Genomic DNA, 72,089 nt, shown 5'->3' with positions numbered 1-72,089 from the left:
GCATTTCATTACAAATGCAATGCAGGGCCCTAGAAAATGTGTTTTTAGAAACAAGCCTACAGATCTCCCAGACAGAGCTGTGCCAGGTGGAAACAGAAGCATCTTTAGGTGTTCACCTCTTCCCATTAGCTGAATCAGTGCTGTGACTAACATCAGTCAGCTCCTACCCTTCGATGAACTAGCAGAGTAGTCTGTAAGAAATTACCAATCTCTCACACAGTTCCTTGTGTTATCAAAGATGTGAACGTGGTAATCTGGGGAAAGCAACACTAACAAGCTAGCAGCAGCACTGCTGGGGCTGCTCAGTAGCTGTGTGTTGTGGGAGGCTGTGCAGATATATCTGAAGAGAACAGCCACACCAAATAAAAATATTACAGCCTCACACCTGCTTGCCATCAGACTCAGCCTCCCTTACAATCAGCTATCACAAGATTTGAGTTCTACACCTAATATTTAGCAAATAAATGAACACACATCCAAAGGAAACCCCCAAGAAAACAAATAAAATCAACTAAACAAAAACCCCGTACAAAACCAAGCAGATCCATCTTGGAGGGGCTCTCTGCTACAAGCAGAGAGTTCCAGTGACACCCATGTTATGGAAACAAGACTTCTAAAATATGTGTTTCACGGCTGTAGCCCTCTCCTCACAGCTGAAACACATATGAGCAGAAACATCAGTGAGGGCTCTACCCTACCACTTCTGCATTCAGTAGGCAATAATTTCAGATTACATGCCATTAGCATCCTGATTCTAGAAAAAAACCATGTAGCTTTTTTTAATATACAAGCAGTCATGAACAACACAACCCCCTGAAATTTGGTTCCTTAGGAAGCCATCTTGGAAAGTTAATTTAACCTTTACTGTACAGATCAACACTTAAAAATGTGATATAAATTATGCTGGTGAGCCCTTTTACCAAAGGGACTTTCTCCCTGCACAAGGGAAACAACCAAGTAATACTCCCTCTCATCATGGCAGGTAAACAGCAGCTTCCTCTGCTTTGACCGACCCTCAGAAGTGCAACCTAGTAATTTCCTGAATTTTTCTTGTGGCTGTATCACCTGAAGGGCAGGTCATTCTTCCACCCTCTCCAGTTCATGCAAAGGAACCTCCTTTTCCATCTGCAGCTAGGCCCATGTTTGATCCTTTCCCTGACTATACCTTAGGATAAGAGCTTCTATCCTACAGGGGACTAGAAAAAACGTGTAACTGTATGGATGCAAAATTCTAACACTGAATTTTGAAAGCATTTGAGAAAAGTAGATATTAGTATTTTATCCAAGACAATCTTTTGATCAACATTCTAATTTCAGGTTTAAAGTCATCACTGCTAAAAATCAAGGTCCTTTTCCAGGTCCTAGTTAATGAAAGCATGCAAACAGCAAACCAAAATACCCATCTCCCCAGTCCATCATAAAAACTACTAACCAACAGCAGCAGCAGATTGACAGTGAGCTAACTTAAAACTTAACAAACACTTTTACATTGAAAATTAGAAAGAGAACAGTCTCCTAAAATTCAGTTCACCAAAAGCAAAAGCAGCCATCAACACCAGCTCTGGAAACAACAGTCATTACAGGCTGAATCATTTCACAAGCCATGTATCCCTCTCATTGATTGTTTGAATTGACATTGGTTAACAAGTGACTTAATTGACAACCATACAGGTAGCAAGAAAACATCCTACTCCAGTATCAACAAAATTGAAATTAGACTTACTCTGAGCTCAGAGTAATCCACAGACACTCCCTGTGTGTGAATTTTCTTTGCTTCCCCATCACATACTCGCAGTTGCTCATCCACCTGAGAATGTTCCACACAAGTTGTATGATGTACTTGTGAATCTGGAATTACACACATTTTTGAAATTAAGATTTCTCTTTATCTGGAATACAGTATCAGTGAAGTACCTGTACCTGGAAAAGACTAGCCCTCTGCAGTCACAGAGACAGAATTGTTATCCATTTTTTATTACAGAGAAATGCTTGACTTCTATCCTTCTAGTGCTGCACCATAAAAACTAGGAACTCAGGAATGAAAAAAAAGCACTAGAGAAAAAAAGGCAGGGTAAAACTAGGAAAAAATATTCATGCTGTCACTGCAGCACTGCACAATAAACCTGAAGTTAGAAAAACCAAACATGGTGTAAAAAAGTAGAATTTTAGGTTAGGAAACACATCTACACATCTTACATTCCAAACATTAGGACATAATTTTTCTATTCCACAGGGTTCTCTGGGTCCACATTGTTTTAAGTACAGCTGTACAGTTTACACTTAGGCTGCTTATCACTGGGAAGAAACTTGTACAATTTGATAGCATTTGAAAAAAAAACTAGAATAAAAAAAAAACAACCAGCCAATGTAAAAAACCATGGCTGTAGCCAATGTAACTACAGGAACAACATCATTATGCAAGGAACACTGTGTGTTGATTTGAGAGACACACAAAAGTAACAGAATGAAATTCAAGAAGGCTAAAACCTAATAAATAGTGTAACCCTCCTCAAGAATCAAAAGGAGCTAAATTACCTGTTTGACCTTTCACTTACCACTTGAACCTGCATCTTCAACAGTTCTGGCTATTTGGCAATCTGGCATTTCACTCTCCTCTCTTAGGTCTGAACATTCAGGAAGCATGACACTCTTTTCTCCAGCAGGGGATTCAGCCACAAGGGTCACTCTCACACTTTCATTTTCTGTCACATTTTTCTCTTGTTCTTGAAGTACATTTTCATGTTCTTCCATGGGACCGTCCTGGGAGGATACAAACTGAACATTCTCCCTCTTTACTGAGACACTTGAAGAGTCTTCCTTCATTTTGCATTTTCTTTTTGACTTATCTACAAAGAAATACCAAAAAAAAATGTAATCCAAAACATTCCCAAAGCAGTTCTTTCTTCAAAACACAGCAGCAGCATCTTACAAGGAAAATAACCACAGGAGCTTCAGTACCATCTCCCTACGTGTGTCTAGAGGAAAAGTTGCAAGTTAATGAGATCAGTTCTCTATTAGATATATTATAGGCAGAGAAGGGAAAAACATTGTTTCATGTAACTGAAAACTAGTTAAATATTCAAAACAGACACAGACAATGTTTTGAACTTCAAGATGTAGGTGCCATTAAATGCCAGTTGTGACATCAAGGCCAGGCTCTTACAATGCCATGCAGCCAGTGCAATTAATTTCAGAACCATACTGAATGAAAGACCTCAGGATTTACCCCACAATTTGAAGCAGCATAATGAAAAATTCAATGCCTCTGACATGAAGAACCAAGCATCACAGGAACCTGCTTTTAGGCCACAGAAACAGAGAAGGTAGCAGTGACTTTAGCAACTTCTCCAAAAAAGACTGAATAAAATGCAACTTGCCATTAGAGCAGGAGGCACTGGCATCCACAGGTGCTGTGGGCATCTTCCATTTCTCATTACACTTTGGGTTTGCTTTCTCACACCCGCAGTGCAAAGAATTGGGTCTTGTGTGGCTGGTTACAAAGCATGAGACAAGTCTTAAAATCCTGAGCATCAAAAAACATACCTCTTTCCTTACGAGAGTCTTTAATTTTTTGGCAGCGTTGCTCAAAACCTTCATCCATTTCATTCCTCACTATGGAATATGCAGTATCACTCAAAGTACAAGCTTTGTGCCTCAGGAAATGATCTGAAATTTTTACAGCCAGAACTGAGCATTTTCCACCAAACTCAGTCAATGAAACTCTTTATTTTGGTTAATTAGAATGATTTTTCTTTTTTCATATGCAGGTTCTGAAAGACTATCTCAGTCTGTATTTTCAGCATAAAACCAGAAAAGTTATTATTTAAGAGAAAGTACTAGTTATCAATGAACACATCTATCACAATTCCATACCCAAACAGTATATTTGATACTAAAACATTTACAACCTGGCAAGAAATGCTCTCTGGGGTTGTTTAAAATTGTCTAATGGGGTTCTTTAAATTTATCTGATACCATATCCACTGTGGGATTACTAAATTTCCACAGACAAAATCTATCAATTTATACATCTGAAATTTTTCCAAATTAGGCATAAAAATACACCCATACCTGCAGGCCCTTTATTTGGTTTGTACTCTAAAGCATTGCTACAGATTAGATCGATGTCCTTTAGAAAATCTCTTGCAGTTAAGTACTGGTGCATGTCAATCTTGGAGAGAACTGTCAAGAGGTCCATGGGCTGTTTAATGGTGTCCTTGTAATTGGGTGCCTACAAATTAAATATGCATGCTCTGAGATTTAAGCTACAAAAATTAATGACTTTCATAAAGTCAAATAAAGGACTTTATAAAAGCCCCAAATATTTATAACACCCTCAAAGATGCAGAAAATAACCAGCTTCTTGAAAATAGAAAAGGTATTTCAGGTGTCTTTGAAGAGACAGACCAAGAGAGAGGGAAAAAAGAAGCGGGATGGTCAGAAGCATGTGTGGACCAGAGAGGGGAACTGGCAGGATGCATTTCACTTCTTTTTAGAAAATCACAGCAGAGAAACCTTTCTCAGTAATGTCATCTTGGATTATCTTTGTTGTTGGCAGCAAGAAAAAAACTGCAGGATTTGCACCTTTGAAAGCACCTGTCCTATGCATCCACTCTAGAATGAGATAACTGGACCCAGAAATGTCAATTTCTTTACTCAGAGCTTAAAAGGAGCCTAATGACTACTTTAGATGATCTATATGTTTATAGGTTATTCACACCTTGGAAACTACAAGGAAAGAAAAAGACAAGTGAGTGGATGCTTAGGGGAATGGGACTTCGCTGAAATGCACAGCTATCTTAAAACTACAATTGACTTTGAAGTACATGCCCCTGGCAGAGACTTATTCAATAAATTCAATGGGAAGTGTATGGGAGCAAGGAAAAACATTCAATGAGAAGTGTATGGGAGCAAGAAAAAACATGCAGCCTTTATGGTGGATTATGTACTGAGGAAAGCCCCAGATGAAACTGGAATAGTATCTGAAAATTTATTTGACAAACTGCTGCTTCTACTCCTGCTCTCAGAAACTACTTAATCGAAGAGCTTTAGACTTTATTAAAGCAGCTGTTTAGGTATTTTTATAAATATAAAGTGATCCCTCTGCTTTTTAGTGCTGTAACATACCTATGTATCCAAACCTTTCCATGGGCAAATTGTGTCGGCATTTGGTGTAACTGGCACTTGTACTAGACCTTCATTGTAGATCCCTTCTAACTGAAACATTCTAAAGTTTTAAAGACCTTTTAGAAAGAACATAGGGCTTTCAATGAATACTCAAATAATAAACATTTGAGAGTCTCAAGGAGTCAAGTAAAAACAAAATTCATTTCTTTCTTCTTAGAAAATCAGAATAGTATGGTCCTAACATGAAAGACAAACCTTCCTAGAAAGAGCACAAGAACACCAAGAAACATAAACACAGAGGAATTATGAATACACACAGTTATAAAGGCATTATAAGTAAATACTAACCTCCTCTGAGACAATGGGCTTTGTAAATACTTTGAAACGTTTGTCAATGACAAGTCTTTGAGCCACATCTCTTAAGTAAATCCTGAGTTCACGCAACGTATCCTCTTCCTGCTCTTCCAACTGCCTTATTTCTTCCTCCGTCAGCTTTCGAGGCTTAGGTGGTGGTGCTACAGGCAGCACTTCCAAAGGCTGGCAAGCTTAATTGAATCAGAAAGTTGTAGTTAATTGATGGTACTCATATACAAGCACATTCATTGATAGAAAATGATCACCAAGCAAATACTGTATTAACTGTTAACGTAGAGTTAACAAAGTATTATATGTAGAACATCCTCCTCACTTGTATTGGTTTTTAATGCAGGAGGTTGAGCAGCTTGCTTCATAACTAAGTCCTCAAAAAAACGTCTTCTCTCAGCACAGGTTGGACGCGGGATTCTGAAAACTTCTTCATATTCATTATTAAACAATGCTTTTATCTAAGGCATGAAGAGAAAATATACTTTAGTTATACAAGGCCATGCACACTTCTTATATTCTCTTCCAAAAAAATTAGTACCTCTCTGAACTAAACTGAATACTTATCTGGACAAGACTATAAATTAACAGTTATCTTTGTGGCCTTAAAAGACTAGGTTTTTATAGCATGGCAATTTCAAGTGCCTTCTCTAAGGATCACATTCTAGATTTTAAGCTCCACAAAGAAACTGAATGATAAACAACTGAGAAAGGAGTGATTGGGGATTTACCATCTCAAAGGCTGCTTATTTTCCATTTATGTGCCTTGCTGTCCTTTGGCTTGAATCTTTATGGCAGCTACAGAGGGAAAATGGCAAGGCTCAGAGGAAAAGTGCTGGCTTTTTAGTAAGGTGATTGGGCTTTCTCTGATTTTATTTTCAAATAATTTAAATGAAGTGTCTCAATTTGAATACTTCCAAGTTGTACTCCATTTTTCTATTTCTACTACCAAAAATTACGGAAGGGATTTCAATCTTTATTTTAGAAGGCAGTTATTAACAGTATGAAAACTTCTGTTACTCAGACAAAATAATCTGAGCAACACATTCACATTTTGAACACCTTCCTTTAATGGGCAGTTTCACATGTCTACAACACTTAGCATGTCTTCTTGAGGAATTTTGTTAAAGAATACACCTAAAAATTGATTTCCAAGTTGCTTAAACAGAAACTGAAACTTAGCTTTCTAATATGTTGAGTTCTCACCTCGATGAAAGGAAGCAATTTTTTTTTAATAACTTACATTTGAAATGACATTCCATCAATAACACTGTGAGCTCTGTATTTTTTCAGCAAAAATATATCTGACTTTTCAGTAAAAATGTTTTCAGAAAAACAGTCTTTCTTTCCTAGCTACTTTTCAAGCACCACACTCTTCACTAAGGACACAGCTCACCACCTTGAAGCCACCAAATCCATTGTTGGAAGCAAGTCCATACATCTGTCTAATAATCTTGAGTATGTGAGAAGGGAGAAAAAGCTGGATCAAAGTCAATTTTTACTCAGAAAATACTAGGCAAATGCTTTCAGCACTGTTTTGTCTAAGCAAGTTTTAAGGGACTGGGTTTGGATGCTTGAGTAACAGCTACTAATTTGCTTAAGAGTGGCATGTAACTCTAATGCTTCAGGGAGTTATGAATTAACAAGAAATTGAGTAACAAAGGAAGAAGAGTATTGACTGAAATACCTCTTCTGGGAGATCTCTCAGTTGTACATTAGATGTTGCAAGGAATAAAACTGGAGTAAACCTTGGGATGTTCTGCAGTAGTGTTGTAAAAACAGATCTCAGCGTAGTTCCAATAGTGTCCCACCATGAAGGGATTTGTGGGACATATATGATACTTGGTGCTGATCTCTGAGCTTCTCGCATCAACTAGTAAAATGAAAGGGTTTTTGGATAAAAAAACTCCACCACATACAACAGACTACTAAATAACTAGATATCAGTCAAACTACCTTATGAAATAAGAAGTATAAACACAAGATGTGAAGACAAATTGATAAATGACTCCTTAATAATCAGGTAAAATTTGCACTTTGACTCCAATATGGACATTTTTATGCAGAGAGTAACAGATTTGAATCTCTGCCTGATTTCAAAACTACTTAGGTATAAAATAACTCTAAAGAGCCTAAGAACTCCTCACCCAATGTAGTGGTGTGCTTAAAAAAACCCAAAGCTAACTCTTCAGCGAGATGTATTTGCCTGGAGAAATCACTACACAACTGCAGCTACATCATTTTCAGTTCAGAAGGGACACACACCCAATTCAGACTGGAGCACAGGCTGAACAAACAAAGGTGCATGTGAAAAGATGAGGGCTAACCCAGCACAAAGTGCCTGGCTATAATTCATAACTTCAAGCACATTTTATGAGAGGTGACCAGTCCTTAGACTGTCTGAAGAGCTAAATCACTCACTGCCTCTCATTACGAAAGGTGGGCTTAGAAAAAACACAAGCCACTGCCTACAGATGGCACCTCAATCACAGAAGACAACTCACATCTACTGCATGAAGGAACTGGAACAGTCCTTTCACACAACAAACTTCTCCATGCACCACTTCAGATTAACAATCTGAAAAAGACTTGCTCCTCCTATGTTACAAATGAGTATCCAGTCACCTAATGTGTCTGTCCTAACTTGTACAGCTCTGAAATGCTGCTACTAGAGATCCAAATATTTTAATACAGTGATGCCAAAAAACAAAGTGGGTTTACTGCCCAAAAGTAAAAAAGCAAAACAGCACTAAATTGTTTATATTTCCTTTTCCTAGTTACAAATCTAAGTATTTCATGAATTTTAACACTTTTGCTGCATGTAATGCAGCATTAAAAGCTGCATATGTAAAAAAACTCCAAACAAAGAAAAAAATTCTTTGCCTCAAAACCTTGGCTGCCCTACAAACAATTCAAAAAGAGGCTACAGAATGTGCTTTGACATGCAGTCAGGTCGATGCAGAGCCATCTACTGGTAGCACAGACTCTTAAGAAGGAACAAAAACAACTTTCTAAATCCCACCAGATCAGCAGGATTTCTTGCCACAAAGAGAGGTTTATTAGCAGCAATTCCCATCTTCCTGAGCTTCTAGTAATATTCTCCCTGTTACATTTCAAATGGATAACATGGCTATGTATAAAATCCTTATGTGGTGTCATTCTATCGGAAAAGTGGATTTTCAGACAAAAGTCAACAAAACAGCACATTTCAATCAAGCCACTTATATTGACAATGACTTTTGCTTACTTCACTAGTTTATACACTAATCCTATGAGACTAACAAGGAAAAAAGCTACCTGTACACATGTCTCATCTGGTAATGTGCTAGCAAACAAAGTTGGTGTATCTAGTGAATAAATTGGAAACTTTTCCAGGGAATGTATTACTGCAGCTGCCAAATCAGAAGCTTGCCCAGATCCTGGCTCTTCAATTAGTAAGAAGCGTGGCCTGTAAGACGTTGGCTGGTCACGAGGATTTCTACAGCATTAAGTAGAAAACAAGTTTAAAAATGAGTGATTAATAGGAAAACAGACATTAAAGTTTTTTCCTATACACCTTGTTTGGAAATACTCTCCCCGTTCCACAAAATAATAAGCTGGTCCGTGAACAGGAAAACTATCAAGGCCTACTTTCTCACAAACTGGTACTCTGCCTCTGCTAGAAATCCTGCCAGTCCCCAGCACATCTGCTACTCTTTTGGCCGGCTTAAGTAATAGTTCTTAAATCCCAGAAACTGTCCAGCCAAATACCCACACAACAGTTCCGTTTGATGGGTCAGGGCAATGTACTCAGAACAGGAGTAACCAGCTGAACCTTCTTCACACTTATGTCTGGCAAACATTGATCACCCCACACACACTCAGCTCCTTCATCTAGCATCCCTCACACCAAACAGTTTACACACTCAGCTGTCTTAAAAACAGAGCCATAACAGGGACAAACGTACCTGCTGAAAGTGAGGAATTCTGCCTTCTTGTGATCACATGTTTTATGAGTCTGCTTCTCTTCAGAGATTGATGGTGATTCCTCATCACTGTCAATCACATAATTTCCTAAAATAGGATTTAAAGAGAAGAGAGGGTTGTTAACTTTCCTGCATAATCCATCTCTGTCTTGCATTAATACACCTTCAAAATCGGTGCTGAAAAACACTTCTCTTGTCTTTCATCCTTTGAATGCTATTTCCTGAAGAGTTCATTCTACCACAAATCAAAGGAGAATGCACAAGTCTCTACAAAGCTGTCCTATGTCCCATGATTTGCATCAGGTATTATCTCGCTGTTGACAAAAACTTGTGAGTTTTTCTCCTTAGAATAAAGATGGTTAGGAACAACTTATGTAGCTCCCAGACACTTGAAAAACATTTCTCCTGCTTTAAACATTTATTTGAAGAGGTGCTAATAATTTAAAGCTTAGATTCCTCTCTGCAAGCGATAAATGTGATGTTAGCTCCTGTCAGAAACAGGGTCCTCCAGCAGAGAATGAGTAGTTCTCGACTGCTCTTGCATGTCACTCACAGCTCCCACCCAGCACTGGGCACACACAAATTATAAAATTATCCTGCTAGTGCAGCTGAGTACATTTGCATATGTTGATTGCCCAGATCACAAGCTTTTGCTCTGGCAGATTTTAAAACAAGTGGATGTAGATGTTCTACCTTGCTGTTGGTCCTTCTTTAGTGCAAGCTCAGCATGGGGAAATACTCTCTGCAAAGTTTGTAAAATCCTTTCCAGTGTGTCTTCTAACAGTGGCTTTGAAATAGCTGATAGTGCTTGCCCAGGGGAAGGCACAGCCCTCCGTGAAGCTGGAACAGTCTTCTGCATGGCCATGGAAAAATCATTTGCTTTTATTTTAATTGAATCCATGTTTATCTGCAGTCTCTGTCTGCTTTCGTATAGCTGAGGATAGCGATGCCGCAAAGCACAGAGACCAGTTTCGGCACATAAGGCTTTAATATCAGCACCACAGTATCCTAATAAACAAAACAGGAATCAAATGTTATGCCAATCTCAGACAAAACAGAATTCAAGGCCAATACTTCTAAAGGGCAACACTGAAAGACTTTGTATGCAGCCAAAAATTACCAGGCTAAGAGACAATTTAAAGAGTTACTGCACCACAGAAAAGTTGTTACATGCCTCACAGCCTAATATCCTGCACTTAGGCAGCAGCCTGCTGCTCAAAACTTCGTTCCTGGGAAAGATGTCACAAACCCATTCAATGTTCTGAGAGACAAAAAGAAAATTGAAAGCAGTGCCTAAATTTGCTCCCATGCCGAGTGTCTCCTCACTGCCTCCCTCTGCCACAAGGTACAAGGGCTCTAGTGCTGCCTGCTACAAGCTCAGGTTCCCTAGGACTCAAGCCACATGTGGCAACCCACAGTTTTCAAGCTCACCAACACATTCTTCAGCCAGCTCTTCAAGCAAGTGGTCCGATGGCTTCGGCTTCCAGTCTCGTGTGTGAATTTTGAAAATTTCTTTTCTTGCCTGGAAACAGTTGCATTTCAGTTTGCCCTAAGTTTTCTCTTAAAAGAACAATGACAACACAAACCCACGAAATCCCTTATACCAATACAAATGCTTTTCTTATCTGCTGAACCTTTTAGTATTTTAAAGGTCAATTATTAATACACTGTCTGCTTCTTCAAGAAGGAAATTTAAGAATTCTGAACTTGTTACATTAAACTCTTGCTGAGGGCTGCAGTAAAGTAAAAGGCATTTACATGTACCATATAAGTGAGTTTTCCCAAGCGTGAGACCCAATGATTCCAAAGAAAAAATCATTGTAAAATCTTTATCTGCAGTGTTTCATCCAAGAAAATTCTCTCAAATTAAGTAAAATTTCAGGAAACTTTTAGCACACAGATTAATTATGGCATATTTCTAGAACTCTATCACAGTAGAGAATCATGTATTAGATCTTTTTAATGGCATCTCATCTCCTCTTCCTGAGAGCAGATGAAAACTGGAGAAAAATATTTGTGCACTTTTACTAGCTTTTAATCCAATAAAATTCGTCCTTTTTCCAAGAAGTGATAAGAAATATCAGAGATAGCCAGTGAGAAAACACAATCTATCTATTTTGCATGCTATCTCCCACCTTTCAATATTTTTATTTTACCCATTTTTATATTGCTTAACTAATGTCATTGAACTGGAAGCTTCCCAAGCCCTGCACCTGGGCAGTATCCTTCACATTTTTGTCCAAGTCCCTGTCAATAACTTCCAGTAAGATCCCAACATATTTAATTTGCTCTAGCATCAGCCTTGATCAAAGTTTTTGCTACCAAGGAGGCATTCTCTCACCCTTTCTTTTGATTTCAAGATGCTAGAGAGGTAGTTTAAAACTAATTAATATACCCATTCTTAAACATTTCAGTTACTATCAGCATCCCATTTTCTTCACCAGTCACAGAGAAACCAAAACTAAGTAGAGAATCAACTACTTGTTGAAATCACCCTAATCATATATACTCAGTGCCAGGTCTGCCCTGTACACTACAATGCAATTTCCCCAATGTCCCTTTTTGTCTCCCAATAGTTTTGTTCAAACTGTACACTACAGATGTAGACTTGCACTGCAGCACAATGCTGCCTTATTACAGGGATTTGTCATGAAGATGGACTTTGCCACGGAAGTGCAAGGTTGATTTGAAGTTCTGACCTCTTTGTTTGGCAAACTGAAGCGGAATTCTCGTTCAAAGCGCCCAGGTCTTCGCAAAGCAGGATCTATAGAATCCAGTCTGTTGGTGGCTCCTATCACCACAACCTCTCCTCTGCTGGCTAAGCCATCCATAAGTGCCAGAAGTGTCCCCACAATAGAGCTAACAGAAAAATATGGTTTTCATTCACCAGCTAAGTAAATTTTGTTCAGTTACACATAACCTTGTCCAATGATCGCTCAAAAAGGACAAATTTTTACTGATGAGATTCTGTTTAGCAAAAGACTCATTTTAAGCCATAATAAAATACAGGCAAGGTAACACAGACCTTTTGCTGATATCAAGCTCAGCAAACTGTTTTCAATTACTGTTTAAAAATCTGAGATTCATTTGCATGGAATTACTAATTTTTAGGAAAAATGAATGTGTCACTTGAAGTTAAATAAGTTGCCATCTCTTTTTCAAAAATATCAAGCAGCTTCTATGTAGATACAAAACATATCCTACCTATGAATTTGGTCTTGTTTACTGGACCGTACAGGAGCCAGAGCATCAATCTCGTCAAAGAAAATAATTGAAGGTCGCATCTGGTAGGCCTACAGTGAAAACACAGGAATATTGACATCAGGAAAACAGCCCTATTTGAAAGAGAAAATGCATTAAAAACATCATGGTTGGAAAGGCAACTACATTTTTCAGACTCTGTTAACTGAGGCCACAGAGTAAAGTGGCATGAGTAACAGAAAACAGCAGCCTATATCAACTGAAGGAGACTGGGTGACAAGAAACAAACCACATCAGGAGTTTTTACATCTCCATGGCAACCACAAGAACAGAGACAGGACTTAGCTAAGTTACAGGTTCTGGAAGCAACTCTCTGTTATCAGTTTAAATGACCCCGCTTTCAGCCTGTATCTCTTTCCCTCTGATCTTCAGCCACCAGCTCTTACTTCTTGAAACATTTTTGTGACTTTTTGGGAGGTTGTTGGGTTTGTTGTTTTGGGCGAGAGGGGGGTGGTATTGGTGGTGCTTTGCAGGATTTTATTATTTCCTTTACTAACCTTTCCCAATACATCTCAAGATTTCAACCCCTAAAAGTTCACTGAAAAAGGAAACAGTGACAATCCCATTTCAGTGAAAGGAGCTGACAAAACAAGTAGAACATAGAAATTTATTTCCAACTCATACAGAACACATGCCAAATTTGAACCTTACCTCCTCAAATAATGTACGAAGCTGTCGTTCAGATTCTCCTATCCATTTACTCAGGCACTCAGCACCTTTTCTCATAAAAAAGGTCACTCTCATGTCACCTTGACTGCATTCATTAGCAAGTGCACGAGCAAGCAGTGTCTTTCCTGTCCCCGGTGGACCATAGAATAGACAGCCTCTGCAATAAAAAAAAAAAAAAAAAAAAAATTAAAAAGTCACATAAGAAAAAAACATCATGGAAAAGCACCTTTTACAAACCCCATCCTTAAAACACACAACTCTGCTCTCCTAAACAAAACACCTCATGGAGAAGATAACACTAACAGCTGAAGTATCAGAAAAGTAAAAAATGTTCCTGCACAATTCTCCAAGGCAGCAAAAAATCAGTAAAGAAGATAATGAGGAAATACCAACCATTGATAAAAGCTCGCACCATCCCAAAAGGGCACTTTCAAAACTTCTGACAATCCAGCAGGGGTGGCTGGAGCCAAACAAGAACAAACTTCCAATGCAGAATCTGAGACTAGGCTAACTTAGGAATCATCAGTTCATTTGTCTATTATGCACTCCATATTCATTCTTGTTTTCAAATAAGTCGAGGTTTTATAGTAAAACATTTTATTCCCCTTTAAAAAGCTTTGAGTTACTGGAATTGGCTTCTCTTTGATGGTGATAAAGGAAAAAGTATTCTAAAGCTGGAAAGATATTCTGCATTTCTGCATTTACATCATCTAGAAAAGCACTGCTGCTTCAAAAAAGAATTTCAATTAATGAAGAAGCAAAGCACAGAAACATTTTCTTTCTATTTTGAAATACTTTTTAAGTTACTGAAGGCAAAGAATTTTAGGTCCTAGTTCAATATGCCATGACTGAGTTTTGTTGACCAAGAATATATAAAGCTAACAAGTAAAACACTGGTATTTTTTTGTAACACAGAAGCCACTTAGCTCTGTAAAAAGAGGACAAATTTTTATTTTAGCTCAAGTACAACAAACACTGCAAGTTTCTAGCTGCATATCCTATCAGTTGCAAAAGTGATACTTGAGAACTTGAAAATAAAAAAGAGTTGGTGGCAGAGACAAGTGGACTTTCACTAAACAAACACTTGACTTTGAGTAGAAAGTACTTCCTGCTTACAAACCAATCAAGTCCACTTCCATTTAGAGCTATAAAGAAAAAATCCCCAACTCTGCCTTTGAAAGGCAAGACACTTTGAAAGGATGGTCTCACCATGCAGTAAATCTTTGGGCCAACATATATACTGGATTCTACCAAATTTTTTTTAAATTACGTTTTACTACTGTTGAAAAAAAAATCAACTGCTGAGAATTTGGAAGCATGAAAACATATTGATGCCCCAGCTTAATTCTCCTGAAAATACGTTAATTAGAACTTAAGAGTTTTAAACAGTGTCTGTTACCTTGGAGGTTCAATTTTCAATCTCTCAAAGATTTCAGGATAAAGCAATGGAAAAATGACCATCTCTTTTAAAGATGAAATGTGGTCAGAAAGACCACCCACGCCATCAAACTGTACCTAAAGATGAAGTCAACAGAATACATTTATATGTTAAAGAAAGCTGCAGCCTTGATAAGGTTCCATGAGAAGCTTGAGAGAAAACTCAAGGGAGTTATAGATGGCCCATTACTGGTAGCTTTCATAAATACTGCAAATGTCTCACTGTCTCAATTAATAAAAAATACTTACTGAACCATCTATTTGCATTTGTTCCATGTCAGCCAGACTTCCTCCAGTTTTCATGGTATCCTTGTCAACTCCTGTTGAGGCACACTTCTGAAAGCTGACCAGAAGAGATCTAATTTGAATTGAGGAAAAAAGGTGCTTTCTAACTTAAAATGCAGATAGAAGGTTTTTGATTTTCTAAAGGCAGCAAGTGAATGCAGAAGACCTTATAAATCAGCATAAACTTCCTAAATAGGTAAATACTCATTCCAGTGTTTTACATTTAATGGCTATGAGTAGATAAAAGAAAATTGTCTCTCCAGACATTAAACTGAGTTAATTATTTTAACATTACCACTTATGAATATCCAAGCCAGTTAACACAGCACATATCGGAATTCAAGCTTAGAACAATTATTCCATATGTGGAGGCCATGGACTGACCACGATTATTATGATGGAAGAATTCCTCCCCTTCCCAAACACACTGACATCTTTCAAATCGTTTTAGCTTTTACCTTCAAAAAGTTACAGCCCAGAACACTTATATCAGTGGGTGTTAACATTATAAAGGCTGCCCACAACTCCTGGGCTTTCCTGAGGACTTTGGAATGTGTGTGCCAGAAGATACACAAAGATGTCAGGCTGAAAATCCATTTGCTAGACTGTTATTAAATTAATATTCCAAGAACATTTGTTAAGTAACAAAATTTATTTCCCCTGTTTTCTCTTATAGTGGTTTTCGCTTTGAAACAACAGCAAAACACAGCAGCAATGAAGTTTTACATCAAGAAAATACATCAACGTGTGTATCTCTAAGTTTCCTCCCATCCCCACCTGGAAATTAAATTTCTTATTAAAAGTCAATCCTAAAAATCCGGTTTAAGAGACTCCAATTACAGTTGTCAATACCAACAGGTATGATAATTTTGAAAAGGTACAATATGAAGATGGCAACACTTCATAATTAGGCATATGCAAAGTCCTCCCAGGTACACTCCTCCCTCCCCTATTCACTAATTTCATTAACCTCCTTAAATTTCTCTTCTTCTTCTGTATTTCAAAATCCTCATCATCATCAGAAGAGGAAAAGGAATCACTGCTGAGGACTCCATATCTCTGTCTGGAAACATTCAAACAAGTAAAAAATTAAAATGCACTCCAAGTAATACCAAAATTTAAGTGAACATTAGCTCAGAGTTTACTTTGAAATATACAAAGTTTTCAGATAATTGGAAATTTTATCTTATTTCAAAGTACATTATGTGATTTTCCTTGTGACAGCAATATTTGATTTTTCTTAGGAAGGTAAAATGTATCACTAGTGCGCAAAGAAATTTCTTAATCAAGTTACTCCTTTTATCCAGTCTCTCTCTCTCAGTCACACAAATCGAGTTTCACTTAGCATTATGTAGCTTACTCTGTGAAACATCAACATTTTAAACTTATTTAAAAACTTGACTTCAAAACCTCTTTCTTCCATAATTGTCTGCTTTCAATGATACTAAACAAAGTGTTCCTATTTAGCAAGGGAAGGCACTCTCCGTGCTCTGTTCGAATGATCTGACACTCCTTTGTTATTAATACTGCAATTAATAAATTAGATTTTCATTTAATATTTTTCTGGTTTAAGGATAGTTTCGTACAGAAACATGAGCTGATTCCAAAGAGACATCAGAATCAGTGTTTGAGTGATTTAAAAAAAAATCCATTAAAACTTCCATGCAGTCTCTCCCTCTAACTAAATTGTCTTTGGTTTTAAGAAAATAACTTTCATCTCTCAAGATTAAATAGTCTAAGGTTTTCAGAGGGAGATTCTGGCTTCAGTTACACAACAAATTAACTTCAGTTACACAATCTCAGCCACAACCCTCATCATCACCTTATCAATGACCATAAATATTGCATTCCCAAATAAGATCTGATGTCTAGTAAAAAGAATGGCCTGCCACTGCCAGTGTTTGTTTTCTTTATACTCTTAGACTACCACAGTAATACTAATTATCTTATTTGCCACCAGTCCAAAACCCCTTGAAAGCATTATTGAGTCACGTGACAGTGCTATTGAGACAGAAAAACTATCACTTAACCATACACAAACCTTTTGTTCCCTTTGCATGAATCTCTCTCTGAGACAGATGAAGAATGGACTGAAGAATCTGTCTCACATCTTCTAGGTGCTGTTGAAAGCAAAGAATTTAGAATAATGTCACAAACAAGTTTAAGATAAAGCAGGATAGTCAAAGAGGCAGAAAACAGGATGTGTATCACCCATCTCTAAGTTCAGGGGAAGTTTCAAGGCAGGCAGGAGTTAATCAATGCACAGTAGAAGTGAAAAAACACACACCTGATTTTTAATGAGAACTGTAAAACACTTGAGTAAGAATATAATGTCTCTTTAATTACTATTCTTTCAAGGCTAGATAGGTCATATTTTTTACTGGAAAACAATAAGGATCCCAAAAAGTAAAAATTAATAGCACGTGCACCAGATACAGATATTTTTAAAAAGGTACTGACAGAATGAAGGTAAAAAATTTAAAGTTGCGCATGTGCATGTATTTCCATTTAAAAAATCTTGCTTCCATGCAAGAAATTAGGTCTTCAGAAAAACTGTGCCTAAAACCTACTTTCCAATGTATCTTGATAGCACTCAACAAAGCAAAGCTTTTTTTCATTTTGCTTCACTTCCTTATGATGAAATTACTGTACATAACATAAAACTCTTTAAGTACTGTTGCAAATAATGATATATTCAAAATGCCCTACACTACAGATACTCCCTCCTATCAACAGCCTTTTATCATGTACTTGTTTTGGAAAAACACTGAGACTTTTTTTGTCTGAATACCTATGAGCTCTTTTCCAGTACAGCCCTAGAATCTGTGGCTATGGCTTGTAATGTCAAAAGCAACACCGATTTTTTTAATACATGAAAAATACTCAGTAGTTCACTCCATCTCAATTGCTTAAGAAAAAGCTTTTGGCTAGGGTATAGTCAAGGAAATTTAGAACAGAAGTAGCTTACAATGCTACCTGGATTGTCAGTTGTTTCTTTACCAGTTGTTTCCATATGTAGACTTTCCTAATTAAAAGAAACAGGAAAAATCTCACAAACATGCAGAAAACCTGTGAGCATATCTGGTGTCTTCATAGTATCAATTTCAAGGCACTCCATACATGCAAAAGATTAAACTAACACACAGCAAGAGGGAATAGGAACACCACTCAGGAACCCAGGATTAATAACAAGGATTTCTAATCTAAAATAGGGTTTAGTAGATGTGAAACTTAAACACTTGGCCAGATACAAAACTGGCTGTATCAATAAGTCACAGGTTAATTATCCAAGAGTGTGGTAAAACCCAGGACAAAAAAAAAATCATACTAGCATTTGAGAGATGATTTAGAAAGTACTATGATAAATTCTGGTTGAAACAAACTGCAAAGGAATTCATATCTTACCAAAACTAACTATGAAATCAGGCTATGGATATGTTTAGAAAACAAAGTTCCTGGCATTCAAGCAGACAGTGGACTACCTTGATTCAACAGAGCAAAACCAAGACAAGGAAAAAATATTGATCAGTGTCTATAATTTTAACATGAGTTCTGCTTGGGACAGGGGACGACTTGAGCTTGCAGGCAAGAACAAACTGGCACAAGAACAAACACAGATAAAGCAGGTACCAGTAAATTCACGTTTTAGCAAGATTTGAATGAAACCCCAAGCCCTGAGACAGCTATTTGTAAAAAGCTGGGGGTTTTATTTATTTATTCAAAAATCATAAGGCAATTCAGCAAGCGTAGTATATTATATGTTTCAGCATTTCACTACTCTTTCTTGTCTTCTGAAGAAGGTATTTCCTCCACCTTAGAACGTAGCTGTGGCATGACTGCAATAGTAAGATGTTAAATTATAATCAGAGAACATGAATAAAACATTAGATTACACTAAACTTTGGAAAAAGTTTTCAGCTAAATTAAAATTAAAGTAAGCAATTCCTTTACATGAATTGCCATTCATATAGAAAAATAGTAAATTATTTTGGTATCTGCTTTTGTGTAGGGGAACACCCACAGTCTCTCTGCTGTCTAGGTGTCTTTTCCACATCATCCCTTTTTTTTGCAAGATTGCCTCTGCAGTAGTAAGATACAAAGTTGACATGTAAGAGCACAGACAGGTGAGCACAAAAATGCCACTGTAAACAACACAAGTAGTTAGCACGATATTTTAATATAGTGTGCATAAAGCAAGAGTCATCAACACTTCACCGAGTTTTTCAACACTACTTAAAAAATAGGTAAAATGTTCAGTTTTTTATAGAGAGGATTTGCAAACATAAATTGTTTTCAGTTAATTTTCCCCTCTTGCTGAACACAGTACAAAAAGAATATCATTTAGTAGGAAAAAAAAGAATTCTGAAGATCATATGAAGATAACAAAAAGAAATTATGGTAGTTTTTCACAGCACTTAAGTTGCTCAGCATGATAGCATTAAGTGAATTTTAGTTCACAGCCATCCTCAGACAACAGGTTGCTTAGTCTTTTTTTAACTGGAATTAAGGTCTCATGCTGATTTTCCATGAATATACACACTAGAAAAAATAATATGTCCCTCTTGATATACTTTGAAAACCTTTCAGAAAACAATGTCAATTTGGGCTTCAATTTGAGCAAAGAGAATTAAGTCACAGACACACAAGCAGAAATGTAGGACTGCTTCACTTTGCCTGTATCCAACTTTCTGACATTTCCTAACAAGACACTATTTGTAAGCATGAAAAAAAAGTTAATTAAACATGAAGCCAGTTATGGTGCCAAGAAGATAAATTTAGAGGGCAAGGTAACATCTACTGAAAGTCTAGGCATGAAGTGGTCATATCAGTTCTCAAGAAACCAGCCCACATATAAAAGACGCTCTGGTGAAAAGATCTCTCTACAACTGGTAATACCAAAAGGAAGGCACTGGTGGCCAATTTAACCATTGACTGTGTCCAAAATCTTTACACATAAAGCACCTGACAAATACATCCTCCTGTGCACAGTCTGTGAATTGTAAACCTTAAGAGAAGCTGCAAGCAGGAGACACTACCTGACCAAGGGCAGTGGAACGTTTAGGGAATGTTTGTCAGGTTGCTTGGCAGTGCCCCCCCAAAGTTCCAAGCTTGATCATGCCCAACCCCCAAGTCCCTGGTGGGACTTTACTGTGGCTGGCACCTGATGCCCAACACTTGGCAATCACAGAACCATAGAAGGCCCTGGGTAAGAAGGGACCTTTAGTGACCATCTGGTTAACACCCCTGCCAGGGACAGGGGCACCTTCCACTAGGCCAGGGTGCTCCCAGCCCCATTCAGCCTGGCCTTAACACTTCCACAGCTGGGGCATCCACAGGTTCTCTGGACAACCTTGCCACCCTCACAATGAAGATTTACCATATACATAGTGGCACATAGGGAGGTCTCAGCCCAATCAATGTATGCATTTACCACTTGCTGCCAGGAATAAAAACATCTTCTGCCATCAAAAGAAAGCCCCTAGCCAATAGTATGCCCAGCACAAAGGCTTGCTAGTAAGGCTCATTTTAGTAGCTCTGCATGATGAAAAAAACCCAACTCACTTTGTTCTAGGATTGCAAAACAAAATAGACTGATTTATAGTGGCGTAAAACTTTGTCAAAGTCTACATTTTCAACAGACCTCTAAATCCTCTAATCCAAATTTTCTTCATCCTTTAAGCAACCAGTATTACAGAAAATATAATGTAAAGATGGTTTGACAGAATTATATTCTATATACAATAGAATTGACCTTGGGTTGAAGCCAGGTGCCCACCAAGCCACCAAGCCCTGGGTGACAGGACAGAGAAAATAAGATGGGGAACAACCAGTAGCTTGAGATAAGGCCATTTACCAAAGCAAAGAAAGAAGAGCTGAAGTTTGTGCAGCTCAGCAGTAGCCAAAGCACAGGTGTGTTATCAGTACCTTTCCAGCTACCAACACAGAGCACAGGACTGCGAGGGCTGCTCTGGGAAAATGAACTCTACCTCAGCCAGACCCAATACAGATTGCTTTCCATAAACACAAATGAATTTGTATTAATTCTGCTATTCACTTTTAATTATTTATTGATTAGTTTCATATTAAATGTTGCATTATTTTTCCAAGGATTTTTTTTCTTCTATTCTGTGGGGGTTTTTTTTGTAAAGCAGTCAACACACATGGAGTTAGCATGATGGATAACTACAAGTAATTTTAAAAAATAGGACTGATAATAATTTCTTTATTAAACCTGTGTTTTTAGGGAGATAAAGAACAAAAGAAAGGTAATGCAGACATACACACAAATATTGTGATAGGAAACAAAAAACCCCCAAAAAACGGGAGATTACATGTCAAACTGGGCCAGTACAATATTGAAAAAAAACCCCCACATTTTATCTTTATTTGTTGTGTGGTTGAACTTTTAAAATATGCAAGTAGAATTAAAAGAATTATTAAGTCACAGGTAAAAAATGAATTAAAAATTTAAACTAATGTCTGATGTATTCTAGAACTAGAAGAGTCACATTTCTTTATAGTATTTTCAGAGGCATGTTCAAGTAAGAAAGCAGCTGAGACCCACGAGTGCTACTGAAACAAGCTGTAATATTAAAATATTGAATTTCCCTAGCCTTCAGTCATTAATATTAGTTAAAATATTGAATTCTGTTCTTCACAATTAGTGTTTTAAAATCTGGAATGATCCCGCAACAATAAGAAATCATTATAAATTTAATCCTGCATTTGCTTGTTTGTGATTCCACATTCAAAAAAACTCATGCAAAAGAAAGGCCACATTAAGAGAACATCAGTGACTCATTCAGATCAGAAACATCTGAGATTGCTTTTATAATATTAATTCTTCTCAGCTGTATGAATGCCTTTTCAGGTCATCTAACAAGAGGGTTTTTTCAGAAGATCCTCATATCACTTAGGTCTAGCAATAAGTGAACAGTTTGTGGTGAAGAAGATGCTAAATGAGAGGTAGCCAATCCCTCATTTGCTGTAGAAGTATTTGATATAGTGAATAAGGTAACACTTCCAGAACAGTTGTTAGATTAAAGAATTTGAGTACTGCCCAGAGACATTCAAACTTCTCTTTCTCTATAAAATCCAAAACCATACTGGAATAATTTAAATAATAATTTTTTAAAAATTGTTATTAATTCTGTTTTCCTCATTTTATTTTAAATCCTCCCAGCTTGGGTTGTGGAATCTTAAGATCTCATTGTTGTAATTTAACATTTCATAGACTTTAGATCATACAGGAATTGCAGCTATCCACAGTCAGAAGTTGAGCTTTAGGATACCTGTTCTTCATCTAAACCAAACTGACTGAGAGAACTTGTCCTTCTTTCTTCTTTTAGTATTCTTGGACCTTGATTCTAGAGGACTATAGGTAGCCTATAGTTATGAATTTCTATGAAATACCAGGTCCAAGGCATCCAAAGTCAGTGAATAATTCTGGCTAGACTTCCTTTGTTTCCATCTAAAACATGGCATGAATGGATACACAAATGCACTTTATTTCATATTACATTTTATTGGGGCTTTCGAGTTCCCTGATATGTTGAGTCTGCTAAATCTCTAAATTCAAAGTTTGTATCTTTACCAGATAGATACATGTTCCAGTTACCCAAACACACCCTGACAAATGTATCCACTAGGTACTTAACAATTCATGGAATTAGTGTATGAACAAGATACAAGAAATTACACATCCAACTGAGCAACTTACCCCTGATGCTTGCTTTTTCTAACCATCTGGTCTACACCACAATATTATTGTCACATACACTTTTTGTTCCCTATAAATTTCACTTTTATTTCCATATTAAAATATGGGCTTAAATAAATTATTTTATAAAGATAAGTGGAAGATCTGTGGCATGCCAGGCACCACCTGCATTTATAAATCCTTGGTTGGTGCTTTGGTCATAGTAAAATTCTTTCTTTCTTTTTATTCAGTAGAATTCAATTCATAAAATATTACTGCTGGAAAACTTCATTGTGATTTTTTAAATTTAAATAGCAAGTGAATTTTTTTTCCAATAGCAATATTGAACAAAATTACAGATTGATTCTTGTCTTGCTTTCAGCAGGATCCAATCTCCAGCTCAGCTTCTCACTTGCACAGACTTTACTCCCGACAGCATTCTAAATGTTCTAAATTTTAATTCAAATTTTCATTCTGTGTGCAATACCAGCTGTGAGAAAAGGCACTTTCTTCATGCACTTCTTTTCATTTGTGTTAAGTCAAATCTCTTTAAACGTTCAGTTTAACATTCAGTTGGTTCCCAGCTTTATAGAAGGGTACCTTATAATTTGAACAGCTATGAATAAAGTCTTTATCCATCATTCTGATCCCTATTTTTCATACATCGGTGCACTGAGTATCCTAGCAAGAACTTTTCCCACTCACTCAGCAAACCAGAGCACCACTGTGTAAGGGAGATGTTAGGGTGGGGCCATCTACTGGTTGTATTGCTGAGCTTTCATTGACAAATTTGAAAAAACACTTCACACATGTAATTCTATTGCAGTTATAAAAATAACAGCACATATTAATATATTAATCACCTAAGTATGTGATGTTTCTTGTGCAATGGTTCTTTGCTTTTAAGATTAAATACTGTATGAAGTTAATATGGACCATTTATCAAAAGAAAAAATAATTTATTTTACTTTCATAAACAAAAAAATGGGAGGAAAGGGGCCTCCTAGTTCCCAATAACACCTAAAAGAAAATGAAGAATAAAGTAACCAAAAAGAAATTGAAGAATAAAGCATAAGATTCCATCATGAATTTGTATGTGTTGTTCTAAAATAGCTAAAATGCTAAAATGCACCATTTTTCAGGGATTAAAAAAGATCCGTCAATTTTATGATGTACCTTAAAGATTCTTATTAAAAATAAATTCAAACCAAAAAAAATTTAGCAAATTAAGAGAAGACTAAAGCCTTTTAAAATGGAAGTTCCAATAAATGAGCAACTATGAACCAAGAATAATCCTGATCAATTGAGTCTGGAGACCAAAAGTATATTCGCATAATTATGCTGTTAAGTATGTATTTACTCATTTATTATATGATAATAGTGGTAGTTATTTGTGTTGTAATTTAGTCTTATTTCTTATTTTAACTGTGTCCAGGAGCAAGAGAGAGCATTTTACAGATTTTACAAGTTTAGGTGAGACTCCTTGCACTTATTAAATTGCTATGGATATACATTAATGTATCCACAGACACAAAAATATACACATACTAACTCTCTATGCTAATGCCTATACTTTTAAATATATATTTATATATATTTATGTGTATAGGTATGCAGTACATGTACATTCATTTATATCTATATATGCATATGCACACATGCATGCACAGCTGTGTATCACATGTAACTTGTACCTTTTATACTCTCAGTTAAACAAAGTCCTCTGTTGGATCTTAGTTACACTGGGACTAAACACTATTCACATTTGCCCTTGGCAGACCCATCAGCAGGAGAGTTTTCTAGCAAGAGCTCTAAGCTGCTTGTAATTTTATCAAGAAATGCAAAGTGCATTTTAAAATGTATAAAAGGCAGATAAATAACAAGACTTCCCAGCATAAAGAGGAAAGTGTAAACATGTTGCAGGTTTGGAGATGAGGCTACAGGAGCCAAATCTGGGAAGAAATACATTGCCACCATCGCAGACAGAACTGGTATAAACACCTGCAAGAGAAAGACAAAACTGGTTTAGGAATTAAACTGAACAACTGTGGTTTTCCACCTCATTCGTAAGAAAAAAACATGTTTTCTGCCACACTAGAGTATCTTTTCTCATGCTGCTGCAAGCTCACCCAGCACAAGAGTCGTCTGACCTCAAAACACCTACAAGATAGGCATATTCTAAAATACTTCAGGCTCCCTCTACTGTCAAGGGGAAGAGATAGGCCTGGGATAGTACCTGAAATCCATTTGCCCATATATTAGGGCCTCCTCAAGGACACTCAGGGCTGGGTGTTGTGCTGGTTTTGGCTGGGCCAGAGTTAATTTTCTTCACAGTGGCTTGGTAAGGAGCTGTGTTTTGGATTTGTGTTGGGCACAGAGATGATAACAAAGATGATCTTGCTAGTACTGAGCAGAGCTTACACTCAGCAAACTGGTCCTGCTGTTGTTTATCAGGTAATTTGATCCACCTTCCTGTCAGTTTTTACTACAAAACTTATAAAATGTCTACTCAATTAAACATTAATGCATAATAATATCCTTTTTATGTCCACCTGGTTTGTGTCAAACACTAAGAATTTTCATTCCTGACACTATCAGCATTAAGAAGTTGTCACAATCTCTTCCAAAGTGCAAACCTAACTCTTGTACTCCATTAATACAGCTGTCCAAATAGAATATTCTTTTAAGTTAAATTATGTGTCTTCTTGTCTCTTTGACCTCAATGTATTAATGCCACAGCAAGATTGCTGTGGGTGCAATTTAGTGTGAGCACAGGAGTCAAAGGAGTTAAAGGCCCATCACCTGATACCTCTTGCTCTCTGATGCCACCCTGCCCCTCCCTGGAGTGAAATAAAGCTCAAATTAAAGCCTTTCACCAGACCTAGAACATCTCTGAGAAGAAAACTCTTCTGCCCTTCAGCACTTGCCCTGAATTCAGCCCTTTGCAGACCACCTTCTTCCTCCCTGGGTTTTACATTTTAACATCTACAAACAGTTGCCTTGTCAGATAAACACCCTCCAACTAATACCGTCGCTCTCCACATACCATCCAGGGCTTCGTTGCCAAGTCGAAGCTCCCACTTTTCAGTTTTTCCAGGCTCTGGTATGTCCCCCCTCCCTCCCACAGCCTCCTCTCTCCAGACCCCACATGAGGACGCGCTAAGAGAAGCCCTTCCGATCACACATGCAAGGAAACATCCACGTTTCGCCTTTGGCTCTTCCAGGAAGCGCGGAACACCGCAGCTCTGAGAGCCACCGCTCCACATGGGACACGGCAGCTCTCAGAGCCAGCACTCGACATAGGACAGCACTCCACACGGGACACGGCAGCTCTCAGAGCCCCGCTCCACACGGAACAACGCTCCCTCAGCTTTCCCCCCGCCCCCTAGGCCACCAAAGGGCACTTGCGAATCAAAACAAGCGCGCTGCGACGACAGCCCGGGCCGTGAGGTGCGGCAGCGCTGATTGGTTGCGGCTCGGTGAGCGGGGCGGGGCCAGGCGGAACGGCTTTGCTGATTGGATGCGAAGCGGGCGGGGCGGTACGATCGCTCTGATTGGCTGCAGCGCGGGCGAAGCTCAGGGCCCGCAGCCGTTGGCGCGCGGTTTGAAGATGGCGACGGCGGCCCAGGGCGCGCCGGACGGCGGCGGCAGCAGCTCCGTGAGCAGCTCCGTCAGTTCGGCCCCGCCGGAGGCCCTGGAGGCCGTGGCCGCGGAGTGGATGCTGGAGTTCGCCTGCTCCTGCCTGTGCCGACACTTCGCGGAGCAGAGCGGGGCGGAGTTCTGGCGGTGGAGGGACGTTGCGCAGGGTGAGGGGCGGCGGCGGTTCGGGCTCTGCGCAGCCGCTGCCGGGACAGCGAGTCCTGAGGGGCCGCAGGGGCAGCGTCCTCCTGCACGCCGGGCACTAAAACACTCATTGCCCATCGACCACCGTGGTCAGCAGCGCTGGGGGTGATGCTCAGCTCTGTCGGGGGCCTCAGGAGATCCCCGGGCTGTGAAGGGCAGGTGTGGTATCGGCAGCACTCGCACGCGACAGCAATACAGCAATGCTAGAAATGTTTCAGAGAACTACAGTCTGTCAGACAGAGATGAGATGAGATGAAGTGTGGTGACTGGGTTTTGAATGGATAAACATATATTTAAAACGGGGAATAAACTTTAGAGTGAGAGTGGTTGACAACTAGAAGTAAACGTCTAAGACTCAGATAAATTTGATGGATTTATGGTGTTTTCTTCAGTGAGAAGCAGTTTTCCTGACGATACCAGGTTAGAGCTTTGGGGGATTTTGTCTGTGTTTATGTTCTTGACTCAAGGGAGCATAGCAGTATGACTTGTTTAAACTTGTGCAAAGAACGGAATACAATGGCATAGAGAATGATTACTAAGTAGGTTGATATGGGATATGGTAAGAAATCTAATGATAACTTACCACAGTACTTTGAATGGGAGGCTGCTAGATTAAATTATTTATGTTGCTTCTCTATGTGTGGCCTTTGGACTGCAGCTCAGCAGGAGAATTGTACTGAGGTTTTGTGCAGGTGCGAAGCAGAGACAATGCAATGCAAAAGCAGAGTGAAAATATCTCGTGGGAAGACTGAGTGTGTTAGTAGAAACTGTTAATAAAGTTGAATAGAATTCAAGGTCATGCGGAAATAAGTAATAGCAAATTTTGAACTTGGTCCTACTCTGTTCAGCAACAGAGGAAAGAGTTTGGCACTTTAAGATTATTAAGTCAATATTGTAGAAGTCTTTGGGAAAAGCTTAGCGCAGTCATAAGATTGTAATAGAAAAGTAGGTGTGTTTTTTTTTTGTAGAAACACAGAATTGTTACTCTTGCATGTGACAAAGGGAGACCCTACAGAAATAATGATTGGCTGTCAACAAGAAAGTCAATTCAAATTGAAGCAAGTGCAGAAAGGTAGGAAGGCTGTGGTTCCAGATAATACCCAGCAGCTCCTTTGAACCCCAACTGTTCTGTGATTCACTTTTCATTTTGAATGGTTCTGTATTATGCTGTGAAGATGAATTACTATATCCAGCACATTAGCATAAGAAATTCACAGTAACCTGAATGATGGGAATAAGCTCATGATAGCTCCCATTTTAAAATCTGTAATAATCCTTGTGACCTTCCAGCCTTGCAAGGAGGATTTTCCTTGTAAATTTACATTTCTGAGTAAGCTTTCCATGTAGCTTTTACTGCTTTATTTCTGTAAGTTGCTATAGCAACATGCTATACCAGTCTGTCTGTGGGCATTCCCTGGAAGTGTTCTTTGGAGCAGACAGCTGTCTTTTGTAGTACCCTATTTACCAAAAAAACCCCTACATTTAATACTATGGTCTTTGAATTGGATGAATAGAAGCTTGTGATTAATTCTGCTGTTTCTTCAGAAAAGGATATATTCTTCTGGTCAAGCTCTTAAATGTTATTTCTGTTGTTTTAGCAAGGAAGAATACTATTTGAGTAGGCTTCATTGGTTTCTTAAGGAATTAGAAATTTAGTAAAATCTGGTAACACAGTGTCTACTATATATCTAGCCACACTGTGGCAGTGCTGGAGCAAAACTGACTTAACTTTTCTCTTCTTTTCCAGCTCTTATTAGTGGCCTCTCCCAAATACCTCCGCATCAGAAAAAAACAGTCTATCTCTGCCAGCTTTTGATAAGAATTGCACAAGGAAAAAGCCTTGGTAAATACTCAGGTTCTTTTTTTCAAGTGTTTTAAAATAGTTGCATGGACTTTTACAGAGGTACATTAGATATGCTTTCACATAGCCTTTACTATGCATATATATATTTTTTAAATATAGATATAGCTATATATAAATAAATTGAATAAATTTCACTTTTTGGACTATCTTTTTTACACATGTGATTGAGCTGTCTGCAGCACTGGTATTACTCTGTGCTGACTGACTTAGCTGCATGGAGTTTGAATGACCATATACTTCTTAAATTACCAGGCTTTTTTTGTCAGAGTAGTATCAACAAAAGAAACATACTGGAAAGACCTGACTGGCTCTTAGTGAGCAATACTTACAAGTTTAAAACTCAGGATATGTGTTCTTTTCTGCACATTTCACTCTAGAGATTAAAGTAGGACAGACAGCAGGAATGAGAAGGTGGATGAAAAGGATGACTGCCCATGTTTCCTACAGAAGACTGTAAGATCTCAGCTGGCAGCAAGTCCTTGGGGCTCTTACTCACTACATCTTCTGTTTGGCTGCATTTGCAACTTGTTGGTTTAGCCAAAATGATTTTGTTTTGAGTTTCTGGAAGACTAACTTCTTTTTGTTCCACTGTTTGATAAAGCTCTTTGGAATTTAAAGACTTCAGAAGCAGTCTTGAAAGCATGAGCATGGAAGAAAAAAGTGTATTCTAGCCTAGCAATGCCACAAAGTCTTGTTTTTTTACAATTAAATTTTCTATGTTGCTTATCAGATATTGTGGCATCCTGATTTAGTTCACCTTGGGAATCAAATTCTAACATTTGAAATAGTTCATAAAATTATTTAAAATAGTATACAAATTATGAAATTTTTGTCCTAATGCTCTAAATTATATTATTGCATATAACACTTGAGAATATTACTTCAATGTGTGTTTTTATCTTATCGGTAGAGAATGATCTGTGTGGTGAGGAAGATTGCATGTGTGTAGTAGGTATTACATCAGGTGTGGCTGCACAATGTACATGGAAAGCTAATATATGGTTGCTTCCCTATTTTTCTAGTTATTAAAATATTTGATCTGTGATGATCACACAAACAAGGCTGTTTCAGCTATAAGAGCTCAACACTTTTGTTTCACACTATTAAACAATATGAAGTGTCATGTTACTTGATTGAGACATGTTTTTGTTTTAGTTATGTGTGTGTATGCACATAATACTGTTTGAAATGTCATTGTTTGACATTGTAGTGGATAAAAAATAATTTTTCTCTTCATTATTGTGTAAATTGCTTACCTTCTGTCTGAAAAATACTTAATGAAAGGAATGAGTTATTAAGAGAGATTGTGCTGATACCATAAAATGAAGACGTAAGTGAGGCTGTAGTTCAGTGAACATCTTGAATTAAGCTGGCAGTGCCATGGGAAAGAAGCACTTGTGCACCTGCCAGCTCCTCCTGCATCTGTTACATTGGCACACTCACTTGTGCAGGTGTGCAATGACCAGGCTGGGAAACTGCTTGAGTGTTAAGGGGATGAATATTGGGTTAGACTAGATTTCTGCCAGAACTGGTCACTGATCCTTTGCTGGGAGTTTGCAAAACCTTGGTGTTGGCACAGCAGTACACTGGCATGGGGAGTTGCTTCTGCTTTTTAAGTGACACTCCTGTGTAGGCCTGTTTGAGTTTCCCTCTTGGTTTAAGCACTTCAAATACAACAGAAAGTTAAGACATGGTAATAGTGATAGACACAGGAAGAAAAAACAACTTACCATGGTGATTGTATTACAAAATTAATAGTATCAATATCAAATGTTGTGAAATCTCATGCTAAGTTTAATGCATTATTAATGCCAGACCAAATACCTAATTGCAAGTGGCATTTTAAGTGAACAATGATTAGCTGACATAATAGCCCCTGAAAATGCATCAGTAATGTTAGTAGCAAGGGTAGGAAGACCCAGTCTCCGAAAAGAAGACTGTCGCTTTGGGTTTCTTAAACACCTAAAACTTGAGGAGAAAGGAATTGAAATTGTATAGTACATATTACTTTACTGCATATTACTGCATACTGTGATCTATTTAACTTTATCCTTTAATTTTTATGAGTACTTTGGTTTTTTCTCCCTCTAAGGATTACAGTTTGAAAAGGATAAAAGAATTTCGCCTTTGGAATCTGCTCTGTCTTTCTGGACTTTACTTGAAAGGGAAGAAATTAAACTGGAAAAACTTCATGAAGAAATTCGTCGCTTGATTCAAATTCAGGTCTGTGTGACTTCTTCATAATGCTTCAGGATGCCACCTACTGATTGGGAATGAGTATCTGGAATGCTGCCTGGCAGGAAAGGGCCTGAGGGTGCTGGTCAACAGCAGCTGAACAAGAGCCAGGGTGTGCCCAGGTGGCCAAGAAGGCCAGTGACACCTGGCTGGTATCCAGAACAGTGTGGCCATCAGGACCAGGGCAGTGATTGTCCCCTGTGCTCAGTGCTGGTGAGGCCACAGCTCAAATCCTGTGTTCAGTTCTGGGCCCCTCAGGACAAGAAAGACTTTGAGGTGCTGGGGAGTGTCCAGAGAAGAGGACAGTGTCCAGAGAAGGGCAAAGGAGCTGGGGAAAGGTCTGGTGAAAGGTCTGGAGCACAAGCCTTGCAAGGAGCAGCTGAGGGAGCTGGGAGTGTTTAGCCTGGACAAAAGGAGGCTCAGGGTGACCTTGTTATTCTCTACAACTGCCTGAAAGGGGACGGGAGCCATGTGGGAGTTTGTCTCCTCTCCCAGGTAGCTAGTGACAGGATGAGAGGAAATGGCCTCAAGTTGTGCCAGGGGAGATTTAGATTGGGTATAAGGAAAAACTTTCACACAAAGGGTTGCACAACATTGGAACAGACAGCCCAGGGAATTGCTGGAGACATGATCCTTGGAAGTGTTTGAAAAAAACATGTGTATATGGCACTTGAGGATATGGTTTAATGGTGAACATGGTGGTGTGTGTTAGGTTGATGGTTGGACTTGATGACCTTAAAGATCTTTTCCAGCCTTAAAAATTCTATCTTACTAAAACAGAGCCCTTTTTACCAAAATCTTGGGCTATTAGCAGACTGAACTGAATTTTCAGTTTTAGTATAGAGTAAATAGATCAGTACAGGGCACCTTTTTTATCTCATATAGTTCCTGTTTGGCAGTTTTTCAAACAAATTTTAACTGGTACAATCTGAAAAAGATACCAATTGAAAAAAATTTCAAAACTAATTTCAGAACTAACTGTTAGAAGTAGATATGTGTCAGTAACCCTTAAATATATAAACTGAATTTTTGGAGTCTTAGAAAACTGTGGAATTGTGAATTCTCTTGCTTTTTCTGAATCTCAGGTGGAAAGTATTTAATCATATCTTTTAATTATATTGTAGATTGTAGCAGTCCATATGGAAAACAGGTATTTCAGGGAAGCTGCTGAAGTTCTTGAAAGGCTGTTCACAGACTCTGAATCAGATAAGGTAGTAACTTGTTTAAATTGCATTAAAAGGTCTTGACTTTCAGAGGAGAAAAAGGGGAGTTGGTTTCCAAAGCTAGCAAATCCTACCTGCATAACTTCAATCTCATTATTGTCTGTGCAGTCACTTTCATACCTATGTCTCTTTAGAATACAAAAGGAAATTTGTGGCCAGGATATTGATAGACAAATGGGATGATTTTTGTGGGAGTAAAATGCTTTTAGCAGGAGTTGTCCTTCATCCCCTCTTCCACTTCATATGAGGAGTGAGATGGCACTACAAATTCTGGGAATTTGATAGTGCTGACTACTAACAGCCAATTTGCACATTTCAATTGTAGTGGACTCTGTCACCCCTGATTAGTGTTCTATGTACCAAAGCATCCCAGGGAAGTAAAACTCATTAGCTTCTGTAGTACAGAGTGAATGCTGTTATGCCTCTGACAGGAAAAGACAACATATAAGTTAGGCCACCTCCTGGTTTGCAGTTGACTGCATCATTCAGAAAGTTCCAAGTTTGAGTGAATAACTCTCTAATATGACAGTTAGTGCACACACTTGAATTTGCTGGAGTAGAGAAAAGAGCAACAGAAGAACTGTAGGTGAAGAGAAGTTAAAAATGCTTCCTATATCCTCAACTGGTATATTAGGACACATGTTCTACGTAAGTAGTAGCCTGTGTATAACTTACTCTTCAGACACACTCTCATTCAGAGCATTTGGATGTTTGGAAAGTGTAGATTGTGGTAATAGCACTCAAATTCATGAATAAAAATGTAACCTATAGACAGAAGATAATTCTCTGGCTGGATTGGCTTCTGTAAAATTCAAAGGGATTGGTAGACAAAATGAGAATTTCTAATTATCAATATTGATGTATCCTTAATGCTGCTGTACTAAGTTTTCCTTCTCCTGAATACTGTACAGCCCTTTCAATGGCAGTTTTTTGAGACAGCAAATGAGAAGAGAGAACTGAGTAATGGGTGGCTTTTTCTGGGTGTTTTTCCTCCTCTGACAGCCCTGCTTTCAGTGTTATTCATAAAGGAAATGAAAATGTAAATCTCTGGTCAGTTACACTTGACCATTTATGAGCACATAAGGTAAATAGCTGGCATAATGTCTAGGTGACTCTAGAACTGTTTCAAACTGCAACATGAACTGTGTAGGGATATGCAGGAAACTGTATAATCATCATGTTGAGCTTTCTGTATTTCCTGTTTAGCACAGATACCAAGTTTGCTGCAGGATTGTGTTGTATAAAGCTGTGCTTTTCTTAGCCTTTAAGGGTGAAGCTGGCAACCGTAATTAAAACCAGGGATCCATATGTTCCTCTTCTCCAAAGCTTCAGTTACAGTCTTTTGATAAGTAAAATCAAGTCTTACATTGAACTTTTCATGAAAGAAAATGAAACTAACTTCTTAACACAGGTATGTTGAAAGTATTTTAAAAACTTTTGAAAAAATTTACCTGATACAATTAAATAGATTTCTCCTTCCAAGGGAGTTGTTTGGGCAATATTCAATTACTGTATTAGATTAAAGGGAAACTTTGCCTTCCTTTGGATTGTCTTGTTTTCAACCTTTTTGTTTTAATTAATATGTCTTGGAGGAAGTTAGTAGGAAAGAGACTCCTCTTAAATATCTTCTATGAATGTTTTCCCCACAACTTTTTGATTAGAAAAATAGTTAGGACATTAGTGTAATTAAAACAAGAGCTTCTTAAGAGATGCAGTTCTGATATGGGACTCCTTTGAAAATGTAGCTTTATATTTAATGCTTATTTTATTTAAGCCTACATGTCTTCCCATACTAAAGATAAAAAAATCAAGACCTGTTAATTTGAATAAAAGCTTTAGGAATGTCAGGGGAGTTAGGAGATAGAAAACTATTATTGCTGTTTTCCTGTAAATACAAATGTTCCTTGCAAACAGTCTTGCTCAAAAGTGATTTAAAATTGGCAAGAACAACATTCCTTCTTCAGTTCATCTTCAGGAGGATTGTAAAGAATTTCTCTTATGTTTACTTCGTATAAAGGAATATTGAATTATTCAATTACAAAAGCACAGACGTCTAAAGGTAATAAGAAGCAAATTTTAAATAAACAATCCTGAAGTTCCTCTGTGTTTTTCATTCTCTTACCAGAGAGACTGGACAACTTATTACATGCACTCAAAGTATAATACAAGGAGTACTTTTTAATGGTTTCACTTGAATGTCAGTTTTCAAGTTTATTTTTCAAGGCTCTTTCTTTGAGTCTAAGAGGAAGCGGAGCCTTGGAGGTGTCAGAGAAGGCCCAGAATTCCATACTAACATGCCTAAGGCCCTCACTGCCTGCATCCCCACTGCCTGCATGTTTGTCCTGCTGTCACCCACATTGCAAATCTTACTTTGAACAGTTACTCTGGCACATGGAGGAGAGAACTTTGTGAGGAATTCCCACTTCTGTGCAGCACTCAGGTCTCCCAGCAGTGCACCCTGTCTTCTCTGCAGAAGAACATTCTAGCTTTAACTGCTAATTTCTCTTTCTTCTAGTGCCAGATGTAGAAGTATAATCATAGAGTAATTTGGATTGAAAGGAATCTTTAAAGGTAGTTTAGTCCAACCCACAATAAGCAACCCTGCAGTAAGCAGGGACATCTTTAGTTAGATCAGGTTGTTTAGAGCCCCATTCAACCCAGCCTTGAAGGTTTTCAGGGATCAGACATCAACCACCTTGCTGGGCAGAATGTTCCATGTTTTGCCACTCTATCATAAACAAAACAAAATTCTTCCTTATATCTAGTCCAAATCTACCCTCTTTTAGTTTAAAACCATTAACTCTTGTCCTACCTCTACAAGCCCTGGTAAGAGGTAAAGTCCCATCATTATTCAGTGTAGGAGGTCCTTTTAGGTACTCTATAAGGAGTAATGGATTACTACTTCCTTCTCTTGGCAATGGAGGAGAAATAATTTTAGTTTGTGGCTAGAAGTTTGAGCAGGATGTTAGAAATATTTTTTGCCAGTGCAAAAAAGGTTCTATTACAAGCCTCAATTCTGCTTAGACATGTCTTTTGAACATGCTACATGTATGCTTTGTCCTGCCATGTGCTACAGAACTAGATAAACTTGACACCTGTCAGTTTTAGTTTCTAACCTAGTTATAAAAACCAGACTTTGGAGTACTTTGATAGTATTTTCAGTCTTAGTTAAGTTCTGTAATTTACTTGACACATTTTTAAGTTCACTCCTTATGCAACTATTTGTTGTATTTCTTTGTGTCCATATAAAAATCAGTTGCAGCTATGACTAAAATTTCTCCAAGTTATTAGTTGATAAAGATCTTTATGGATTTCAACTTAACATGCTAAAGTTGTTTTGAAACTACTTCTTTAATGTTAATACCTCTGAAATGTCTGTCAAATAAGCACTGCTAGTTCTAATAAAAAGTATGCATGTTAAACTTAGTGAAAACTCCTATCTAGGTACTGCCTGGCTTTAATTTTAACATATCAGTTCTATTTCTCACAGGAAGCCACAAAACATGTGGTATCTAAAGGTTTGGGAGCAACAACATTGCAGAACAGACCTGTGAAAGTCAATGAAAATGGCAGAAGTGATTTGGAAACAAAACATAGGTTTGTTATTAAGTATTATACTGCTAAGGGATGTACTTGGACAGTAACATGAAACTTGTAGATCAAAGAGTAGGTAAAAGGGGGGGGCCACTAAATTCCAAATTGCTGTCCAATAGAAAATTAGTTACAAGCATATCCCCTATTTTCTTTAAATTTGTGTTCTTCTGTGGTTGTTACTTTTGGCATTTACATGAAAAAGCTCGTCATTAAGTTTAATTATTTGTGAGGTTGCACAATTTGCAGTTTAAACAGCTGTCAGTCCATAATAATATAAGTACAAAAAGGACTTTGCTTTTTTAATGCTTGGTTGAACTCCTTTTAGTTCTAATTTCAGGCTATAGGTCATCTCAAGAAGAAAAAGAATAAGGAAATTTATTAAGTCTTACATTTTTCTTACAGCTGACCCCTTAATGATACTAGTGTGGAGGGAAATAGTTACATTGCTTCATGATTCTGACAGTGCAAACCTTCAGAACAATTACATGATTATTTTGGAAAATGCTAATATTCTAGGTTTATCACCATTTGTTCAGGGAGAATAAATTGCTGGCTTTAGCTGGGATAGAGTCTATATTTCTTCATTTTTATACTTGGAATACTTGGCATCATTTAGTTAAGAAAACACTGATGCAGATAGTATAGAGAAAGACAAGTCATAAGATTTATTTTTTAATTTGTTTTTTTAGAAGGGCAGCTCCTGACACATCTGAGAGATATGATTAAAGACTCGTTCAAAAATACCTATGGAAATAATTCCTAATGAAAAAGAGAAGTGCAAAATGCCTCTTATCTTCAACTTAAATGTCTTGGGCACAGGCTATCCAAGGAAGTGGTCACATTACCAAACCTGATAAAGTTCAAGAAACATTTGCACAGGGGCCTTAGATACATGGTGTGAGTCCTGGGGATGTCTGTGCAGAGCTAAAAGCTGAACTCACTGATTCTTGTGGGTCCCTTCCAACTCGGCAGATTCTGTATTTCTCCTCCAGGTATAGGGAGGCAAGGTCAAGAGGGTGAATGCATTGATGCCGTCAGTTATTGTATGCCACTGCTTCTACAGAGAAGTCTTTGGATTCTTTCATTAAAATATTGTTGAGTCGTATAAATGGCAAGTTGCTGCCTAGGAAATAATTTTTTTGTCTTTTCTTTTTAAGGTTGGTGAAAGAGAAACAGTATATCACAAGTCAGTCATCTGGAGTCATAATAAAACCCATAGCAAGGTGAAGAAATTTGTGTTATTGCTCTGGTCACAGACTTTTCATCAAGTACTTTGTATTTTTACTTCAGATCTGTGTTCTTTGCAGGAGACATTCAAGACAGAAGCCCAAAGAGAGCAGAGTTCTTCAGAGTGAGTATTAGTTTATTTTTACACTTTCAAACACTTAATCCAATCACATTGGATAGTACTTAAAAATAATGCAGAAATGGTTGTGATGGATGAAAACACTCCAAGTTGTGTATGGTTTCTGCACAAATGCAAATTTTGTGGTTGCCATATTTAGGAAGCTATGAAGTGGCTTAAGGTTCTCCAGCAATTAATTTTGAAAAATCATTGACTATTTTCTGGTTTCCTTGGTTGGCTTACAGGACTTATGGTATCCTGTCCAAAAGAAAGCTGACAGGAGTACTGAAATTAATTTCTTTCTGAATTCTGTACTAGATAACTTGATTGGGAAGGAACTAAAGAAGTTAGCTGATTGGAAAAACAAATTGTATTGTAAAATGTACAAAGTCAGGATGTTTGTGTGATTTCCTGGTATTACTACTTAAAAACCTGACACAGATAATATAATAGTTATAAGTAAGTTCTTAAGACCATTAGCACACTCTTACCACAGCAAGATGATGTTATAGTTCCTGCACCATGACCATGTTGTACATGGAAGGACAAACTCTTAAGATGCCTTGAATGCTTGTTGCAGTTAAAACCTGATAAATCTACTTGGAAATGATGGAATTTGTATACAAAGAATCATAGCTCTGATTGGTTCTTACTTCCCATTCTATGTAAAATGAAACTAGTGCATATAGTAAAAATGTTTTTACCAAAATCAAATGTTTTGTTATTATGTACCAATTTTTATCTAAGTGTTTAAAATATAATTCTGTGAACTCTATTGTACAGAAATTAGGGTGGGTTTTTTGAATAGCCTGTTTTTCGAAGCCCTTGGACTATGGCAAGGTTCATGTGTATTCATTTATAAAAGTATGTATGTAAAGAGACATTGAAATTTTCCCAATCTGTCAAAGCAAATCAAAATAGTGTACATCTTGTCAGGTCTAAATAGTAAAATGCAAAACTGCTGCCTTGATGTTGACTCCTCTTTGTTTTGGATTTAACTGTCTTCTAGGTCTTACCAGCATGCAAAATGTGGGACAAAATGAAGTTTCTTTAGCATGTAGCCGAAGAAGACAGGTTTGTACCTATTCTCTCTTCTAAACAGAGATAAAATGAATCTCCATGCACAGATTTTTTTTTCTCAGCTTTAATCTGATTTTTAAATCTATTGCTTAGATTTAAGATTCTGTAGCTTACTCAAGTGCTACAGTTCCTGAAATTGTTACAGTCCTGTTCTTTTAAAGACAGGAAATATAACATATTTTTACTGTCTCAAATACTGCTGTTGCTAATGCTTCCAAGGCTTTTATTTGTTGAAATACACCATTACCAAAGCTTAGTGTGAAATAAAAAATTCTTTCCACAGCTTGGATTAAAGAATTCTGGGTGTCATTTGCCTGTGAGAATTTTGGGCAATTATCAGAGGCAACTCGTTTTCCATCTTAGACGCTTAAATATTTAGCAGTTTTATAACTCAATACTTTTTTATGTGATGTAAAAACATTTACTTGGGAAACTGCTCTAGTTCTTATAAACCAAATGGTAGGGTCTTCTTATAATGCTACATTTCAAATGGTCCTTTGTGCACTCTTCACGGGTAAGCCTACTTCATGGAATTACATTAAAATAACCCTACTGTGTTCACTAATGCTAGAATTCCCACTGGTAGGATGTGCAGAAGTGTATGCCTTAATAGAATGCAATTTGAAGTTGATTTGATGTTGGGGTCTTTCAAGCTAATTTTTGATTATAGCCAATTTTCCTTCATGAGCATTCAGCATTTTATCATGGTAACTGAAAAAATTAACATTGAATATGCGTATTGCCATTGTTGGATTCCTCTTCATAATATCTCTTAGGAAGCAATGTGGAATCTTTCTGTTTAGATTATAGTACAAGTTATCATCATATCTCCATTTTGATGTGAGGTGTTTCATTTTTCTGGTGTTCATTTTGATATTTCATTTTTCATCTAACAGGGAAGACCAAATCGGTTTTGGTTTTTTTTTCTGGAGGAGAGTTATACTTCCTCCTATTTCTTTAAGCATTTTTACAGAAGTTGATGTACTGATTAAATCTTCAGTTACATGCTGTCCTCAAATGAGTTGAAGTCCTAATGAGACCTCATTCTTGAAGCTTAAGCCCCTATAAAGAGATTTTCACTTTCTCACAAATCTCAGGAATAGTTAGATCACTGACAATCTGTTTAAAAGCTGCAGATAAAACCAGTGCCCTAAAAAAAAAAAAAAGCAAATCACTTACTGGATTTGCTTTTTGCCTTTAAAGACAAAATTACTTTATTCCTGCATATACTTGGATAGGTACCTTGTTAGGCAGTTGCTGGTAAGCATGAGCCCTTCCATCAAGCTTCTTTTCAACATCAAGAATTAAACTGTTTGGAGCACAATGACACAGAGCTAATGAAAGCTTTGTAGTCACATATTTTTATGCTGAGCTAGTCTGTTACTGGGTCACCTACAAGCACTGTGTCTAGGTCTAGGGCTTACACACACATCTTGTTGGAAAAAAATAGAAGTTGTTTGCTTAATTATGTTGTTATAGTTCAGCCTTAATTGAAATATAAAGACTAAATTTGTGGAGAACTGCATCTGACAGGGGCATTGAAAATGTTAAAAGAACTTCAATGAAACTTAAGATTCAGAACTGTGTTTCTTTCAACACTTAGAAAAGTTGTAGGCATCTGCTCCTCTGTTATATTTATGCCTTACTCCCTACCACTAAAACCTCATAAATGTTTTATAGAAAGCAATGATAATTGGCCTTTTAAACAATAAATCTGCTCCTCTGCTTAATCATCTGGGTTATAAAATTGTCCACATGCATGAAAGAATGCAATGAATGTCAAGCTGTTGACTTCTAGAACTTCCTTTTCCATGTAGTCCCTCATTCAATGTTGGCATTGTTTGCTCTTGTTCTGTAAATGGCATTTCATTGCAATGGTTCAGTGCCCATTTTCAGCCTTTCATTGCAGTGTTTTCAGTTAGCTGCATAGAACAATCTGCAGTGCTATTGAAAGGACACATACTTTATTTTCTCATTCCTAAATTAGGGGATGCAAGTGTCACAGAATTTAGAGAACTGTTTGTACTCAATTTTATATCTAGTAACTATATGGCAAGTCCTTTGAGTTGTCTAAAATCTAGATGATACTTGATTTAAATTAGCAATGTGTTTGAAAATCTGATTGTTTAGAGTTTTGTCAGACTTGTATGGAAAAAAAATCATATATTTAAAGCTGAAGGAGAAAAAGCTCTGACTCAGAGCAGAGTCCCCTAATGCATAAAGGAAGACGGGTTACTAGAGCAGAACTGACTCAAAGGAATAACGAGATCTTCAAATTTGTGAGGGAATGCCTTCACATTCTGCCTGGCAAACTGAAGCTTGCTCTGCTGGTGTTCAGAGCTGGCCAGATGTCACATTGTAGCTGTGGACCAGGCACTGTGCTGCTGTGAGCTCAAGCGTAGTGCTGCATTATGTCCAGGCTTTCAACCACTCCTGTAACAGTGCAGAGCTGGAATCTACATAAGTTCTGTCCCAGAGGGGACAGAGAGCTGGTCAGTGAGTGGGGCAGGGGGCAAGTTACTGCTCTGTTCTGTTCCTCAATGAAGAGTCAGTCCCTGATTTACCTGTAAAGCAGGCCCTCATTTATACAATAAATGGAAGAAATTGGTTTTTTTAAAAAAGCTCAATGTGAGCAATTAAAAATCAAAACAAGCTAAAAACAACCCTTTTACAGCAAATGTAATTAATCATTGCAAGTAACAAGGGTTGTGATTGTCTCTTTTGATGAAAGTATTTGAATTATCTGGTGCTGTAGGTCAAGCATAACTGTGTTACTTGAATAAAGATTTTATTTAGTAAAGTTTTCTGGCATGCTCTGAAATGAGATGAACTACATTATTCCAAAGGAATCTCTGGCCTTTTAATAATAGTAGAAAAAAAAGCTATTCACTGCTAATGTTGCAAAAGATCTGTGGAACAGGAAGAATTAGAAAAAGGAAGTATTTTTGATAAAGGGTAAACTACTTTAGAGAAGTTTTAGGTTCCTAACTGTGTAGAAATACAGTTTAACTACTATTACTTGTAATTCTTTCACTGCTTAGTGAGGTTTGTCAGTGATCAGAGTTTACTGAAAGGGCCCTGATACTTGCATTAAGCTGGAATAAATCCAGCTTTGAGATTTGAAGTTTGGTCTTTATACACCTCAGTTTGCACTTTGTGTAGATGCCACATTTTCCCCTTTTGGAGAAAAACCAGGATACAGTTTTGATCTGTCACAGTTTTGAGGCTGAATGTTATCTAAGTTCCTTCCCACTCAGAGGCTCCCCCTTGTCTTTCATGTCTGAGCCCTGCTGCAATTTTTAGAAGTTTAAATTAACAGAAGGGTGGAACCATGCAGAAGAGCACTTAAAATTGCCACCCTGCCAGAGACTGTACTGATGATGCTTACAAGAGCAGAATCTTTCAAAGATCCCAAAGGGGTTCCCTGTCATTAAGAAATAAATTTATTTTTTCCTCCTATTTCCATGGATGTGGGTTCTTGTGCCACTGACAGTCATATTGGCTGTGTGCTCCTGCTGCTCATCCTCCCTTTGTGCGCAAGCAGGAGGGTATGCATTTGTGTAATGGCAGCAGCCATAAAATTTACATTTCCACTGGGTACATTATTTTCAGAGTTAAGTGATGTTTGTCCCCCTTTAATTCACATTTCCTTGCACTTACCAGATCTACTAGCTGGCTTTAAGCTGAGGCTATTCCTTTGCACCTGCATTTCCCTTTGTGCCCAGTTCTCTACAATTTTGAAGTTTTCAATTGTAAAGGTGAGCCATAACATGATTCTGTAACGTTCCCTTCTGCTCTACAGCCAACACCATTTATCCATTTGATAGTTGGAAGTGATCTGTTACTTAGAGGAGGAGGTTTTATACATACTCTGGGAAACCAACCTTTTATTCCACCAAGCTATAAATTTTAGGCTGTCAGATTCAGCCATTTACAATTCTTATGACTCTTGTAATGTTCTATAAACATTTTTTACTTCCAATCCTGTTACTCCAATTAACCCCGGGCTTTATTAACAGAGATCCCCTTTGGGAGCCCCCATAAAGCTCTACAGGTTCAGTTAAAAATGTATCATTTATCTCTAGTTTCAAGATACGGTGCTCAAAAAAAACCCTCTGACATGTGTACTCTAACAATTAGAGAGCTGTTTGAAAACTTGCTTTTATATTTGCTATAAGCTCTCACATTAATACCTTTCTCTGTTCAAAAATCTGCTGTTTTTCTTGCCCTAGAAATGGACTCCGAAAGAAGACCTGGAGCTGAAACTGGGAGTAAAGGAGTTTGGAGTGGGTAACTGGGCTAAAATTTTAGCCCATGGTGCCTTCGACAACCGAACAGGTGTCATGTTGAAAGACCGGTGGAGAACATTGAGCAAGATGAAACAAAGTTGATTTGGACTACAGGAACCAACTCTTCATGTGTTTTCCTACATAAGGAAAGTACATAACTTTCCCTACATAAGGACCTACTCTAGCTTTTCAGAATAACATCTTATTTTAGTCTCAGAGTGTCCAGCAGTGCTGCTGTCATAAAACATGAAACAGAATAGTAATAGGTATAAAACATTTGTGTAAGCTTACCTACTCTGGTAATGATGACTTAAATGTAAAGTCTGGCCTTTTTTGCTACATGCAATAACAGATAACCTAGATTCTGAAATGTGAAAATGTTTGCAGTGATTTAAGAAATGTCTGTTATGTAAATAGGGGTATTAGATCTGACTGGCGACATCTTTAGTTTGATGGAGGCTAATAAAAAGTCAAATGTTCTGTATTTTTAAAGGGCTGTATCTCTTTTTAGATTGACCTTTTCATAATTTTACTTCCTGCCATATAACCCATTCTAATTTGTTTTGCTTCACTTTGAAATTTAGGTCAGACTTGACATTTCTATAAGTTTTACCAAGAAGTATGTATGTATTAGTATTGCTAATTTTCTGAGATGATGGTTTGTTGGGGTTTTTTTCTGCAGTTAAAAAGCGTAAATTCATATAATATCGTATTTTTAAGTAACAAAGGGACTGGTTAGTTTTTTACATGGAAAGGAGCCCTATTACACTAGCACTTAGCATTTCTTGGTTAGCTTGTGACACCTACCTTGTCTTGATCCATGCCTTCTTCCAGACCAGCAGGAAAGGGAAAGCTCAAAAACACATGGCCAAAGTGGGGCTCAATAATGAGTCTACACTGTCAGTGACAGCAAAGATACATTTTAATGGAGGTCACTATCAAGGTCTCTGCTGGCCACTGCAACTCTCCTGCTCATGGGAGACTGGGACAGATGGATGATGGCACTAGCCTGTATCTCTGGATTCAGATCATTTGGAAGAGATTTCCACAATCTCAGAAAACTCATGCATTCCACTGTCATACTGGTGTGAATCTAGTGACTTGAACTAACATAATACAGCATTCTTTTAAAAGTAAAATCCCCTGAATTCAGATGTTTTCTGTACCTTTTTTTCATGGCTAAGGTTTTTATTTTCCAATAACCTTTTAAGAACAAGCACCTGTCTGAATTGGTCATATTAAAACAAAGCTCTCTGAGATAATGTTCCCCATTACAAAGGAAAACATATAGTTATGAAGTCTAAAACATTCAGAAAGTATTAAAATAATCTCTGCTTTCTATTTTGGAGGCTTGCATTCATTACAATAAAGTAGTAAAATGCAGTTTAAAGGTTTGTATCACAACACACTTATTGTGGACAGAACCTCATGCAGATCACCTTCCTCACTCTTGCTAAGAGACTCCATGGCTTCTCCTAGTAAGTCTTTATGCTGTATGGAGAGATGCCACCTGTCTTAACAGGAAATTTTCTCCACCTGCATAGCAGTCTTGCCTGTGCTCAGCTGTTGCAGGTTCATATGTTAATCATTGTAGATAAGCATTTTTAACTAGTAATAAGTAATTTTTTTACTCTTAGCCAAGGCTTAGTCACGAGGTCTTGTCTAAGTTCATCTGCCAGAGAAGTTACACTGTGTATTAATGACATGAAGTTCTGAGGAGACCAATTCCTTAACAATGCTGACTAGGTCTATGTCTTCATGAAGGCTGAACGTGAAAACTGCAGGGTAGAGGAAGAATACTTTACACAATTATAGTGTAAAAAATTGTCTAGATGATACTGGAGAGGAACAAAGTACCTAACCTGAAATCAGTTTTAGCTTTCAAAAACTTCATTTTTATTCACCCTTGCTCTTAAATGTTGACAGTAACTATTCTCAGACTTGAAAATATTTGGCTGGCTCACTACTGAGTAGGAGCATTGCCTGGAGACAGGGCTATGGCCAGTAAAGATGGAGAACTAAAGGAAAGCAACCACTATGGTTAGAAACATTAGCTCTTTAATTACAAAAGAGAAACATGGTAACATGCTTCTAGTGTTCTAATACAGAGATCAGTCTTTGCATTTTGTATTAAGGCAAAGAGAATTTCCTGAAATGATTCTGCTGAAGTCCTGACTCATTTAAAATTTGTTAAGGCTCCAGAAATACAGCAGAAATACATAGGTTTCTTGGCATTGGTGTTAATTTTCTTAGTCTTTTTGTTGCAATTTTAAAGGCCTTTTAAACTTTCATGTAAAAATAAAACTATGCACCAGGGGACAGGAACAGTGGTCCAGCTGCCGGATCTTCTTCCAGGTTCCTTGGCACTGAGAGTTGCCAATTGCTTCCCAGTGTAAGATTTTATCTCTGAAATGAGAATAAATATAAAATAAGAGGAGTAAAACTGTGTATTTAGTGTTCCTGGATTGTGTTGTATAAAATGTCAGAAGATTTAATCATGTAAGGCTTTACTAAACTCATCTAGCTCTTAAAATGCTTTCTGGAGCAGACATTCTATTACTAAGCGGAATATCCAGGATGGTGGGTTGAGCAGCTGGTTATATTAAGTAGTATGCATATTAATAAATGTATGGATCAAATAAAAATCAGTTCTGAATAATAAATATCTACTTTAATAATAAATATCTGCTTTCACAATTACTTTTCTAAAAACCAGGTATTATATGCTTGAGGGGAGTACCAATCCACCACTGTTAAATCTGCAGTCAGATTTGGACTATGGCAGGAAATACCGTTTTTAAGTAAAAGTGCACACAGCTGTAAAAAGTCCTCTTCCACTACACAAATTCCATCACTTCTTCACAATAGTGAATAAAGCATTAAACTCTTATGTTAAAATGACTTCCCAATTTTATCAAGGTTTTAAAAGCAATTTCTGTGAGAAGCGAAAGGATAAAACCTTCTGAGCTCTACAAACGGTTTGAGCTGTTCCATCTTTTAGATCCATTTAATGCATCTCGTAATGAGATACCCTGAGCAGTCTGAATCCTGTGCTGGGTCTGGCTCACCCGTGTGCGCCGTGGCCGTCCCCGGAGCAGCGGCGCGTGGCCGGGCCCATGGCCGGCGGCTGGCAGGCCACGCACACGGTGTGTCCCTCGCGCAGGTACTGCATCCAGCGCGCGTGCGGGCGCGTCTCCAAAGCACAGTGCTGGGAAAGGGATTCCGTCCGGAACTCCACGCAGTATCTGCTCCGGAGGAAAAGCACCAAATCATGAGAGATCAAGCATGAGCTAAGTAGGCACTTTGAATGGACTTACATATCGTAAGGGTGGTGCAAGTTAGACATCATCATTGCTAACAAATCTTCTGACCCTAACCCAATCAGTAGATTCTTAAAAACATTATGCAAACTATTTCTCTTTCTATGCCCCAGTCCAGTGTTTCATGTATAATCTCACTTTCTGTAGTGTTCTGTATTCCTAAATTATTTTGAAAAACAGATCTCAGTAACCCATATTTTTTCTTCTATGCTGCTGAAAGAAAATGGAAGAGAGACTTTAAGAATATCAATGAGTTTTATTGTTCTAGGAAAAATAGCACAGGACAAAACATTATGGGCATTACAGACCCAGTAATAGCCTAATTTAAACTTCATTACCATCTCTACTGGTAACTAAACAAAATTTCTTACTGCTTGTGTCAAACAGTTTAAAAAAAAAGGTCTCTTGAGACCAATCCCATTCAGCCCATGTTGTTCAGAGACCTACGTCTAATTTCTCAGACTTACACTTAGGATACATTCAGCTTTGTTTTAGCATTGTTTACTGCTGGCTTTCAAAAGCAGCTATCATCAGACCTGCCATGATCCCAATGTCTAATTCAGGACAATTAGCAAGCAATAAACAATATCTAGAACATGCAAATAAGCTGCGGGAGAGAAAACCAGTACAAGCTATAGCTTATTGTTTAATGATTGCAAATTTAATTACATTTTTCTCTGTAGACAGCTGTTTTCTACTGAACAAGATGACCCACATACATATGATAAATAGATTACCCTGCTGCTTCTTTGTCTGAAGGCCAGAGAGAAGATGCTGCTCGTCTTTTTCTTTCTTTACCGTATTCAGAGGTAGTTATGAAAGCAGGGACTGAGGAAAAAACCAGTTATGGTAAAACAGCAAGGCACAGCTGAGTCATATTGCAATTCCTGTAACAGTGGGTGAATGAATCAGGAGCTTGTGGATGGCGATGCTGGCTCACTTTATTGAAAAAGTGATAAAATGTTGGCAACATTGGACCTCAACCCCATTCCCTACAGCTAAGCTCTCTTTATTCAGAAAAAAAAAATCTAATAATGCATGCCATCTAGCCAGTGAGGAAATAGGATGTACTGGAATCCCACAAGGAGTACTATTTCCTGTTTCATAGTGAATTTGTGTTCTAACTTCACACAGAGGTAATTTGATACTTTGATCAACTGAAGAATGCACACATCTTAGTTGTTTGCTTAACTGAAATTAAGAAAAGCCAGAGTAGAAAAACAAATTATTGAATAAAATGCAATATGACAGCAGAAAGTCCTAAATTATAATTTTAACCAGCTAACTGCAGATAGATGCTTGTTTTTTTGCTGTTCATTGACATCAGTAAAATTTATGATGGTTGTGATGGACACAATATACAGCAGAGAGATGCAATTGAGAATACCATGCTCGTGGCCACAGTCCTCCCCCTGGTAAGTCAGGTACTCCAGGCAGCCAGCCTTCTCCTCCAGAGCTGGGCACGGTTCCCCACCGTTTTGAGGCTCCTGTTGTACATAGCGCCGGCGGACCCGCAGCCCAGGATGACATTGTTCTGCACAGCCACTCCAATGACTCCACTCCCCCACAACACAGGGAACAGCTGCAAAGCAGTATTAAAACATTATCAGTGGTCAGGACTTCTGTTTTATCTTAATTGCTCTCAAAAGCTTGAGGATAATAAGACTATTGTGAGGGGCTTTTTGTTTGGTTTGGGTTTTTTTACTTTTTCTTTTCTAATTTTATTTATATGGGTTTGAATGCTCTTCCGGGATTTTGCATACTCAAATCGAAAGTTCAAACCTGCTTGCAATGCTTGGCTCCCTATTCTATCCCTTGTCCACAAAGAAACAGCTGTGGGGCTCTTCTGTACCCTCTTCTGAAGTATGAAGCATTAGCCTCAAAGGAGACCAGTTCATAGATTACCTACACCAGACTGGTCTGACATTCCTTGGCAGCTCCTACACCACTAGATTTTGCTTAAAGGCTGGAACATTAAACAGCATCATGCTCGATTCCCTTCAGATCAATTTCTAACTAATTTTTCTTCAACACTTACTGTATCCACTGCCACCTGTTTTAACACAGGTCCTGCTCATATCCAACTACAGAACAGTCCACTGGATATTTTAATTTCAGTTCTCATGGATCACAAACTTCCTCTGAACTTGGTCAAAAATTCTGGGGAAAGTACCATTATTTCTAAAGTAAACTTTGAATTATAAGAAACTGCATTTCCCTCAGGGAGGCAAGAAAGGTTTTGTGGTGTCATTCCCAGAATACAAAAACAGGTGATAGATACCTTATTCCTGAGTGAGAAGCTACATAACACAGAAGTCTTCACTTTATTTTCCCATTAAAACAATATGCTACTGTAAAGAACATACAGCCATTTTACACCTTCATGAACCTGCTTTCCTCAGCCTCCTCTCCAGGAACACCAAATCCATTTTTGAAAACTGTATAACCTAAAAATTTTCCCTTTCCCTAGCAGTTAGAATGAATACTACAGCTTTTCAAAGCTTCACTGCAGGCTGAGCCCTGAGGGGTTGGATCAAGATGATCTCTGGATGCTCACTGATGGAACAAACACAACCTCTCCACCTGGGGGCTTCAAATCTGCACAGCCGTGCCAGGAGGAGCCATGAAAGAGAAGATAAGAAAAATGTCTCCCACATGGGTATCCATCAAGTGCAAGAGTTCTCTGAGGACAAGCAATCATTTCCCTACACAAGTCATCCTCAATTTGTCGCCTACAAGGACATTTAATCTGACTGGTGATCCATTCCCAGTAGCCTTTTTTCCTGGAGGCCACCTAGTAGGTGCTCCAGGTTAGAGAATGGTACAAAATTCACATTATCATCAATAGGTGGGCTATCTTAAAATGGCTCTGGATTGCTCTGGGTCATGCTTCTCATTATTTAGTTAAATAAAACTTTTCATTTCCCAGGTGTACTATTTCTCATTAGCTTGTTATGGAACATATCACATGCTTTCAATTTTTTTTTTGCATTTCTGGATTACAATTTAAATCCCCAAGAAGCTTTACATTTAACCACTAGTCACATCTTTGTATCAGTGTTGCAGGAAAGTGATGGGACCAAACTAGTTTTTCAGGAAAATATTTTATACCCTCTGGGATTCTGCCAGTACAAGACACTGGGAAGGAAGAGTAGAATATGATAACCTCCTTGGGGTTTGTGACTCTTCTCATAAAACATAAAAACTGCAGTGTCTGCTCTGTCATTACATCTCTAATTTCTTGGACTCTTACCAATACCATAAAGCAGATAAAACCTCTAAAACCTCTGAAAGAGGCTACTTGGCAGATGTCCTTCCCACTTTACTACAATTCCCTTCCTCTGTTCTCACTGTGCACCAGCTGTTGTGACCAAACTCACCCACTTTTGAGAGCCCTGACGGCACCAGGTGTATTGTGGCTGAGGACACTGCATCCCACGCCCTGAGGAATTCCACTGAAACAGAATCACAGGGCTGCCCCGGGTATTGGGACACCAGTTGTCCATTCTGCTCAACAATTCATACTCTCTGGTGTTTTCCTCTACTTACTGAGGAACACCTTCCCAGACAGCTCCTGAGTATGATTTGTGCTGGACAATCAGAGAAAAAGCCCCCTTTGGCACATGCAGACCCCCAACACTGCACCACACAGTCCTTGACTCCACTTGATTTATGGTACAAGCACCGATTTCAATGTCTGATCACACATCCTAGCTCTACCCAAGTATCCAAAGGACAGTAAGTATCTATCCAGCCTGTTTCCTTATCTATTGATTCTCTTCCAAGTTGGCTGCATGAATGACCTGCATAAACAAGAATTTCCACAGAACTTTAATCCCATATTAGCGCCTTGATATGCAGATAACATCAGTCTAACATCAAATTTTCCATGAAGAAACTCCCAAAGGGACTGAGTAAGTGCATAACAAATAAAGCAATGACTTCATGTCTTACTGGAATCAAACCAAGCTGACAGTTAAATATTGGTCATCTGCAGAAATACATGCTAATTTTATGCCTATCAAGACTTAGAGTAAGAAGGATGAATTGCCCTAGTCATGTGGAAAAATAAGAATATTGGGTTGCAGGAATGGAATTTAGGTAGTGAGATAATAATGTCGCTCTTGCAGTCAGTACCCAAAAACTGTTAAGGGACAGTAGATTGATTTTGTGCCTTGTTGGAAAGATGTCAAATTCCTCAGCATGACAGAGACTGGGTTCATGAGCTGACATAAAAGGAATGGTGCCATCTCTTGACACACTAAAAGAAGTATTAGGGATCCATAGCTACATCTTTATAGATCCCTCTCTGTGTTGCTATTTGCTCAGCTTAGTTAACACGATGATTTTAACTATGTTTAATGGTGATTCCTTAAAACAATGAGGAGGATGCAAGTCAAAGGAAACTGAAGGAAGGGATTTGTTCTCAGGTACCTACCAAAATGTGGAAGCTAATACAACACTTGAAATTAAAAAAAAAAAAAAAATCACAGAAAAATTACATTGCTATTTTATGAAAGACAGCTCGAGCAGCAAAAATTTTGGTTTTGTCTTCCATTTGCAGCACTATGAAACACAGATCCTCAGAAATCTTTGATTTCTGAGTCAAAGTCTATTTAATTTTTTCCCATCTCTGGAAAAAGAAAAATGGAAGATTGTAGTATGTTCATTGCACAACATATCTTGTAATATGTAAGGATCTCTAGCTTTTCTCAGAGTAACCACTGATTCAAATGGTGAGCTGATTCCTTTCTCAGGCTTTCTCATTGGACAGTAGTTCTAATTTAAAATGCTATGTACAAAAATTTTCTTTCTTCAAAAATATTCTTCATTTATTCAAAAATATTCTTCATTGTTAGAACTATAAAGAAGTTTATTTTAAAACTCTTGAACTTGGGTTCAGCAGTCCATGAACTCCTGCTGAGCCATCTATTTATAAAGTACCAAACCTACAACGATTTTTAGACATGACAGAATTTAACCCTGCTGCTGGCAGCTTTAGGATGTTCATTCTTTCAGAGGTTTCTTTTATTTTGGAGCATTGATTGTATGATTCCTAACATCTCTTGCATCCTAGCGTCTCTTGATTACTTACACTTGAGGCACTTTAAACTTTCCCCAGAGGATGAAATGTCATTTCTGCAGGCACTGAAATCATGAGTTGTGAACAGGTTGACAAACAAGCAGTAGCATGAGAACCATTGGTCCCCTTTCTTCACATTTCTATTTTAAAGTTTTGAGCTCTACATTTAAAACAATGAACTATGCCAGTGAACATCCCTGGTGTCATTAAACACGTAGATTTTAACAAGACTCGATGGGCAGACCTCAACACCCAATAGGAATAAAAGAGTCTGACATTTTCAGCCACACTTGTGTAAATCAATAAAAACTTCCACTGGAACTATTTAGAATTTCTGTCTATACAGAATACAAGCTAATGACTACTTGCCATAGAGAGCATATATGATAATTTGCCTTTAAAGGAACAACTTCTCATAAATTTAGCATTGTGGATGTGTGAATTCTAGGACCACCTTGCCAGGGTGCCAAAATTCTGCCCTCCCATGCAACATCCATGAATGCAAAACGTGCTGCTCCCTCTGTTTGCATTTGCATTGGTGCTTGCACAGCTGGGCAGTGAGGCAGTGCAGGAGTCAAACCAGGCAGAAACAGGCAAAAGGGAGAACAGAAATAGTTCCCTGTGAGTTTAGCTCCCTGAACTGGGCCACCAAAGACTGGCAAATTCCAGCTCTGGTGCAGGAGAGGCAGTGAGACAGGGAGGCTCCACTGGGACTCCATCTTCCTGACTGGATCTAGAGCACCCCTCACCCACACAGGGTGCAAGCGTGGTGTGCTTATATGGTAGACATACAATGCCTTTCGAGGCAATTACCCCTGAGCCTGAGACAAAAAAAAAATCTTGATAACAGCAGGGCATCATCAGGTGCCAGAGAAGTCATAGTAATGAAACTGTTCAAACTAGAACTTCTCAAGCACAATCTTGAGCTTCTTTTTGAAGGATTTCAGCTCTGTTTTAATGCTAACACTATGCATGTTTACCAACTCTCTCCTTTTATGCTTAAATAATAAAAATAATTTTATTTACTGAAAAGATGCAATATGCTGTGGCTGTAGGACAAGCATCTTGACAGTTCTCCCTCTAGTGACTTTCCTGAATGAAAGAACAATCTATTTGAAAAATGCTAATTTCAAAAATGCTACTTTCTGTCTTACTTTGTGGTGCATTTTTTTCCCTTCTGTTACACTGAGGAGATTATTTAGCTGTGGGAGAGCTGACCATGCTCCTTCTAGAGACCTGGGGTCATAGTTCTGCTCTGCTGAGTTCTTCTGTGCAGTTCTACACCCCTTAGGATGGATCTACACCATCTGAGAATTGTACTCTCCCTTCCCAGTCCAGGCAGATGTAAGCCAACTTGGGTCCCAAAGCTATGTGGCTATGTCAGCATGGCACTGAGCCTGCTAAATACACCCTAATTAGCAGGACTGTGCAGCAGAGGCTCATGACTTTTTGGCTGTAGGCTGGCATGCATCCAGCCAGCTGGGAAGAGACATTAAGCTGACCAAGTACTCATACTGCACCTGCAAAGCAAGGTCTGTGTCCTGCATCCCAGGCACAGAGAGGTCTTCAAATTGTGAAGACTGCAAAGGGTAGAAATTCCACAGAAAGAGGCACTGTGAATACCTACAAAGCAGACACTCAGTTTGGTAGGACAGGGATAGTTTTCCCTCCTTGCCATTGCTCACTGGGAGGCTTTGCCATTCCCCGAGGGCTGGCAAAGGACCCTCTCACTCATGCTCCTGTGCTTATTTTAAAGCCTTTGCCTTCACAGTGAATTCCTGCGGATTCATGATCCTGGACAAAACCTCACCGTGGGGACTTCCCCAATCATTTCACTGATATTTGTTTGTCAGGATGTGAGGAATCAGCTGAGAGACACAGGGGTGCTGAATTAATCTCCCCGCTGTCTCTGCAATCGCACTGCAATCAATCTGTGTTTGGGACTTGCCTGAATGAAAAGTAACATATTTTAGAGGGAAAATGACTTCAGACTGTCACTGTACTACAGCTGATCCGGAAACTTTTCTCTCTAGCGGGAGAAAAGTCTCTGTCTCCCTTCCTGAACCAGCCTGGTGCCCCGCTGGGAAGGGAGGAATCTGCCCCCCTCGCAGCCCTGAGCCCATGCCCGCACGAACGCAGCTAAACCCGCACCCCGCGAAGCCCCGGCACGCAGCTCCCGGGCCGGGGAGAGGCCAGAGCCGGGCCGCGGGGTCCCGCCGGCCGCCCAACACCGCTCCCCTGGCAGGGCCGGGGCCGGACGCACCTACCCGGGCACGCCTGGCCGTGGTCGTGGCAGCAGTCCCCGGCTCGCCGGCAGCCTCCGTCGCAGTAGCAGGTCCCGTAGCCACCTCCCTCCCTCCAGCCCTCGCCGACGCAGGTGGAATCCCGGCCCTGGCAGCACTTTCCCTGGCAGCTGCCCCCGGCCCCGCTCCCAGCCCACAGCAGCCCCAGCCACAGCGCTCCCGACAGCGCCGTGCTGCCCATCACCGCCACACCGGCCACCGCCGCCACACCGGCCACCACCACACCGATCACCGCCACACCGGCCACCGCCCCGCCGCCCCGACGTGCGGGCCCCGCCACTGCTGCGCGCCGCGGCCGCCGCCAGCCCCCCGGCGGAGCAGAGCGCAGCAGAGCAGAGCAGGGCGGGCGCCCGGCGGGGGCGGGGGGCGGCCGGCGCGGCCCTGCCCTGCCCGGCCCTGCCCGGCCCTGCCCGGTCGGGCAGCGGCGCAGCTGCTGCGGCAAAGCTTCGGGGTGTGGGGGCAGCGGCAGCGTGCATTTTAAATCTCTCGTAAATTTTAAAATCTCGTAAATTTGAAATCACACACCCGCCTGTTCCCGGGGGTGTCCTGCCAGGTGGTGGGTGGGTGTTTCCCGCGGGATCCGCATGGCAGGACAGCTGGCGATGTCCCACACCGCGATGTTCTGTATGAGGATGGATACAGCACAGCAGGAACCATGTCCCACACTGCAGGACTCCCGCAGGTATGACCCTCGTGGTGATGTCCTGCACAGGGATGGCCCTCGCACCATGACCCACACTGCTGTATCCCACTGCAGGGACTTCCACAGTGATGACTTCAATGTCCTCCCCATGGCAGTGCTTCCCACATGCTGACAACCTTTACAGCAATGTCCCCCTCAGCAGTGTCCCACACTCAGGGACCTCCCACAGCAATGCCTCACATGGTGATGTCCCTCCCACAGAGCCATGTCCTGTGCAGCAGTGTCCCCATGCAGTGATGCCACAGAGCAATGTCCTTCACAATGGTGTCACACTGTCGTGTCCTGCACAGGACCGATAGGCACGGCAGTGTCCCAACCAGCAGTGTCCTGCACAGCTGTGAACGGCCCAGCCACACCGCGTGCAGTGGTGACTCACATCACAGTGACCCACAAAGCTGTTCCAGGGCATCCCCAGCCGTGTCCACACAGCCCCGTGGGTGGGAACGACCTGGTGCCACTAGCCGTGGTTTATTGGTACAGGCACTTTCTCATTTCTCATTTCCCACACAACATTTGTGTGTGTTACATTTTTCATTTTTGTTCTTTTTTTTTTTTTATCTGTTTCCAGAACAAACAAAAGAAGCTGTTCTTGCAGGTGCACAAGAAAAGTGAGGTGTATTCCCAAGTAACTTCTTAGCAACAAGAGGTTTGGATTCTGGTTTTCAGTTCACTTCAGTGCTAAGAGGTTTTCAGGATTAATGGAACCTGATAATTTTAGCCAAAAGTCAAATCCCAAAAGTAAGTACTGAGGTGACTGCAAAAATATGTTAGCTTTGCACACTTCAATTTGCAGATAACTACTATAGCAAGAGACATCTGGTCTCCCAAAGCTGCCTACGAGGGGAGGTAACAGTTTATTATATTATCTACTACATGTGGGTACTTGGACCCCCTGAGACAGTTCAGGCCAGACAGAGTTTAATTTCTTCTAGCCATCAAATATTACTGTTAAAATGTTGTTTAAATCCCTGAGGATTGGGTCTGATCTGTTATCCAGTGTGCCACTAATGAATTTGCTGGCATTCTGCCAGCCTAAAACTTGAACTCCTGAATAGCAAATGTTGGGGGAGTTCCTGGGGTGAGTGAGAGCAGAACAAGACGTGCAACCTGCCTTGGTAAAAGCAGTATGAGAGAAGGAACGCCTCTTTATGTTTTCCTCTCCTTTATTGTATTCCTGTGCTTCAACAGAAAGGCAAAACGTTAGCAAATAGTAGTAGAAACTACCTTTGTAGGTGGATAAATTGTGTGCAGATGACTTATGCTGAAAGGATGAGTCAATAAAACTTGGATGAGTCCAGAACAGGTCAGAGGGGCTTTCTCCTACTGGATATGTTTACAGAAAAAACAAGAAAATATGTCTGCATAGTCTAGTAAAAGAAAACAGAATACAAATGAAAAATGTTATCATTTCTACTGTCTATAGTAAAGCAGATTCTTCAGAGCAACCAGGAAAAAAGGAATCTTAATTTAAGGAGGGAACAAGCTCACCCAGTTTGTTCCAGCAAATACTTTGTGGGTTTTTTTCTTTTAGTTAATTTCTTTCTATTAGGAGTAGCACTAGGTAACTAAGAAGGACAAAGAAACACAGTGATGTGCTCTCGGCAGTGGCTCAGCATAGAAACCCTTACAGGCAATTCCATCAAAACAGGCAGAGATTTCTTTCCAGTCTGACATGAGATGGTCCACAGAAAGCAGGTGTTGCTCAGTACCTACTGTTGGTTATCTTTTTGTCGGGCAAATAACTTTACAAGAAAAGCTGAGATTTAAAATGCATGTGTAGTTAAGCTTAGGGAACATGCAGAGTCCTTCCTCTTTCTTGTAAGCCACAGAGGAGCATTGCATGGAGCAAAGGCCATCAGGCATCTGTTCCACATGTGCACTTCATGCCAAAATACTTCTTAATCCCAGAGGTAAGGAGAAATCTAAGGACTTTATTATAGTCCTCTCAAAAACAGGTGTTGCTGTTGGCTCTGAGATTTTGAAAACCATGATCAAGCTCAAGTTGTCAGCCATTTTTCTCTCCATTTCTGCTCTATTTTAGCTTTGGAATCTCTAAACTCAGATTCCCAAACTAAAGAGGGGAAAAGAAACCAAGACTGTGAATATTTTTTAAAATTAGTTTTTCAAACATGTATACGGTTCCAGTGAGTTTTGTTCCATTGTGTTATTTCCAATCCAAGCGTCCCCATTGCCTTACATGGAGTTCTCCCTGGTTTAAAATATCACAAATACAAAACTGACCCAAGTGTGTTCCAACAGTAAATTAGAATGAGAACTGGTCTCTGTTATTTACTATGCTTACCAGTATTATTATTTACCATGATTGTTTACGTTTTGTCTATATAAAGAATGTAAAGCAGAGCCAAGCTTTTACTCTCCATCTATTCCTGTGGCACACATCTACCCATAACAGTAGGTAGAAGACTGAAAGCACCTGCAAGTGGGAAAAGCTTCAGACTAGGCACAAAATACATGTTTGATACTAAAAAACCTTTCTTATTTTTTCAAGTTGAACTTACAACTGCAGTGATTCTGAGTGCCTGATGTAAGGTCTATTCAAGTAAACTTCAAAGAATTTTTACAAATATATTATCTGCCAGCCAGCAGCATTCCACATGACCACACCTCCACACGAGCAAACCATCTGGAAGGTCCAAACTTGCACAAATAGAGCTAATTTTTCTTTGCTGCTAGGGAGGTTAATCCAATGGCATCAAACTGAGGGGACTTCAGAAATCCTGCAGGGCATTTCTTTTTCATTCAGGCTCATGTTTGCACACAGCTTTATTTATTTGAGAGAAATACCCTTCCAAAAGCAACCTGCTTGCATTTTACATTGAGACAGCATGGTGACTGATGTAGCTACAAAGGCTACAGGCTGTCTCTATCCTGCTGCACAGGGCCAGGCTTCCCAAGAGCCCCACAGTCAGCTACAAGGTCATTTGTCATATAAGGCCCTTGATCCCATTGTTCTGGAAAAGTGGACTTTTTCCTGATAAGAAATAATCCCTGCTAAGGTGGATAACCAAATCATGGTGTTTGCTAGTGTAGCTGACAGCTTAAAGCAATAGCAACATTTTTATGTAAGAGAAATGAGGAATATTTTTCTTCACTTATGATCAACCAGTATAGAAACACAGCAGAGGATACATGAAAGAGGGTTTCTATAGTTTCATGGTCCATGATGTTATACAGAAAGCATGATGCTGTTTCAATGACTAGCTTGAGCTGTTCTCCATTGAATCACTCCTAAGAGGGCAGGCTGAATACCTGGCTGTATTTGAGGGAGGTCATTTGCTGTGCATCCACTTTGCCTTGGCAGTCCTGTCAGGCACAATCCTGTTATCGGTCATGGGAGATGCATTCGCTTGCTGCATCTCAATTACAACCATTGATTTTCGTTGGGGTTGGTAATGGTGCACAAAATTGTTTGAATTGGAGAAGCTAATGGAAATATAGAAGAACTATCTATCAGGATATTTTCAGCTGATTTTTAAAGGCCTTCACCCTCCCTGTAAGTTATTGAAGAAATGTCCAAGTAGTGTGATGAACACAGAGCTGCTGTTGAGCTTCCATGCAGAAAAAATCAGGCAAATCTGTGTGTCCAGCCTAAGCATGTAAGGACTGGAAGCCATCCTTGTTCTGTCTTTTCCCCTGAATTTCTCATTTACAGATTCAGGAAGCCAAAAGGAAATGGAGAACCTGAGCCAGCATAGGAAGAGGAGGTATCCCAGGGCAGAAGGCTGCAGAACTGTCTCCAGCAGCAGCAGTTAAAGATGGCTCAGCTGGTGCACATGGTAGAACATTCCCCTTGCTCTATCGGGCTACAGCTACATCTCCTGTCTGAATTAACAGCCTCTGGCTTATGGAATAGTAGTAGTGCATTAAAATAAGTACATTTTCTTATGTTAGTTTTTATTTCATCTTAATTCTAAATGCTATATAATCTAAAAGTTACTGATGTTCCAATTTTCATTTGTCTTAGTAATTTTGAGAAAAATATTCCCCCAGGGGTCACTCATGAGGGAACATGCTGAGTACCTGGCTGTATTTGGAAAACCAATGATGTGTTTTTAAACTCCTCTCCTGATCCTGGAAAGTCAGCCTGTTATTCAGACAATCTGTTCTGGTTCTTCAGGCCAAATAGGACACTGCTTTCAAAGGCTTTGCTGAGATATGAAGGCATCTATTCATTATGTGTGAGGAACACAGTCCACTTGACTCCTGTTTGTTAGCTATCTTCCTGCAGGGTTTCCCAGGTAGTTTTACACTTTAGAGGCACATGATCAGCCAGAGTAAGAGAGGGTGGCAGTTTAACACTTTCCAAAACAGAACTGCCTCTTGCCAAATAAGCACCCCAGGGTGTTTTTCCCTACGCTTCCCTGTTTCCCCTATTTTGGAGTTATTTTCTTTAGTATTTACAGACCTCCTCTTTTCTGCAATCATGACTAAATAAATTATTTTCCTTCCTGATGTAGGAATAGTTATTACTCTTTTAAAGACAGGATAAAAAGATACTGACAGATTAGGGCACCTATCCAGCAAAACACTTAAGCTCTTGCATAACCCAAGGCACATAATAACACCACCATAGGACTGCTCACTTGTTCCAGGTTGTGCAATCTTGAAGGATTTACTGAGCCGGGGCCTCCCGGTGTGCCGGAGGGCTCCGAGGCTCGGCTCCCTCACTCTTCAGCCACCAGCCTCTCCATGCACTACCTCTGAGCAGCCACGCTATTCTGCCAGACCTAGAGCAAACATTAGCCTGATTTGCACCCAGTCAGCTCCTTTTTTGTCAGCATGTAAAGCCAAAGAGATGAATAGCTCATCCTCAAACTCACTATTAAAATTCATGCAAAAAGTAGCTAAGACTTTATTTCTCATTAAACCCAGAGTTGATTTCCCCTGCTGTTTTAAACTGTAATCAGTATTAGCACAGTCCAAAACTCAGTCAGTTTCTTTCTTTCTCACTTATCACATCCACTAGCAAAGATTCTTCATCTTGGAATCATTGGATGATTTTGATGATGGTGCATTTTGCACAGAATGCAGCTCCCACTCCTGCAGCGGATGAGCATGCTCTGCTAGCAGGAATAAACACACATTTCTGTCAATGAAGAAAGCAGGAATAACTATGAGTTTATTAAATTAGGGCACTGAACTGTTGAGAGAAAGAGTAATTTTTTTCTTATCATAATCCCACTTTTGAGAACCTCTGCCAATCTTTCCACTGGACTGATGAAAAGATGAATTCTGCTGACTTGAATAATTTGAAAGTAAATGATGATTCTGGTGTACACTGGCTGGCAGAGGGAACTGTTTATATAATTCTGGGCTTGCTAATAACCCTCTTCATAGCTAGAAATGGTGCCAGGAAAGCTGCTGGCTATGTAAAAATGCTCTCCCATTTCCTTGCCTTTATTGTTTTCTGTCACAGCTTGTTTTTTTTTAATTAGTACGTGAACTATTTTTAGTGTCTGGAGACAGAAATGTATTGTTCAGACAAAAATGAGGCCAGGTACCATGAAAATATTTTCAGGGAGAAATATTTGGAGGCAGTTTATCTTTGGCTTTTATCACTGTGTGCAGTGAAAGTTTGCGTGCTTAGTCCAATTAGTTACAGCCATGTCACTTCATGTAAGTGAATGTGGTTGTGTCAGTGCACAGGGCAGATTTTGTCTCTCAAGCTGCAGAGGAATACTCTAAACCACACACAACTAGAATCTGTAGAATCTTGAGCATTCTGAATTTTTTTTCCATACGAATTCCATGCATATCTTGAGCGAATTAAACTTTTCAATCAGGTGATGACTTAAGCAAATGTGAAGTTTGATAAAGCACCTCTTTGTAACTCATCTAATCAGCTCTAAGAGATCTTAAAGTCCTTGCATTGCAGACAGCCTAGCTTCACTGAGTTCTACCCTTATGTGTCCACACACCTGTGTACACCATTCAGGTAAAGGTGCAGCGAGAGTTTGTGACCCACTAATTCAGCCTGGAAGAAATAGAAAATGCTCCTCCATATGCAACAGTCTCAGCTGAGAGACAAAATGTGAAGCCCAGCCATATCAGTTCCCTTCAGAATTTCAAATCAAGCTCAGTCTTGACCATTTTCTTTATGGTTGCCCGAAGCCCAGTCCCACACTAGCTGACCATTAAATTCCTCTAATGTGATGAGGACTTTATTACCAGGGTAGAGCTTATCTGTGGGGAAGTATTATCCACAATAGGAATCAGAGGAGAAATCCACAGGAAATAGAGAGTTTATCCAAAGAACCAAGTTCCTCCTATACTCCAAATACGACTGCATTCTTTGATTTTGCCTAATTAAAAAGAAGCATATCTATTTACCAAAAAGACCCACAAAAGCTACAAAAATAAGTCACCCCAATGTACAGACTTGCATTTTAAAAAAAGATAGCTATTACCCATGTTGTTAAACACACCTGTGAAAGTTTATCCAACACTAGGGTGACCAGAAAAGGAAGACATGTCAAATTTAGAATCTATCCTTGCTGCATATATGAAATGGGTCTGGATAGTATTTTCATTAAAAGAAAACAAGTATTTCAGAAGGAGAGAAAAAAAATATTATCTCCTGTCATCTGTTATCAGTGCAATGCAGGCTTTTAACACTTCACCAGATAATTCCCTTGCAGAGGCAGATGACTTGCAGTTAAAGTAGCTCTACTTTGCAAGTAGCAGGTATTTTCAGGTTGAGTCCCTAAAATATTCTATTAGATGCACTGACCTCTGCGAAAAGATCTTTAGTTTAGAGACCAGAAATAATGGACAAGTCACCAGATCCTACAATAATCCCAGTAGCTGTGTTTTCATGTGTCCAGCTGTGTTTTCAGCCTCTCATCCTTGAATCCTGCCAGCAGCATAACTACCAAACCTGCTGTAATTCACTGGTGACCTTCAGCCAAAATGAGACAGGGCTGCATGGAGAGAGAAGAGAGGGCCAGGGATGAGCCTCATAGCTTGGCTTGGCTGGAGGATCTGCTTTAGATCTGCCACAGCCAACTCTGGTCATTCATTAACACAGGATTGGAGTCTCCTTTTCTGCCTGAAAGTACCAGGGCCAGGACCTGAAGTCGTCAGGGGATGTGTAGGTGCCTCAGCAGTAGAGAGAAGCTCAGAAATAATGCAGTTAGTCCAGCTCTTAGCACTTTTTTCTTGTGTTCAAACCTGTCTTGATATCAATAGCCTTTGACTAAGCTGCCACAAAACCACAACACGTGCATGTGGTAAAAAATTAGCTTAATCAGCCAAAAAAACATTAAATTTGCAGGCTTGCAGCAAGATCTAGTGTAGGAAGATCACTCCATTACCACCAAGGCTTCTTTCAGGAAATTCCCTGCAGGTGTCCTTGGGACTGCATTGCCCACCAAACTGCCTCCTACCACCTTCTCCACGTGGCTCCTTCTGTCTGTGGCATGTCCAGGCACTGCTTCAACAGCCATGGGCACTCACTGCCCTTGCAGCACCTGATGGGTTTGTGCCATGGGGGCGGTTCAGCTGGAGGCAGCCAGCTGGCTTGGGAAAAAATTTTCTGCAGAGACCCTGAATGACTTTTCAGCTGGTACACTCCCATCCCCTCCTTTAAAGCCTGTCCTTGCAGAAGTGAGTGGCCTCTCCTGGAGGAATGCATGTGAAGGTCTGAGAGTGGATTAGTGATTTCTTAGCACTTACCTCACTGAGAGGACTATTCTGTGCTTCTTTCTTTTGGGCTATATCCTTATTTATAGAAAAACTAACTTGGAGTGCAGGCAGAGGCAGTGATCACAGAATCAAAAGTCCCTCTTGCTGCAATGCAAATATTCTTGAGTGCTTTGCAGTTCCACTCACAAAACCCTGTGCACATTTGTTTTAAAGACAAATAATGTAATATTTAAATAAGAGGACAATCCCAAGTCTCAGCTGGCATCACTACATGTAATTTACATGGAAATATGTTCTTTTACACAGAGGTCTGCTTTTTCATATTTTACCTAATTCACATGCTCAGAAATTTTTGGAGTGCTCTGCACTTCATAAAATAGCCTTAAAATAATGTGGGTTTCTTCCTGATGTGTAATACCTGCATGTGCTCTCCTTCTTTTCAAAAGATCTTTTCAAATTAAGGTGATTTAGAGGAGCCTTCTTCCCAAATGGCAGCAGGAAGAGGTGAGGAAGTGAAAGTGCCAGCTGGGGATAAAGAGTGAGAAACCATCTTTTTCTACTGAGGTGTTGAATTTGGCTCCAATTCAAAATCAGAACTCAGGATAGATTCATGTATTTTTGCTCTTTCTTCAGTAATAACAGCACCAAGCCTGACCCGGTGTGGATGCAGTCTGGGTACATCTTTGTCACCTAAAATGGAGATAACCCAGAGTGTACCCATGGTTCATAAAACATTGAACAGTGCTAAAGAGCACAAACAGTTTATGCAGCCCGAGCCAAATATTTCCAGGACAAATTTACTCTTGTGCCATTTTTGAAGATTTTATTCTTTATATCACACCACCAACAGGTGGCAATTTGGGTGCAAACCTGTGACAATTCATCTCCTTCAAGCATACTTCAGATGGATTCTAAGATGGCAGCTACTGACTCCTAGGCTCTCCCTGCTTATGAGGAAGGTCTAGGACTTAGTTACTACCACTGCACCGTTGGAAGAAGACAGAGCTGATCAATGTGGCTAGGCTTTACATTCTGTTGGGTGAATGTGTGGTAAGGGCAGACAGAGCACTGAACTCAAGAGAAGTCAACTCAGCTTTGCCTGTAGCAGATGAAGCAGAGCAGGCAGTGCCTACAAGTGTGAGGGCTTTTCCCACCTGGGAAACCCACTTATCCATGGCTCTGAATTTATCTCAGTATCCCTGAATTTAAATGTACATGTCAGACGTGTAACTGAATAATATATAAAAAGGTTAAACTGAATAATATATAAAAAGGTTATTAATTTTAGGGCTACATTGTGTCTTGATTTGTTTGTATCTCTTTCTCTTAAATGTCTGATTTTGTTATCTAGCTTGCATGTGTGAGTACTACAGCTATATTTCTTTCTCTCTCTGGATTTGAATATTGGCTTAGCTACAAAGCAGAGGTCTCTAGGGCAGAGGATGCCTGCAGTTAGGCTGCTCTGTCTGAAACACGTTTATAATTCTTTGTACAATTATCTGTGCATTAATTTGATTGTAGACCAGCAGAGCATGTCTACAAATTTGATGTTGAAATTTTTTACATCATTTTTGTGTTCGGCTAGAACTATATCCATGGAGAGCAAAACTAGATATAGTGCACTTAGTGCATGGAGAAGCTTTTATCTGAGAAAGCAGAGCAATTTCTTTTCTCAAGGCATAACATTCCAGCTTTATCCACCACTCATGAAACTCACAGAACTGTCCTCCTGCTGACTGAATGTATATCAATACAGAATGGGCCACCAGCAATCTGGTAGTGAATTTAAATTAAATTGAAAAATTCAAACTTGTATGCTTTTATACACCTAAACTTCACTAGCTCCAATGAGAATATAGTGTAGATACTCTTTGGTGTGACTTTTGAAGATTCTGAACACCTACATTAACCAAGATACCCATTCATAACTGTTCTTTCTGGCAGACAACATCAGTCTCAGAGAGATCTTTTTGTTCATCCAAAGAAATCAAAAATACTGCAATCACTCATGTAGAAAATAAAGAAAGCCCTACACCCATTTTGAATGCCTTCAGATTTGCAGCATTAGCAAAATGTTTGACAGCACCAAGTGTTTCATTTTCAAAGGGATTATAGCTATCTTCACAGCATGCACACATCATTAATGTTAATGGGAACTGCACCTCCAAGACTCACCCTAAAAGGGCTGTAAATTGCATCCCAGTAGGATAATTAAAAGTCTGGTAGAAATGCAGCAAGTTCCAACAAGCATTTTCTCCCAGGGTAAGTGATCAGAGTATTTGGAATTGAAAAATATAATAATCAGTTTGCTTGCGAAAGGTAGTGCATTGGTTTTACAAACAAGATCACACACAATGGCTTTTTCCTACTTGGGTGTAATTTTGGTTGATAAATTTTGTTGTATGTTTCTTAGCCTACTTGTTTTCTCCTTCATTTCTGTAATCCTATTTGACCTGAAGTTCAACACTGGGCTACGTTTGCAATCATTATTGTATCAAGATTGACAATTCTCATTTCTATTTCTCGCATTCTAACTACTGGTAAAGATTATCCAAACTGTTAGCAGAATTATATATTTTTTTTTCCTTCCTAAATTAATTTTTTCTCAGGCTTAACAGAAAACCATGTTTCCTGACTGGATGTAATTTCTGGAATAGACTATGTCAAAATTAACTATCTTCTAAAATTATAGGAGCATCAACTGATAAGTACAAAATTGATCTGTCTCATTTTCTTATTCTGCAAAGATTCATGATGAAGGTAAAGCTAGGAATTAAATCTAAATAATCATCTAACACCCATGAGGTCCAAATTACACTGTCAGAAGGAAGTAGCCTAGAGCCTCTAGAAGGATTGTAATGTCCCATATGTCATGCAATTTTGAGATGACAGTGTTTGCCCATGGGAACAAGTAAGCTGTGGGAATGGTTTTCCTAATCCACAGAGGTTTTAAAATTTCTAGGAAACATTAAAGGTCTTGACACATTTTCAGTTGATCTAAGATGTTCATACAGAGACTCAGAGCTTATCCAGTAACCTTTAAATCTCCATCATTGACATCAAGAGACTTCAGACTGTCTCCACCATTGCCTTTTTTTGGCCTCAGGAAAAAACAAAATCTCCCAGCATATTCCTCCATGTATATGTTTAAATGTGTGTATGAGAGGAGTTCTTTAGCACAGGATATAAAATGCTTCAAACAAAAAGGGACTTGATTGTTTACAGGGAAAAGAAAATCGGTTCAGAACTTTGGAGGTTCTGCCACAGGCAGAATCTGATTGTGCTGCAAAACACAAGGCCTCAAGCAGATTTTGCTGAAGTTTTTCTAGTGATAAAAAACCCCTAATTTCTTTAAGTGGATATTTTCAGCAAGCATTTCTGCAAAAATTTTTAAAAGAAAAAAAGAGACTGTTTCTTTGTTTTGTTACTTGTTTTCTTGAGCTCCTTTCAAATCAATTCACATTCTCTTTAAAACTTTCTTGATAAAACACGTGGTGAGCACTTTTCTGAAAGAGATGTTTATTTGTTTACAGAATAGGACTTATTGTACACAAAAAACAGATTAATCACTTGTACTACTCTATTGAAATCAACAGGCACTCAGTGGGAATTGAATCAAAAAAGATTTTAAAAATGGTGTTCAACTTCTTTATACATCATCACTTTTTTTTTCAGATTTTTTTTTCTCTTTCTCATGGACCCAGACATCATCCTCCATTTCTGCACAGCACTGGTGTTCCCACTGCCATCACCCTGCAAGTGACCCAAACAACCTCACAGCCCTGGGAGCCATCTTCTTCATGTCTCTGGTGCCACCTGTCCCTCCAGCATCCTGGCCAAAACATATGCTGCCCCTCTTCTTTGGCTCTAAGGCTTCATGCAATCCCTTCTTTCTCTGGACTGAATCTCTGGGGAAGAACAGACACTTTCTTCATGGTTAAAGTGGTGAGACACTGAAAGTGATTGTTCAAGAGGCTGTGGTGTCACCACCATCTTTGGAGATACACGAAATTAGTTTGGACAAGACCTCAGGCAACCTGGTGTAACTTTGAAGTTGGCCATGCTTTGGGCAAGATCTCTGGATGTCCTGTTAGACTAATATTGTTTTATAATTTTAAATAAATCTCTCTTCTTAATCAAATCAATGGATGTCTGTAGTAGTAGGAATTGAGGACTATCCCTTTCACAGCTTGTGAAGCATCTAGTGACCTTGACTGTTTTCTCTGTTTCAGAGTCATCAGAACTCAGTCAAAAGATTGGTGTTTACATGTTGCTTGGCCTTGCACAGTACACACTGAGGGCTTACAGAGAGTGAATGGAGACATTTAGGCTTTATCCACATTGCTCCTGTGAACTGCACACCGTGTGAAGAGGAACAGGCAAAGCAGGGAGACAGGAGCCTGCTATACAGTGAAAAAGGACAGAAACTACAGATACACCATATTTCCTTTCCATGTTCTCTAGGTTAGCAAAGGATTTGTCTTAGAAGGGATTTCAATTGCTCAAGTGTATGATTTCTTTCTGATGAGGAAAAACCAGTTGTTTTTCCTCTAGTAATTCAGAACTGCTGTGTGTTTTGTTGCTCACATCAAACAGGTGTATATCTGGACACGACAAGTCATTTACAGTATACAGTTAATTTTGACTTCACTACACCCATTTTGTTCCTGGCAAAGTGACAAAGTAAAAGACACAGCAGCACTCCTTAGGCCTTTGCTTGCACTAATAGATCAATGGCCTCGTGTTCTACCAAAAAGCATCATGTTATATTGTAGAATTTTCTTCATCCTTAATTTTTCAAGCACTGTTTATTTTGTTTAGTCTTAAGCAACACAGTGGGGAATTTTCTCTGGGACATGGAAACTCTTACTGGCTTAAGATTTTCAGTAAAGTATATTCAACTCCCTGCTACAGTAAGTAACAAAACCATGTGTTGGAAGCTATTTCAGACTATTACTTTGATTCATAATAGAAATCATGTCTTTAACATAAAATTAATTTGATATAGACAGGCAGAAATAAAGCAAAGAGTAAATGATCCCCTAAAATCTCTTAGATATGAATGAAAATTTGAAGTTCTGCATTCTGGTACTATGCAAACAACTTTTTATTATGATTACATTAATTTTTACTGCAGGAGTACAAAATAGTCATAAGAAAGAAAACTTAATGCAGCCCTTGGGCTTTCTGCTTAGCACATGGTGTAGTGATTTGTACCTGCAGAAAGCAGACAGAATACACTACCAATATCAAAGAAATATCAGTTCACCTGCCCTGGTTTTGTCCTAATGTACATGGTAGTGAAAAGGCAGCACAAAAAGAATGAGACAGACCTTATTACCCTGAGCAAACTTGTGATGTAGAGGTCCAATTTAAAGAATAACTTGAGATTTTTCTAAAACCATGCTTCTGTTGAAAGGGTAATCCTGCCTTTCCAGTGCCACTGCTGCCCCCATCTCTGCTCTTTGGGATGAACAAAGAGCCAAATCAGCTTACGGATTCAGCTAAATGTTAATTTTTTTCTTTTCATGACTATTTTCATGTGCAAGCAGCTGCGCAAGCAGATCCAACAGTTCTGACATGGCATAATTGCCAGTGCTAATGAGAAAGATGTGGTAGGCACAGGACTGAAGCACAGGTTATTGCACAGACATTTTTGATGGCAACATGGCCTTGAACTGGATGAAGAAACCACCTTTAAAAAGCATGTTGTGATGCCAAATATGATTTGGCACTAGCCTTGCCATAAAGTTTTAAAGATAATGAGTACACAGCTTATATGCTCTTCACTGCAGTGACATATTTACCCTTAAACTTACACTGTTATACCCCTTACCCAATGAACTCACTTTGACTTCTATTAAACATTTAACTTAGCTTGATAAATTCTGCTTTTGTTAAAAATAAACAGAAGCATGCTATATTCTGTATAACTTTTCAGTATTTCACCACAAAGCCAGTAGCAGAAATTCATATTGGTAAGGAGGAAATAAAAAAATATCTGTGTGTCTGCCAGCTTCTAGACAGCTACAGGTTTGTCAAGCCAAAGAATATCTGAATTTCAATTTGGTAGCAGAGTACCCTCTCTTCCCTTGAAGAACTTCTTAAGTGAGCAAACTATTTCAACACTGGAGTCAGTGAGAGCTGATTTTGCAATTTGACTTCACTGGAACTCTGAGCAGACCTTTTACAAGATGCTTGTCTTTCATTTCAGGGGAAAAGCTGACTGGGAAAGACTATTTCCTGCTGGTTTATCACTTTTTGCACCAGAAGTATGGTTTTGGCATTTTTCCTTTCAGCTTCAATGGAAATGAGGAACAAACTTGATTGAGGTGTTGCCAGGTCTCACAATTTCATCACAAGTCTCCCTACTTATGGGTTTTCTTAAAGCCTCAAGATTCTGGCTGAAAGAAAACTAAAACTTTTCTATTTCATGGGACTCTCCCCTTGCATTCAAACCAAAGCTTCTGTCTTTTTTACTTGCAGAGAAAGTATGAAGAATGTGAGACAATTACAGTTTCAGGGCAGAAAAGTCCCAAGTCAGCTATGAATAACCCACTTTTCTTTTTCTTCTTCATGACTTTTACACCATTTAAAGGCTATGGGGATTATATTCTTGTTTTCTCTAAGTTTGCAGTTGGCAACACTGCAAATGTAGCAGGAAAAACATAGGCATCTTTTATCAGTTTTCAGTGTGACCTATCAAATTGAAAAAAGTAGGGCTGGGACTTACAGTGCTGACTCCAAACTAGTAAAAATGAAAGTAAATGGTGCAGATGAATGAAATTGGTTTTCTGTCAAAGGAAACATGATGTTTAAGAAATACCCAAGTTGTTGATATTTTTATTTTATTTCAGTTCAATATTCTTTTTAACTCCAAGTCATGAAGGTTGGTAATCTATAAATACTACAAAGAGTTTTTTTGAAAATACTAGTCTTCCAGAAATTAAAATGTTGCTGTTTGTTCTGTCAAAGATACTTAGTATGATAGTAAAATTTCCATATCCAGTGAATCATCTGGAAATATCATATGTAACAATGTATATAAACAAAAGATAAATAAAATCCTATCCTACCTGCAGCAAACTTAGTCATTGAAATATTAATATTGGGGAAACTCCTCAGAAATGTCATTCTTTTATTATTTTGGATTTATTTATTATGTTATCAAAAGTTCACAGGCTCCTAAGCATTCAGGTTTTAACAACTGAATCACGCACAAAACAGGCATAAACACAAGCCAAAAGTGAAAAGCCAATATTTTGAACATTCTCCACTGTTATTTCCCCCATCAGTTTCACCTTTTTATAGAGCAACCCACAGCCTGGCAAAGAATAAAGGTTTCCTGTCTTTAACTATTCCCCAAAACTTATGCTACACAAAAATCCAAGCAGCAAGTTGTTTACCTAGTAAATAGATAAACTGTTGCTGGAGCAATTTACTTGGCTGTCATGAGACATAGGTTTTTACTGCCATTTAATTTATACTAAATGAACATAAGGAAAAGTAAATGACCCAGTTATGCAACCAAGCTAAAATTTGTTAATCAAATGCAAATTATTTTTTTAAATTTCTACAAAGTAAATATTGCTGCAAAAAGTAGTAGATGTTCATGGCTCTGTATTATTTGTTTAATTCAGGATCTTTAACTCAGTCATAAATATGAAACTCAACACCCACAGTATCACCCACACAACACCCAAAAGAAAACTGGTTTTGGAAACTGAAGATGTCCAGTTAAATGAAAACCTGACAATTGTGATTCTGTTGTGATTTCTGATTTTTAGCCTTTAAAAATCAAGAACTGAAAATGTGAATCACTCAGGATTGACCCTTGAGTGCCATGGTTTGTATCTATAGCAAAACATTTTCCAGGGGAATGAAATGGCCTAGTTCTCTCAAACAGAGAGACAAGCCACACCTGAGGGAAGCAGTTTGCCCTCTCCATGGTCCCAACTCCTCCTTTTGCTTCCTGTATTGTCCTCACCTTTGCTCCACCCCAAAATGTCTTGAAATTGCAGTACAAAGTCCCGATCCCACTGTCCAAGCCCATTGATAACAACCCATATGCATTGATCATCCACCATGTTGAAAGGGCCATTTCCGCTGGAAGTTGGGAGTTATGGAACTCTTGGTCCAGGACTTTGGAGGAATTTGTTAATTTATAAATAAAACACAGTGGGATTTATGGTTAGTCACAAATGAAGTCTGGTGCAGCAGGGGTGGAGAGGAGCAGTGATAGGGAAGCTTCAACCAGCTCTCTTTTCATCCCACGGGGAGGGGCCCAAGCTGAAATCCTGGGAAGATTCTCAAGCAACAAAGCCAGCCATTGCTCCCTGATTGCAGAGGGACTGCTCCCCTCTGCCCTAGCCTGCCCATCCCCAGCTGCCAAAAATCCTCCTCCTCCTCTGCCTCTCCCTCCTCCAGCTGTTCCTGTCCTCTGCAGCAGCAGAGTCCAGCAAGGACATGCACCTGAGGGCTCTTCTGATGGCTCACTGGCCCAGCTGCATTTCTGTCCCTCCCTCTCTCTCTCTACCCTATTTTTGCCCTCTTCCACCCTTTTCCTTTGGCCATACATGCCACATAAGTGGAGAAGTACAGGAGGGTGACAGGGTATTTTGTGCAAGAGAAAGACTTCATGGGAAGGTGGGAGATGAAGAAAGAAACTCCTTGTTCCTGGAGTTTCTCAAGAAATATTCTCTCAGTTGCAGGTCCTCTTATACCTCTCCCCACTAAAGCTTCCTAATGGTCCACCAGCCCCAGAAAAAGCATGGATCTGCTTTAGCATTTCAGCTCCTCCCTCAACACAGTGTTTCAGAACACGTTCCATTCCCTTTGGCTTTTTATAGCTTTCTTAGAGGCAATAAACTGAATTGGATTTCCTCCTACAGGAGAATCAATCAAACCTGCATTTTTAAGCATTCTGGAGCCTGCAGAACTGGAACATGTAGAAAAAAATATGTCTCATTTTCCCAGGAGGTCAATATCTCTTATTTCTGCAGGCTGGATGTATCTCTGAGACTAACAGGATTTGTGCCCTCTCCTGCTGGGTGTGCAATATCATTCGGTCGAACACAGCCTCTGCTTTATTTTTATTGAAGATCAGAATGGGATTCATATAAATAAACTATATTTATTTTAACCTTCTTGGAACAGGTGCTCATGAAAGAGTAGAGGTTTTCATAACATTTGTTCAAAATATTTATTTAAACCTTGGAGGCCTTCAGCACATACAGTTTTACTGTTAGCATTTCACAGACATTATCTGTAGATCAACTATGTTAATTTTATCAGTTCACAACATATGCGGCATGATATTGGGACTTTTCCAGGCTGTTGCCCATTTTTATGTATTTTCCTCACTGCTAAAGTCAACTCATTTTATTTGTGTGGTTGCCTCCACTAAAAGATCTGGTTCTTTATTAATCGTTTTGTCCATACAAGGAAATGTTGAAGGCTTTAACTCTGAGACCAAACATGCAGGGAAGGAAAGAGGGTGCCAAAGTTGTGACCCACTTTTTCCTTCACTCCACTTATATTGCTATCCCCTTAAATGTATGAGAAGAGCTATGCAGCTCTTTTGAATAACCTCCATAAACCAGATTCAGAAGTCTGTGGAGTTAACTCTAGACTTCAATTAGTATAAAGGAATTTGGAGCTGAGAGTTCATGTTGTATGTAACATGTGCCCTTCACATGAAGAAAAAAAATCCAAGTATGATCCCTGCCCAAAAAGGCTGCAAATGAGATTCCAGACCACTTCTTGAAATACATTTTCATGTGCCAATACTATTGCTATTTCTCTGCTGAATACCAATTAACATCTTTTTTCCAACCTTATTCTGGCTTTTTTTTTTTTTTTGCCAAAGTGCCTTGGACCCAGTTGATATGCATGAATTCTCCTAGTCCAGAGGCAAATACATTCCAGCAACAGTGAATTGTTCCTGCAAGGATTAGAAATGGGCAAAACATTCCCACTGTGTTTGATTCTAGTGCAGCAGACCTTTGGGAAGAAGTGTTCGGTCCAGCTAATAGTGGACCTCACAATAGCCCACTTTCCTCCCAGCAGGTTTCTGGCATGTTTTCCATAGCCATAGTCCTTCCTAGGGCATCACAGGGGACCAATCTCTCCTTCCTCCCCAAAATACATCCACTCCTGTGTTGCTCTGCCAGCAGCAGAAGGCTTCCACAATATCTTGAAAATCAGCTTGGAAAGCTTAAAAGAAAAGTGGCGAAACACATTTCTTGATGTTTGAAACTGACAAGGAAACACTGAGGGTTTCCCAGCTGCAGTTCTAAAATCACTTTCATGGGGCAGTCCTGCTGGACTTTGGCTGAAGCTAATGGCCAAATCACAAAACTATGTCCAAAGAATTAGCAATTTTGTTGCCATAAATTCTTGAACATCTTGCATTGACACTGCATTTAATTTTAATTACATTTTCATTGAACAGTAGGAATATACTTCTGCCAATTTTGATTTGAAAATAAAAGGTGGGGAGAAATCTTCCAAATGTTTCAGACAGAGGTGTTAAATGTTGAAATGTGGTTTTGCAGCATTCCACAGTAACACAAATAACTGAGGAGAACATTTCTGACAACTTCAGGTATATTTTGGTAACACAGTTTGACAAAGAGATGAAGAGTTTTCATATATTTGTAAAACTGAAAGTATGCTTGAAGAGAGAGAGAAACTTCCAAAACATTTAGTACCTGTAAGATTTGGGAAAATCAGAA

The 72,089-nt window shown here is 39.0% G+C and overlaps 3 protein-coding genes across 3 annotated transcripts; 1 reads left to right on the top strand and 2 right to left on the bottom strand.

Moving 5' to 3' along the window:
- Window positions 1-3,285: 3,285 nt before the first annotated feature.
- Window positions 3,286-16,175, bottom strand: LOC128942547 (ATPase family AAA domain-containing protein 2-like; the record flags this gene model as incomplete). The annotated part of the gene is made up of 16 exons (XM_054285096.1): window positions 3,286-3,490; window positions 3,540-3,666; window positions 4,072-4,231; window positions 5,476-5,672; window positions 5,816-5,951; window positions 7,178-7,363; window positions 8,788-8,968; window positions 9,438-9,597; window positions 10,149-10,463; window positions 10,887-10,977; window positions 12,155-12,314; window positions 12,660-12,748; window positions 13,368-13,542; window positions 14,785-14,900; window positions 15,072-15,180; window positions 16,078-16,175. Coding segments are annotated over 16 exons (2,505 nt in total), but the record flags the coding sequence as incomplete, so codon positions are not given.
- A 9,815-nt stretch (window positions 16,176-25,990) lies between these two features.
- Window positions 25,991-42,381, top strand: TERF1 (telomeric repeat binding factor 1). Its single transcript, XM_054285095.1, has 10 exons — window positions 25,991-26,612; window positions 28,397-28,492; window positions 30,606-30,736; window positions 31,873-31,959; window positions 33,233-33,382; window positions 35,462-35,568; window positions 36,723-36,788; window positions 36,873-36,916; window positions 37,920-37,984; window positions 42,223-42,381. Exons 1-10 carry the CDS (start codon window positions 25,991-25,993, stop codon window positions 42,379-42,381), a joined length of 1,527 nt encoding a protein of 508 aa, XP_054141070.1.
- Window positions 42,382-44,390: 2,009 nt separating this feature from the next.
- SBSPON (somatomedin B and thrombospondin type 1 domain containing) lies at window positions 44,391-53,181 on the bottom strand. Its single transcript, XM_054285325.1, has 5 exons — window positions 52,950-53,181; window positions 46,987-47,181; window positions 46,337-46,427; window positions 45,348-45,524; window positions 44,391-44,685 (listed from the first exon to the last, which is right to left on the bottom strand). Exons 1-5 carry the CDS (start codon window positions 53,164-53,166, stop codon window positions 44,568-44,570), a joined length of 798 nt encoding a protein of 265 aa, XP_054141300.1. The 5' UTR covers window positions 53,167-53,181; the 3' UTR covers window positions 44,391-44,567.
- Window positions 53,182-72,089: the final 18,908 nt, after the last annotated feature.

This window comes from Melozone crissalis, unplaced genomic scaffold (genome assembly GCF_028551555.1).
Source record: "Melozone crissalis strain CALT ecotype California unplaced genomic scaffold, PUWL_Pcris_2 ptg000042l_1, whole genome shotgun sequence".
Classification (NCBI taxonomy): domain Eukaryota; kingdom Metazoa; phylum Chordata; class Aves; order Passeriformes; family Passerellidae; genus Melozone; species Melozone crissalis.
This window is presented reverse-complemented; position numbering and strand designations above follow the sequence as displayed.

What these genes read in the sequence shown, in the direction of transcription:
- TERF1 (XM_054285095.1), top strand. Translation starts at nt 25,991, where the DNA reads ATGCAAGGAAACATCCACGTTTCGCCTTTGGCTCTTCCAGGAAGCGCG. An exon ending in TGCACAAGGAAAAAGCCTTG is followed by an intron (nt 28,493 to 30,605) that starts GTAAATACTCAG and finishes TCTCCCTCTAAG; the next exon opens with GATTACAGTTTGAAAAGGAT. An exon ending in CAGACTCTGAATCAGATAAG is followed by an intron (nt 31,960 to 33,232) that starts GTAGTAACTTGT and finishes TGCTTTTCTTAG; the next exon opens with CCTTTAAGGGTGAAGCTGGC.
- SBSPON (XM_054285325.1), bottom strand. Translation starts at nt 53,166, where the DNA reads ATGGGCAGCACGGCGCTGTCGGGAGCGCTGTGGCTGGGGCTGCTGTGG. An exon ending in GGACTGTGGCCACGAGCATG is followed by an intron (nt 46,428 to 46,986) that starts GTATTCTCAATT and finishes TTTTTTCCTCAG; the next exon opens with TCCCTGCTTTCATAACTACC. An exon ending in GACGGCCACGGCGCACACGG is followed by an intron (nt 44,686 to 45,347) that starts GTGAGCCAGACC and finishes TTCTCATTTCAG; the next exon opens with AGATAAAATCTTACACTGGG.